The sequence below is a fragment of the Haliotis rubra genome, unplaced genomic scaffold (assembly GCF_003918875.1).
Source record: "Haliotis rubra isolate DU_JTF1 unplaced genomic scaffold, ASM391887v1 Scf9, whole genome shotgun sequence".
NCBI lineage: Eukaryota > Metazoa > Mollusca > Gastropoda > Lepetellida > Haliotidae > Haliotis > Haliotis rubra.
The window spans coordinates 2,316,538-2,388,626 of NW_025767634.1; the positions used below are offsets into that span (position 1 = coordinate 2,316,538).

Genomic DNA, 72,089 nt, shown 5'->3' on the forward strand with positions numbered 1-72,089 from the left:
GAGCGAGGGTGCCTGTAGGCTGTGTCTGCTTCTCTTCCCATGGTCCTCGCACAAAGACATTTATGGAAATATATACACCTGGAACTTAATTAAGCACCCCCCTGATATATTTCATGATAGTAGAGCAACTGTTAACCATCGTTAAACATGAATGATATCTCTGTATTACAACACATCTCTAGTAGTCTAAAAAGGTGTTTCAGTTCCTTTGCACTCGTCACAACGCATCCCTTGTGCACGTGAAGCATACAACCAACACTTTTCCCAAAATTCAGTTTCTCTGATATGCAAGTTATGGGTATAAAAGCAGAAAAAATTGTAACTGTCTCCATTAATAAATACTGAAATGGCGAGGAGATGACTTTCTGAAGCACTCAGGTGGCAAATTGTAGGCATACATGCAACAGGCATGTCCTTCAAAGCTATTGGACGACAACTGGGCTTCAGTCACTCGGTCATCAGCCGACTTGTCCGAAACATCAGATGACAGGAGATGTGAGAGATCGTTCAAGGCCTGGACAACCCAGGAAGACAACGGCCCGTGATGATCGCAGCCTGGCACGTCTGGTAAGGCGAGAACCCTTTGCCACAAGTTCGGGTTTGAATATCCACCCTACTGTTCCTCATGGTGCAGGATCGGTTATGATCTGGGTTTGTCTTTCACACTACTGTAAACTTCAAATGGTGACTGTCCGAGGACATCTTAATGGTCAGCAGTACATCCGGGATATTCTCCATCCAGTTGTCGTGCCTCACTTTGACAACCATCCGTTGGCTACTCACCCGATATTCATGGACGACAACGCCAGGCCGCATCGTTCACGTGCTGTGACCGCACATCTCCAGAATGAGGCTATCATGGCATTACCTTGGCCAGCAATGAGCCTCGATTTGAATCCTTTGGAGCACATCTGGGACTTTCTTGGACGCCGTGTGAGGTTGAGAGAACCCCCTCTCCAGAATCTTGCACAGCTGGAAGCTGCTTTGCATGAAGAATGGCGGCAATTGCCACTTGATCGTATCAGAAGGTTTACCAGTAGCATGAGGAGAAGGATTCAAGCTGTCATCCAAGCAGCGTGGGGATACACCCGATACTGATGCCAGACCCATCAGATGTTAGCATGTGACATTCCTTGTGCATCATTTCTTGTAATAGTCAGCCATTGACAATGCTACGACCATACTTGTTCAGTGACTATTTTCATCAAAAATCAATAGTGACCAAATCACATTGGTTACGCTATTAAAACAACACGAATTGGAATCATTGTCTTGTTTTTCATTTGCCAATAGATCGTATGTTTCACAATAGCTAAGGTTCCACTATCTTTGCAATAGTGAGAAAGTTACAGCAAGTTTTGTTTCTCATCATCCAGAAAATAGAGGGGGTGCTTAATTAAGTTCCAGGTGTATATATACGACACACAAAATGCATGTTGTTTATAATCTCAACACATACTTGTGTCCATACTGAAACCTTAGATTGTATTTTGGTACATGATAGAGAATGAATGTCAGCTAGCAAATTACGAGGATATAAGAAAAGCCTTTGAAAAGGCAATGTTAGAGGCACTTGGATAAAATGAGAAATTTAGTGAGAAGGATGTAAGATGCCTTGGTGGTGACGGTGGTGTGTGTGTGTGTGTGTGGGGCCGGGGTGGGGGTGGGGGTGGGGGTGGGGTTTGATGCTAATTTCAAGAGCCTCACGATGACCATATCTCCATCTATTACAGACTTGCTTCAATTACAGATCGGTACTCGCATCGCAAATACAGTTCTCTCATCTCCTGAATATGTCATTTCCTATCAAAGGTCTTTGTCATGGCTGACCATGTCTGGGGCGGTGGGGTTGCCTAGTGGTTAAAGCGTTGGCTCGTCGCGCCATAGACCCGGGTTCGAATCCCCACATGGGTACAATGTGTGAAGCCCATTTCTGGTGTCCCCCGCCGTGATGTTGCTGGAATATTGCTAAAAGCGGCGTAAAACCAAACTCAGTCAGTCTGACCATGTCTAAAATGTAGCAGTGACAGACGGAAGAAACATGGTCAGTGACATATATAGTGCCATTGGCGGGCTCGCCTCTACAAGCGCACGTGGGTTCGTACAGTAATTACTAAGAGTGAGTGAGTGAGTTTAATTTTCCAGCTTATTGACGGCAATATTCCAGCTAAATGGCGGTGATCTTTAAATAATCTAATCTGTACCACACAATCCAGTGATCAACAGCATGAGCATCGACCTGCGCAATTGGGAGTGATTACTAAGACGGTATAACAGACAGATATGTATGTATAACATGTACGCTCTGCACTCAGCGCTCAGCACTCACGGTACCGTTACTGAACACGCCTCTCGAACCAATTCCAGGAAACCAGTGGTCCCTTTGTTAAATTCCAGGAAAAGCTAATGTCTGCCACTAAAATGGAATGAATTTTCCGATTGTGCAATTCGAACTTATGCACTGAACTAGTACTAGTGTGCTCTATTATGTGTAAATTTGTTTTGAATTGAATGTGTATCATTTTAGTAACGTTTTTGATCAGTAAAAACACAGATTTATAGAAAACTCGATTTCCGCATCAACTATGAAGTAAAACGGAACAATTATTCGGATTGCCCACGTTGTCACGTGGACCCTAATATACTACAGCTATGTTCATTGGTCATATGGAATTGCCAAAATACAAAGAGACTAATTATAAGTAGCATTGGCTGAAAGTTCATTTAGAATAATCCAAGCGTATATTGTAGAGAGAAATTTCACCAGAGAGACAAATTCAGCCTGATTAAAAAACACCAATCATGTGCTGGGACAATTTATATTTTACGGTGCTTCAAACGGCTAATTTTCCAGATTCCCTTTTTATCTGTATTAATAATAACTGGTGCCAAACACACTGATCTTTAAACAAAAGAGATTTTCAAAGAAATATTGATTAACTTGCTTGCGTAATATGTCGCCTTAAGGCAAATGTAATGGTGGGAAGAAAATCCTAACAAACACATCACACCAGCATATCGATGACCCAGGTATACACATTCATCTGATGGATATTGTAAAGTGCATATTTTATGGTACTTCAAAGAGTTGATTATCCCGATACTATTTCCACAGTGGTATTATGTGTTAACATCTTTATCCTAAATCATGTAAAAATGTCCATCTCTGACCTTAACAAATTACCATGTATGCCCGGTGCACGGACGTACACCGCTCAAGCGGGGTAAAAATGTTGGTGATGGAGAATAAATCACTTATACCCCGCCCCATAGAAAAAGCATACGTCCATGGCAGTTAGTGAACCGTGAACCAGTGGTTCGGATCGACTATTCAGTACCATGTTAGTAAAATATATACTGAGAGAAACAAATTAAGGATCACTTGAAAATTCAAGCATTTCTTTTAATATTTTCCAGTATTTATCATCAGCTTTGAATAGCGCTGCGGTGATGAAAACTGGAAACTAATAATAGAACGGCTGAATTCTCCTGTGATCCTTTATTTGTTTCTCTCAGTATATGATTGAATTTCAGTTTAATGTTGCATTTACATAATGAGATGTTTAAACATTCAGTAAGATGAATTCGTTGTAGCATTATGATTCGGGTATACAGGGTTTTACGCGTCCCTCCGGCTTGGAGGATAAAACCTAACACGGGACGCATAAAACCCTGTATACCCCTCATCACAATGCTACAACTTATAATATCACTCCTGGCAATATCATCAAGAATTATAACCACTGCAGCCATGAATTAGTCTGTCTAAATGTTTAAACATTCGGTAAGATAAATTCGTTGTAGCATTATGATTCGAGGTTAGATTTTATCCACCTCGCCCCCGGCGTGGTGGGTAAAACCTAACACGTCGGATAAAACCCAGTACACACCTCATCATAATGCAACAGCTTATAGTCTCAAACAGTCAGATCTTTTATTGTAGCGGACTTTTAAAGAAATAACGACCGTAATCCTTTATTGCAAGGTTCCATATTGATTCATATCTATGTATCTTATAGATATGTCTGTACATGTAGTTTTCTTAATTACATACAAATAGCTGAAGCAATGATTGGTACTAACATGTCTAGGTTGACTGTAAATTAGATTGGCTCATATACAAGTGTTGTTATGTGGCATCGCTGTTTAGAATACGGTAGTTGTGCTGGCTCTGCCTGTGACCTGACCATCCCTGCATAACGTTTCTGCCAGCGCATTGCCCCACAGAAGTAAATTGTGTCTGCGCTTTAGTCTATTGCTTATACACAGTGCAGTTTAAAGGGGCGTTTAACGTCTCAAACAGTATAACAATCTACGTCAGAAGGAACATTATATACGTCACACAGTCCTGAACCTTCTCTCTGTAAATAAAGATAGAATAATCGATCTATTAATTGTATCCCGTTGTAAAGAGGTTTCTCATTACCTTCTGTCACCTCTTGGTTGACGTATCATTAATTCAATGTAAGGAGTAACACCATCTTCATTTGCTGGACATTCATATTCCTCATAATGGCTATCTCCTAGAGCCAGCTGGTCTCCATGTAATTTTAACGCAACCTCGCACCTGTCTCCTTCTAAAAGGAGAATGCTGTATCAATTAAACGACTCCATGTTCATATTACCCGTCAAATAAGATGTCTAATTACTAGTATCTGCACCCTTAAGGTGTCAACTTCGTTTCACCTATGATGATACGGGCATTTCTTGGTTGTATTGAATATCTTATATTGCGACGACTCGAGACTACATGGTGTGTGTACGTTCTCGAGACTACTAGATGTGTGTCCGCACTCGAGATTATTTGATGTGTGCCGGCACTGCATAGATACAGCAACAAACATGAGTTCGTTGGGTAACTTCACAATGCCAGGAGACAACACCATTTTTGGCGTATTATACCTAACTTTAGCAGTACTGGTGATGATATCAAATGGAATCATCGTGCTCGTTATTATCAAATGCCGGAATCTCCACCTACCAACACTTTGGATGATTGCATTCATGGCCGCCTGGGACTTCCTCGTTGGTGTCTTCATTCTCCTGTTCGCTGTACCATCGGCTTTTCTGAACCGTTTCGCATATCCCGAAAACTTTATTCGTGTCTCTGCGTTCACGATAGGCTTGATAAATCAGCAAACTATATTCAACATAGATCTGGTAATGTTTGATCGTTACTTGTCAATTCGGTTTCCTCTGGCTTACCCAAGAATCGCAGTTGCCCGAAACTACGCTATTCTCATCCTTCTGACATTGATGGTCAATCTGACTTTTCTTTTGATCTGGACTCTCACGGGCACGGCTGTTTACTTCCATGCTGATGTCTGGTTCTGCATGGTACTACCATCTCCTGGTGTTGTGACCTTAATGGGAAGCGTATTATGTATCAGCTTGTCGGCGATAGTAATAGGTGGTGTATTGGTCATTAGAGATGTCAAGAGGTCCCGAAAAATATGCGCAACAAGTGGTGTAAATTCAAAGTCAAACCTTCGACGATGTCCTCTTGGGTTTCGTCTGATGGTGATTACAGTGGCTGTTCTGTTTGTCTTGTCGTATTTTCCATTTGCAATCACAATTATGTTTTCCATAAGATACGGACAAGGAGATATTGCAATTCTCCGACTTGCGATCTTTTCCATATTGAGTAACAGCATCTGGAATTTGTTTATATACACAGGAACTTACCGACCCTTTAGGGATGAATTAACACGTTTGTTCTGTAAATCCTACTACCGACGACAGAAACAGATGGCTATGTTGATGATACTTCAAACGAGTTCTCCCAGTTATGACCAATCATTATAGATTCGTAGTCAACAGCAAACAGGAAATAAATTTTCACTTGTTTTTCAAAACATTTTTTCGAGTAATAGTGCCTAATACTTCCATTTTCAATAATATTTGATATTTGTAGTAAACTTTCTTTGCTTATCAACGTATTCGGCATTGTTTCACCAATTCCTTGATGCCCTACAACGCAAGGAATGCCTGGGTTACACTGGCCATGAAGAAAGCCATGAAGTGCAAAACTGATGATATTATATGTACTTTGCAAAGACGATTTAAAAGACGTGTCCCTGGATTTATGACGTAAAGGACACCGGCTCCAGTTCATCGTAACACTGAGTGGTTGAGAATGGTTCTGTTAAATCACCTCTGGTCATCGTAAGTTCGTGGAAAGCCTGAAACGATCTAGGCTGAATCATTCATTTATATGGAAAGCACGAACGGTGAATTTTTGTTTTTGTGACAACTTCAATTGACGCAAAAGGGTGAATGTTTCACTGGAGCAGGTAATACTGAGCAGCTAAGCGGCGCAACCCAGCATAGGGAAGTTCAGCGCATTATACCAATGGACCAGCTGTCACATCCTCCACCGTGTACAATGCATAAAATACACAAATCTGAGAGAAATACGGGTGAGTTGTTATATCTGTAATTAGATGGCGTTTCATGCATACATATACCATATTATCTTATCCTTGAACATAGCACTGATAAAGAGATTATCCTGGGAAACAGAGACTCTGGTGATACATTACTGTGATAGATAGACAGACAGATGGCCCTAATGGACAGATGACCCTGACAGATAGATGACCCCGATACATAGATGACCTGATAGACAGATGATCCTGACAGACAGAAGACCTGATAGACTGATGACCCTGATAGACAGATGTCCTGATAGACAAGATACATATGATGACAGAGATGACCCTGATAGAGAGGTGACCCTGATAGACAGAAGTCCTGATAAACAGATTACCCTGATAGACAGATGACCCTGACAGACATATAGAAAGAGGACCTGACACAGATGACCCTGATAGAGAGGTGACCCTGATGAGACAGATAGACCAGATGACCCTGACAGAGAGATGACCTGATAGACAGATGACAGATTCTGATAGACAGATGATGATAGAGAGGTGACACAGAGAGATGAGACCTGATAGAGAGATGACAGATTGCCTGACCCTGACAGACAGATGAGATGCACAGATTGCCCTGATAGACAGATGAGATGCTGATAGACAGATGATTCTGATAGACAGACAGATGGTCCTGATAGAGACAGATGATTCTTTTGATAGACCGATGACCCTGATGCACAGATGACCCTGATAGACAGATGATTGACAGGTGACCCTGATAAAGATGACCCTGATAGATGACCTGATAGACAGATGACCCTGATAGACAGATGACCCTGATAGACAGATGACCCTGATAACAGATGACCTGATGATAGACCCTAGACAAACAGACAGATGCTTCTGATGACCCTGATAGACAGATGACCCTGATAGACAGATGGCCCTGATAGACAGACCCTGATGACCTGATAGACAGATGACCCTAGACGAGTGGCGATATAGACAGATGGATCCCTGATAGACAGATGATGACCCTGATAGACAGAGATGACCCTGACAGATGACCCTGATAGACAGATGACCCTAATAGACAGATGGTCCCTGATAGACAGATGACCCTGATAGACAGATGACCCTGATAGACAGATGACCCTGATAGACAGATGACCCTGATACACAGATGACCCTGATAGACAGATGACCCTGATAGACAGATGACCCTGATAGACGAGATGACCCTGATAGACAGATCAGATCCCTGATTGACAGATGACCCTGATAGACAGATGACCCTGGCGATACATTACTGTGATAGATAGACAGAGAGATGGCCCTAATAGACAGTTGACCCTGACAGATAGATGACACTGATACACATATGACCTGATGGTCAGATGATCCTGAAAGACAGAAAACTTGATATACAGATCACCCTGATAGACAAATGATCCTGATAGACAGATGGTCCTGTTAGAAAGATGACCCTGATAGACAGATGACCTGATAGACAGATGACCCTGATAGACAGATGACCTGATATACAGATGACCCTGATAGACAGATGACCTGATATACAGATGACCCTGATAGACAAATGATGCAGATAGACAGATGATTCTGATACACAGATGACCCTGATAGACAGATGACCCTTATAGAAAGATGACCCTGATAGACAGAAGACCTGATAGACAGATGACCCTGAGACACAGATGACCCTGATAGACAGATGATCCTGATAGACAGATGGCCCTGATAGAAAGATGACCATGATAGACATATGACCCTGAGACACAGATGACCCTGATTGATAGATGCTTCTGATACACAGATGACCATGATAGACAGATGACTCTGATAGAAAGATGACCCTGATAGACAGATGATCCTGATGGACAGAAGACCTGATAGACAGATGACCCTGATAGAAAGATGACCCTGATAGACAGAAGACCTGATAAACAGATGACCCTGATTGACAGATGGCCTGATAGACAGATGATTCTGATAGACAGATGACCCTGACAGACAGATGACCCTGATAGACAGACGACCCTGATAGAGAGGTGACTCTGACAGACAGATGACCCTGATAGAGAGGTGACCGCGATACACAGATGGCCCTGATAGAAAGATGACCCTGATATACAAATGATGCAGATAGACACATGCTTCTGATACACAGATGACCCTGATAGAAAGATGACCCTGATAGAAAGATTACCCTGATAGACAGATGATCCTGATGGACAGAAGACCTGATAGATAGATTACCCTGATGGACAGATGGCCTGATAGACAGATGATTCTGATAGACAGATGACCCTGACAGACAGATGACCCTGATAGACAGACTACCCTGATAGAGAGGTGACTCTGACAGACAGATGACCCTGATAGAGAGGTGATCCCGATACACAGATGGCCCTGATAGAGAGGTGACCCTGATAGACAGATGACCCTGATAGACAGATTGCCCTGATAGACAGATGACCCTGATATACAGATGATTCTGATAGACAGTTGGCCCTGATAGACAAGTGAACCTTATGGGTGGGTGTCCCTGGTAGGCAGTTGACCCTGATAGACAGATGGCTTGAGAGACAGATGATCCTGATAGGTAGCTGACTTTGACAGATGACCATGACAGATACATTACACTGTACCATGAAGGATAGATGACACTGATGAGTAGACGGTCCTGGTAGACATGGCAGATATGTGGTGGCACGTGGTCCTGTGAATAGAGTTCAGGTCACAAATGAGGTGAAGTTAAGCTACGTTGGACGTCCTTGGATGGGTGACTGTGTTTGGCAGCTTGACTCCTGAGAGTTTCTTGGACTTCGGTCCTGCCCCACAAAGAAGCACGTGTGATACATGTGGTCTCACCTTTGGCAAGTGAGTTTGTTCAAAATTGCCTCTGGCCACCCAGCAGGAAGTGGGTACCCGGTGGGACAAAGTCATGTGGGTATAAACTTCTTTCCTAACCAGCAGCTTGGGTTATCCGGGGTAATAATGTTCAGATTGTTTGGGCGCTTCGAACATGCATTGTGCATGGGGCAATGCGCATGATAAATTAACGACTATTATTATCATTATATGATGCCCCGATAGATAGATGACACTGCGATGAAACAACACTGATACACAGACCGAGGCAATTAGAAGGTCCCACGGTCCCGGTGGGTAGGTCATCTCAATAGATAGGTGGATCGGTGACCATGACGAATACATTAACCTGATGGATAGATCCCCCATGAAGGATAACTTTACCTGGTAGATTAACGACAGTTGATATAAGCAATAGGAGCAACTGCCTTTGTGTAGAACGTGATTGTGTCAAATCTGACTCATCAAGACTTCATAAAGCTATCAACATTCGTGATAAGAAACGTTGCAAGTGTATTGTGTTATTTATAAAGAAAATATGTAAAATTGTTTGACACATGCTTGATATAACACTGATACCAGAAAAGACACAATACAAACGTCATAACAGCTTATAATCAGGTTTATGGATCATTTTACAAAGGTTAGCCCTTATCGTGTAACATATGGGGTTATAACAGAACTAACCCTCTCACCGCATCTCCTCTCCAATAACTCCGCGGGCTTTGTCATGTTTACAACTTGTGCAAGTGATCCGTCTGGTGTGAAGATGACTACAAATAACCACTCCGTAGGCTACTAGGAAGATAGGAAACACTGGCCCAAGTGTGAAAACACGTGACATACTGCACTCGTCTCATTGCCAGGCAGGTTAAGACACCTCAAATTGACAGGCAGTTGATGCGTCGCTACTTTGCAGACTTTCAAATGGGCTCAGGTGTCATATATCGTCAGCTCAGGTATCATGTATCGTCAGCTCAGGTGTCATGTATCGTCAGCTCAGGTGTCATGTATCGTCAGCTTTAGAAGAAGTACACACATGTACACGTATACACACGGACAAGGGACACAGACACATAGCAACACACAGAGGTCGTATTACAGAGAGTACACACACGTATACATTGCACATTTTCAGAGACTGCGAAGAAAAATGTGACACTTCCAGAACATTACACAATACTAAATATATAGCAATAAAAAGTTATATGTTATTTAAATATTTGAGCAGATATTTCACCACGCTTCTGCCTGCCATTCCTCACACAACGACTGCATCTTAATAACATTCACAAAGATATTTTCAAATGTAGATTTTTAAGATTGGGAAAGGGTAACTCAAGGGTACCATTGTTTCGTGTTATTAGATTTATGTGTTTGTAAGACAAGTGTTATCATAAAGTAAGGATGTTAGGTGAATGTACATTACAAAAAGGTCTATTTTGTCACCCAAACGTTCCTGCATACTTGGATGGACATAATGAGGGTTTTGAATGAGCTACAGTTGGAGCTACAATTAGGCGTGTTCGTATAACAGATGGATATTGTCTTGGTTCATACCTTATATATCACCTGGAGACTACGACAGGTAATTACCCCCCAGATACAGCAGTAAATGTGCATCAAGTGAGGTTATCGTATCAGGTAAAAATACCATTTTAGGAGTCAAATATATCATCTCAACAGAACTAATGATGACGTCGAATGGCGTCATCAACACCATCTGACAACACTTTGAACTTATTCATGCCGAGGTGACATTAAATTTTAACTCACTCACTCACTCTGAACCGTTTCACATATAGCGATACAAACTTGTGTCTGCGTCCATGATAAATTAGCATAATCTACAGCTGATTTTTTCGGAATGATATTGTTTAAATTCAATTCAACAAAATTGGAAGCATATAATAAAAAAGAATATTTCGTGTGTCTCTGAAATATACCGTATCCTCGTTTCCTTTTTCACGTCACTCGATGACAGATACATCATATTTCACTAGAAACATGAAATATCCTCTCTGTTGTTTCTTTCATTCCTACTTACGGTGGGTTACTCCGTGGTAACTGCCCCTTTGAGATTTTTGAATGATATCAGATCAATTAGATATTGCTCAGAAGCTTACTTTAATTTCTTAGGGTCGCAATATGGCTTAGCGACGTTAGATTTCAACTCACTCACTCTTGGCCATATTCTAGTGTTGCCCGTCCTTGCGGAAGTTGTAATTCACATGCATAAAAGAATAGACCAGCAAGAATGGGGGACATGCTGTTGTTCCCCGCCGTGATATACTTAAATATTGCTAAATAGGGGGTAACACTAAACACACTCACTCACCCCAGCTTTTATTCGCAAATCCTACTGCTGGTGATACTTTATTATCCTTCCTGGCACTGAATACAATCTCCTTGTAAAATCCGAAATTGGGCACCATGTCAAACAGCCACCCGAAGCAGCATGAAATATTTCACATGCACATATATTTTCCTCAGTCCTAGCAGTGTTGCTCTTATTTCCGAATGAACGCGTCTTTGAACAATGTTCCATGGTTTGTCAACTTTATGTGAGAGAAACATTTCAAGGGACACGTACTGTTGACAATATTCACTTTAGTGAAAAGGGTTATAGCGCCAAGTTGCTGAGGAAAGTATACTTCCTCCGAGGTGTAGTGGACATAGCAAAGAGGGAGCTTCGGTCCCCGGCAGAGTCGAACCAAAAATACGTTAAAGGATAGCATGCCACAGTACCCAGTGATTGGCTTTAAAGGGCTGATACAAGGACCAGACGGCGATATGGTATTTCAGTACGGGCGCTTAAATAAATAAAAGACACAACCATAAACATTGCAATCAACCTGAACACGACATTACTCCCCATTAACCTCAACCTTGGTGATAATAATTAGGCCCAAGCTGTGATTTCACTCCAGGATCCTGGCGCGGTTAAGAGCCGTAACTCAGCGAATAGCTCTAGATCACTCGTGCCCCTCTGCATGAGGTAAGGAAACATTAAGACCAGCTTGTAGTGAAATGGTCATTTTGCATTAGTTCGTGTCTGGGGTTCTGTGAACACAAGACGTCCTGAGAGGTCCACTTCGCTGAGCATCCACTTCTATAGAAGGTGATGATTTGTTTGAATTATATATACTTCCTGAAAGGCTGCAATCTCACAATTATCTATTAGAGTCATCCCCCTTTGCCAAGATGCGACAGAGAGGAGATCGATTTTCACTCTCACATTGTTTGCATGGGCCCGAGTTTCTACATGTTTTGATTACAAAGCAAATTAGACAAGATACGGTAAATTCTAAGCAACAGTCGAATCTCAGTGAAGAAAAGCATGATAGGTTGATTGAGCCATATGTTACTGACTTCTGTTTTTATTGTCTATTAATTCTTTTCTTACAAACATAAATAATAATTTCATATTAGTAATACTTTTAATTTTGGATTCCGTAAAAGATATTGTTATTTGTCATTTTTGATTCTCCAGTATCTAAATACAAGTAAATTAGTAAATGGTGTGAGAGCGATGTTATGGAGGATTGGTGTGTTGATTACCAAGCTCAAATAATCAGTGTGGTGAGACGAATATAGGTGCCAGCATTCCGGACACGCGCCCGTTGGCAGCGAGGATACTCTCATTATGTGTACTCCGAGCGTGGACTACGCGTCTTAATGTGTTCTCCCTCCCCAAGCAGTCGCACAGCGTTCACTGTGTGTGCAGGCATTCTCACCACAGGTAACGCACACCAGACGCGACCAGTACACTTGTCAACTACCACCGATACATCCGCTGTACTCATTCTCCTTGGGGAGGGCGTAGGACCTGGAGTGAATCTGCGGAGTTGAAGGGGCACGGGCTCAGCTCGTTGTTGCAGTAATGGATTTCCGGGACGCTAGCAAGGTGAATGTCAACAGACGATGTCTTTACTTTTTAATATTCCTTCTTCTTATTATGCCAGTTGTAGTGGGTGTGTTGGTATGGTATTTTATCCCGAAGTGTGACCAAAATGATCCTTCATCGGAGAAGATTTCAGGGGATGGGTCCACCACACCATCCGTTCCAACCACCCCTGGTTTCTCGGAAACAGAACCTTGGAAGAACCTCCGTCTACCCCGATATATTGTACCTCTGCACTACGATCTTACTCTGTACCCGGATTTCTATGACGATAACGGGTGGTTTTATGGAAATGTTACAATAGAAATAAGAATCAACAAGGACACGGACTATGTGCTTATTCATTTTAATTACCTCAACATCACGAAAACTGAGCTCCGTGAAAATAGCACAGGCAACCAGATCGGCATTAAGAGGACATTTGCGTATGCTGAAAACCAGTTCTGGGTCATTGAAACAGCTGTGACATTGAGGGAAGGTGCAAGTGTTAAACTTTCCCTTCAGTTTGACGGCTCGCTCACCAGAGCAATTGTTGGCTTCTACAAAAGCAGTTATGTCAACTCTGAGACGGGCCAGACAAGGTACGTTTGTGTATTTAGACTGACGTGTGTGTGAAAGTTCCGGAATAGTAACGTGTTGTTAATGTTGAAGAATAGTTATATACAGGCGTCTCACATTAGCCCAGTTGTTTTTAGCGATGTTGTTGTGTACAAAGTGACGCTCGGTATGGCGGAATAGACACGTTTGGGAGTGGGAGAGAGGAGGGGACAAAATTAAATACACCAATCCCCCCTCCCACCCCATCTCTCTCATCTGACATAAATATTTTTGTTTTGCCATTATCTCAAATCTGAAATATCTCTCATTCTATATATTGGAAATTATGTTCTACTCAATAATAGCTTGCGCTCTCTCTCTCTCTCACACACACACACACTGTCCTACTCTCACAGTATATGCATTCAAATGTCTACCTACGCATTCGTCTTTCTCTCTGTCACTCTCTCTCTCTCTCTCTCTGCCTCACTCTCACACACACACTGTCCTACTCTCACAGTATATGCATTCAAATGTCTACCTACGTATTCGTCTCTCTCTCGCTGTCTGTCTGTCTGTCTGTCTGTCTCTCTCTCTCTCTCTCTCTCTCACACACACACACTGTCCTATGCTCACAGTATATGCATTCAAATGACTACCTACGTATTCGTCTCTCTCTCTCTCTCTCTCTCCCTCTCTCTCTCTCTCTCTCTCTCTCTCTCTCTCACACACACACACACACACACACTGTCCTACTCTCACAGCATATGCATTCAAATGTTCGTCTCTCTCTCTCCCATGGTGCGTGCTTCTATACAGAGCTTGCCATGTCTAGCAATGTATTCCTCTCTTTCAATTTGCATTGAAACGACATCGTCCACCTCATTCTCTCTCCCATATAGTTGATGCTTTTAAATTTATGAAACCGTCCACCTGTGTGTTTCATCTCTCCTCTCGTCCTCTATCACCCTGTCCCTCTCCAACTATTTCTCTCCTCCAATCCATACATTTAAACCAAACTGACAAAGTATGTGATGTTTCCTCACCCATACTCCTACCCACAACAGATTCTGTCAATCTACGGACCCAACGTCATAGATACACGACAAAGCAGTTTACCATGTGTATTTTTAATTACCAATCAGGTCTCAAAGACAGTGTTCTTCTGTAGCTATTTGCGATCTCATTCCCCCAGGATAACAAGTCTCTCCCGCCTCTGTGTAGTGTGCCTGGGGAAAATCGTCGGTTGGTACATGAAAGATGACCCACTGACTTCAACGGTCGCGTTGTGCTTTGTCTATTAATTACTTCATGACAGCAGAGAGAACAGCATACGTCATGTTTATGAATTAATTCATTGTCCGACAAACAACCTGACACTTTCAACGTTTACTCACACCATGTTCATGGGTAGGAAGCGGTTTTTAAGTTGTATGAACTAATTGACGTTTCGCTATGATTTTGATCAAATATTTATAAGATATTAATAATTACATTTGATTAACGCATTTCATGAACTTAGAGTATATCATATATAGTGTTCATAGTTTCTTTTCATATATATCAACAACAAAACGTTAAGGACCACCCCAAGTTTCAATATTAAAGTATTTAATATTTCATATCATGATCAATATAACACTAAAATATTGAAAATTGGGTTGGTCCTTAGCTTGTTTTGTTGAGTATTTAAACGATTCTCATAAGGAAAGTATGATATTTTATGGATGACAACTTCTTTGTTATATTATTATGCGACGTTTTGGTATACCGTTGACAAGCAAGAGTGCTTGAAAACGGTTTAAGAATGACGCGATGTTTTGCTATTAGCACTTACACCGTTGTCAAGCAAGAGTAATCAAGATAGTGAAACGTCGCATCACGGTTCTCAAGCAAGAGTGCTTAACAACGGTATAAGAATCTATACCGAAATGTCGCATCATAATATAATAAAGCAGTTGTCATCCATAAAGTTCAATATTTTTCTAATTATAAATCAACTTCTAAAATTCCAAAAATACAGAATATTCGTACATAAAAGTGACCTCAACCAATCCATAATCTAAGAAAACCTTTCTAGAAGCAGTATCGATACTCTGACTCAGACTATATGTTAATATTATTATGCATGTGGTGAATCCCTTTGAGGTGATGAAGACACCCGGTGTTTGCATATCGTGTCCCACCGATAGCAACGTCACTTAGTAAAGGCGATTGAGTAACATTGTACCATCTTTCGCAGACTCCATCCCTTAACAATGGAACCCGTCAAAACACCTTCAGCGTCTGTTAATTTTGTCAGATAAAGTGATTTGTCCATTTACATCTTTGTACAACTTTGTAAAGGCCGTGCATAACCAATGCGATCCCTCGACCGATATCGACAATGAAGCTTGAATGTGTAGGTGTTTGTATGCTTCGTAGCGCGTCAGGCACGTTAGGAGTGACATACATCACCATAGTTATGCAACTTTGTTCTCCATCTGGTGGAAACTAACTTCATTGTTTACACCATGGGACGGAAACGAACAGTTTATCCACGTGGCACCTCGCTGATCTTGAATGGTTGCCTGGACACACCCCGTAACCTTTTGGGAAAAAACAATCGGAATCTCAAAACTTAACCTCCATATAAAATGTCTGATGTCTTCTATGTCACGCAGACTAACGGGATCGGGTGGTCAGGCTCGCTGTCATCGGTTCCCATTTGCGCAGATCGATGCTCATGCTGTTAGTTGATCACTAGATTGACTGGTCCAGACTCGATTATTTACAGAATGCTGCCATATAGCTGGAATATTGCTGAGTTCGGCGTAAAACTAAACTCACTCACTCTATCACTATGTCACGCAGAATGACTACATGGTCCAATTTTTAACCCCGAGAGCAGAAGGTCGCTTGTTTGATGGGCGGTCTTATCATAACGAAAGAGGTTAAACGATGGTACTTGTTGTTTCCCTGCCTAACAGTCGGCTTTAAGAGAGTGAAACAAGGACTGGTTCGGAATCCGTTGGGCTGACGGGTTTTCATTGTCGAAATATACCTACCTACCCATCCTACCACCCAACAACGCCAAACAGAACACCACAGCAGATAGTCGTTACTGCACATTCCTACAGGATCTATTTCCACAGGCAGACTGTACGAGCATTTTGAGTGACAACAAGCGTTGTATATTACCTTACCTATATATACATTTGCTGTTTTGACAAGGCGTGAAATATTCTCGTTACATCTCGTAAAGATGTACACGGTTGGGATGAATCGTGGTTGTTTCCTTGTCAGCTGGTGTACTAGTTCCAGTCACATACTTCAAGACACTGGAGACATATGGGTGTGTTATATTGTTTCCTTGTCAACTGGTGTACTAGTTCCAGTCACATACTTCAAGACACTGGAGACATATGGGTGTGTTATATTGTTTCCTTGTCAACTGGTGTACTAGTTCTAGTCACACTGGAGACATATGGGTTCAATTGACACTGGAGACATATGGGTGTGTTATATTGTTTCCTTGTCAACTGGTGTACTAGTTCTAGTCACATACTTCAAGACACTGGAGACATATGGGTGTGTTATATTGTTTCCTTGTCAACTGGTGTACTAGTTCCAGTCACATACTTCAAGACACTGGAGACATATGGGTGTGTTATATTGTTTCCTTGTCAACTGGTGTACTAGTTCTAGTCACATACTTCAAGACACTGGAGACATATGGGTGTATTATATTACTGTTGTCACACAACTGTAATATGTGTTAAAACGGCCTTCACACGGCAAACTAAAGTTTGACAACACATGTTGTCGAACTCGAGCTTGAGAGTGTGAACATTCCAACAACTCGCCACCAACACCAATTTCAGCGTTGTCAAACTGTTGTCGAGAAATAGGATCGGTCTCTATTCTCACCAGTTTATCCATCAAACTTTCGGTGTCGTCAACTAGAGTCAACTAGATCTCTGGAATCGGGTTGTTCGGATCAAGATATGTATGTTATATTTATGTATATCTCAGTAGTTCTAGAAGGTTGAGGACTGACAAGTAATTCCAGAACACAGTTATTTATTCCAATATATATGTACAAAATCCAACATTCAAAACTGACATGGCAAATAATTCTAGACTTGAGTTTTAATGTAGTATCTCGGGTCTGAGAAACAACGATTTGAGACAATATGTCAAATATGCATCTACAACTACACACAATCGGAATTCCGTATTTCTGTGTAGACGTTTACATGAAGCAAGTAAGTATTGACTTCAGCATAGTTTTGCAAAAATGGAGGTATGAACAAAAAGTGTGCCCAACCCTAAGAAATATATCTGTTATTATAAGTGAGTGAGTGAGTGGGTGGGTGAATTTAGTGTAACGCCGCTTTTAGCAATATTCCAGCAATATCACGGCGGGGGACACCAGAAATGGGCTTCACATATTGTACCCATGTGAGGAATCCTCGGCGTGACGAGCGAACGCTTTAACCACTAGGTTACCCCACCGCCCCTGTTATTATAAGTAAATACGTTAACAATAATAACTTCACAAAAAGCAGTAGACGACAATACGAAATCATTGATGTTATGTTATTCAGCGCAGGGATGAAATGTTATCTCTGCCGACTCTGCAATCAGACATTCAGGAAACAGTAGTCTAACAATGGTTTATGAAAACATAAACTGAAAATATATTACTTCGTTAGCTAATAAATGTCATCAAATATTTATTATGAAATATGGGATATGTTTTTGCAATGTTGGGGATTCGTTGCAACTCGTGACAAGCTTGTTGGAAAAATGTAGTTGTTTATACATGTATGTGTATTGGAATCAACCAAGATGAACCGTCGTCTTATACGTTCGGTAAAGTACTGAACAACAAGAAGACATGTTCATCAATATCCCCCGCCACAGTGTTCTGTTCCTATTTGGTTCCTGTTATTTTTAACTCCACCATGACATATATGTCCTGAAAACACATACCATATTTGGTTTCCCTATCTATAACAGTTTCTGAGAAAATCTTTTCTCACTCGGGATAAAGTGCAATAAGTCAAGAAACGCATGACAAAGGCCATAACTCTGTAACAGATTGTAACCAAATTTGGTTTCCCTATATTATAGGTTATATCTATAACGGTTTTTGAGAAAATCTGTCCCCATCATCTTGGACGGACGGACGGAGAGAGCTCCGTATATCCCCCTCCCTCTCTATGGTTGGGGACAATAACGGCCACTGTATACTGATCAAGGTAACAAATACCTCATAATTAGAGAAACATCGGCATGCCCATATAAATCTGGCAATACAAGATCAGGAGAGCAAGGCTTTAAATGCAATGCTGTTCCTTATTTCACAAGTGATTTAGTGCAAACACTATGGTTTATATACAAGCTTATCAATGTATCGATATTTTAGTCAGTGTTAAAATATGAGTGTCCTATCACTTTGAAACGAGGTTCACGGTCATGTCCACAAAGCGACCATGACCAGAATGACTAAAACACAGACTGAGTGATTATCACAGCCCCAATGCAGGTACAATAGACAACTAAGTCCCTCGGTGTGTTTCTGTAAACATCTTTGCCTGACAATGTTATATAACATCGTGTGCTGTGTCATCATGTATACTTTGAGATACGTGTACAACCACTCTAAGCTTGAGCTGTTGTCCCTTCCATACAGATGTTGGTCGTGTGTTTTGTCGATAGCGATGCAACAACGTACGTTGCTTTGACGTGAAAGGTCAAAGACCATCCTTTGCAACTTGTTGTTGACAATGCAAACGGATGAGTGCTAACAATATACGAAAGCTGTACATTGTATGCAAAAATCCTTAAAGGGGCAAGCCTGCTCTGGACTAACGGTGGCCAGATAACTTTGCTTTCACGAATATCACTTTGTTTACACTCTCTTCAATTTGCTAATAAAATAACGTGACAGTTAATGATCCCATCAGTTACTCCGAAACAACGTCCCAATACACAGGTGGCATTAATGACCATGTCTAGAACTAGGATCGGAATGGTCTTCAGACGGTGGAACATATATATAGTGCTCGTAAAATGTTCCGCAGTTGTACGCGCCATTAATATTATTCCAACATTGTCAAAAGAGGGAATACCTTTCATGCATGATTGTAAATGTTGTTATTTGATAACGATGTCTCCCGCCAGACTGTACCAACAGCCTGCAATTTGTGTTACACATTCATTAACCCTTCAGGGATATCGACTTACAAAATTTCAAGATAATTAAGTGAACAGTTCGTCATTTCTACACATGGAAACATGTACTTTTATTTGTATCACCCTTAAGGCAAAATGCTTCATTCTATGAGGGTGGTCGGCATCTGTCAGTCCCATCTCATCCCCTCCCTGCTACTTCCTACACCCCAGCCCCCCACAGAGTGCTCGACCCTCTTATCTGTTCATAGAGATCCTCAGGGGCAGGCTTTGATAATTTGAAATGATAGGGAACTGCAGCTATGCTTCAATGGAACCTCTTTTCAGATTAAAGACTGGCTATCGTCATTCCTGCAAGATTATTTTATTTCCCCACGGTCCAATATGGTCACTTGATGGTCACTATGAATGGTCCAAATCTAATCTAGAAATTGATCTCCACGGTGTAATTATACCGTTTATTCAACAGACCTAATCGTTTGATAAATCACAGTACTGGCCATGGGCAATTCGTTTGGTTCCTTTCATGAAACATTTCTGGCAGATGTAATCTTGAGTTTAAATATGAATGAAAAGAAACTTCTATATGTGTTAAATTATCTTTTCTATTGTATCTAAAAAAGGCTGTAATCGTACATGAGCGGAATAATACATTCCGAGTCCTGATTGATGAGTTGAAGCACGAGAGAGCGAACTTAATTACACCCTAAACATAAAAATTAACGTCAGTCGGAAAACAGATGAAACAAAGTTAAAGAAACAGCAAATACAAGATCGTGCCTTCAATTAACGTTTTATGACAATTATAACGATGCTCAGTATATCTTCTGACAGCTTTACCGAGTCCACGATATGATACTCGATATTCAAGTCAAGATTATTGTGACAGTTGATGATCATACAGTGAAATAAGTGAGTGAGTGAATATGATTTTACGCCGCTTTTAGCAATATTCCAGCAACATTACGGCGGGGGACATCAGAAATGGGCTTCACACATTGTACCAATGTGAGGAATCGAACCCGGGCCTTCGACGTGACGAGCGAACGCTTTAACGACTAGGCTACCCCACCGCCCCTACAGTGAAATAAGACAAATTTGTCTACAGTACTTAAAGTTGTTTTATTTGAGCCACTGGCAGAAGCGGGAAAGGTTATACATTAAATATAGATGGTCATTACAGTTAGAGTATTTTAGTATTCTTGAATCATCCGAGTTCCTTATCTTGTTGATGACATAAATATTGTCATTATCTGCTGACTAAAAATACGGATTCTGTTTATCAAGGTAATAAATATACTGTAAATGATTACGACATATTTGTTTGGCAAAACAATCAGCATTACCTTAATGCTCCTACTAAGGCAAAATATATTGAATAAAACTCTTAAATACATTTCAGCTGAAATACATTGATACGCATTTTGAAAAAGACTCCGTCTGGGATACGTGTACATGTTTCGGCTAGTAGATGGCGCCATGTATGTTGTCTGTTATCCTCTATTACCCGAACTACTCCGTGAAGATCCGGGTTAGAATTGGTCTTCAGTAACCCATGCTTGTTGTAAGAGGCCACTAACGAGATAGGGTGGTCAGGCTCACTGACTTGGTTGACACATGTCATCGTATCCTAATTACGTAGATCGATGCTCATGTTATTGATCACCGGATTGTCTGGTCCAGACTCGATTATTTACAGACCGCCGCCACATAGCTGGAATATTGCTGAGTGCGGCGTAAAACTAAACTCACTCACTATTATTAGAACTTCAATGCATACACATGCAACTAATAGGACAAAATTAAAAGGATTCGAATTTGATTGGTCATTCAGAACAATTTCAGAAAACAGTTTGTTTCTCTTTTTCAATGTCAATCGGTAGGCATATTGTGCATCATCTTGCGTCAATGAGACTGTTCAGTTTTTTATTACAACATTAGCAATATTGCTGTTAGAACAATAGCGTGAGTGTGCGTGCGTGCGTACATGCATGTGTGTGTTTATATGTTTTGGACAGAATACAGCATAAAAGTCGATACGTCAGTCAGATACAACCTTTGGGGCAAAAACAAGTCGCACGCTCTTAGTGTGCATCATCTTGCAACAATGAGACTGTTCAGTTTTTTATTGCAAAATTAGCAATATTGCTGTTATAGCGTCAGCCTGCGTGTTATACGACAGAATACAGCATAAACATCGATATATCAGTCAGATACAACGTTTTGGGCAAAAACAAATCGCGCTCATGGTCAGCCATGTTAACGAGAATGTTGTAATATTTCTTTCAAACAGCACAGCAACATGTAGATATTTTACACATAACCATGTGTCGGCGATTTGGGCGTTCTTCAAGGTGTTTTGGTGTTTAACCTTCTGGAACACATGGTTCTCCTTATGGCACAGATGGTACCACAGACGTGTATCTGGTTCCTGTCATACCGAAATAAAGAACCATGCGCTAACGCTAAAGCCAGAAAAAAATCCTTGTAATTATAGAATCTATTTCTTATATTTAGCCATGTGCATTTAGGACTGTTATTGTTTGTGAGCATCAGCGGTGTTGCATGTATTCTATAAAGTCGATATGATCTAGCACGATGCTGTTACAATGTCTGAAGAGGATTGAAATGGCATACGGTTCCGCTTTGGGCATCTTGTGACATATGCATTGTGCCATGGGCATACTATCGATGAATATGCTGATATATCAAGTCACATATCTACTTGTGGCTTTATCAGATCCTCTTATATTAAACAGTCACATTTCAGGATCTCTTTGATCCTCATACTTTCCAATATCGCCCACAGCACCAGAGCTCTTTTTGGTAAAGGGTCTGTTTCCATGTAATCTGATACTAATTGCATTTTGGAAAATCATGGTGTACCTATCTAACCTACGCACACCAAACACACGAGCGCCATCGTTGTGTCTGATATCAACATCAGCTGTTAACATCATTGTGCTAACAATACGAACCTTGTTGGAAGGTCGCTTGTTGCCAATATGAAGTTGGATAGTCTCGCTAAATGCCCTTATATTACTAATTGTCGGAAGGTGTTTACGGAAAGATAACGATTATATGTTTCTCCCTTGCTTTATCCCAGCTTTGCTATCATCACTTTTGAAACGAATGATTAAGGGTTGTGGTTCACCTGTAAAGGGGAGGTAATATGAACTTAAGTACTGCATCGAGACCACATCGCGGCCCCACCACATCGTTCCACTTCTAACTTTCATACAGTATAGAAAGAAAATAGGTTATATTTCTACGCAGCTGATATTTCTTGCTTTAGGGCGTTCACGTTTCTCAAATATCATTATGTCCAGAGATGTCATATGATGTCCTGATTATCTGAGGTATATACTCAAGTATGTCTATATAGCAGTGTATTAAAGTGTAGAGATTAAAATCAGTGTTGACATTTGTCAAGAAGGAACGTCAAGTGCACAGTGGTGTTTATGCTTGTCTTGTCTATAGCCTGTTGAGTGATGTGAATTTTATTAAAACAAACATAGCCAAACCAGCTACGTGAAGAATATGTACAGAGCCATGTTTGGTTAGGCGTTTAGGGCCTGTAGCTGTCAGTTCTTTCTCTTCAAGGTCTCAACATAGCGACATTAAGCATGAGACAACGCGTGCAACAGGTGTAATCCTCTATAACAAGACTTAACTTGTTGGTTATGCTAAAGAAGATTGGAAACACTTATAACATATACCCCAGCTGAATATTTAGATCGTAAATAGCTCTATCAGATGACATTGTTAGTATATTTGTACATACGTGTGTCAATATTTAAAGCTAAAACATGAAGCCTCCTCTCTCAATGCAAGACAAGAGTCTCTGCCCTCTTTTCTCTCTCTCTCTCTCTTTATTATTCTCTCCTCTCTCTGGACTCTCTCTCTCTCTCTCTCTTTCTCTTCTCTCTCTATTCTCTCTCTCTCTCTCTCTCTCTCTCTCTCTCTCTCTTCTTCACGTTAACAAAGTGTCGCATACAGATATATGGGTGTAATAGAAGGACGTTAGAGTAAAGAACAAGAATTCATTATTTGCAAATGATCTGCGACATTGTAAGGGTGAATGATATGAAAGCCCTTCGGGTCACAGATGTGTGTGACATAACTGACCACAACACCGTATGTCGAGCGAAAATACCAGGCGTCCCGTTAATCGCCACACACGAAGAATGTGTTCGTAAAGGTGGCTTTTAAAATTTAGAGGATTGATCGGAACCGTGTTCAAGAAAAATAAAATCTATAATACACTACTTTAAACCTCTATTTAAGATAGCACCGATGGGGAACCAAAATCTAAGGGTCACATAACTATAGCTCCATGTATTGTACATGTACTTAAACAGACATGGCATGCCTAGATGTTATTTACCAGACGTTGATAAGTGACTCATTCATTTTTGTTTTCAATTACGAGGAGAATACATTTGCTTTTTTGCAACACTACATGGTAGCGAACTGCATTTGAGCTACTTCAGCCAAACCATGCACGTACTGGAATCTTGTTAGTGCCCAATTCCATACGTCGCACTGAGATTAACGGCGTAAAACACGCCAATGTAGCGTCAGCCTCTGGTGTCAACGAAGGATATTTAGGCAATGAGCCTTACATTATTATCCATCGCCACGTTCATTACAACGAGGGAAAATCTATATTAGAAAAAGGCACAATCTATTCCTTCTTCCGAATATAATCGGTCAAGCCAACATGGCTTGTTTGCACTAATGAGCCGTGAGATGAGCCAGATCGTCCGTTTCACAATTTTACCCTTCAGCCATTTACTTAAAACAATTAGGTCAGTGCTTACCCAAGGTACACAGACGACAAGAATACTCCGAAAGACACCAACACAATTGTGTGTTTAGTCTCAGCGCGATGGATCCACTTTACTTGGCATTAATTTCACAATATCCTCTTGATAACAAGCACTACGCTCCATATCTCTTCATTGAGGAACCCGAGGCTTGAGAAAGCCTTGTGATTATTTTGATCCGCGGATTAAATCTAAGCTCGATATAATGTTACCTTATACTTTATCCATTCGCGTTGGAACAGATAGGAGCTTCTAGAAACATATGATGTAAATGGTGCGTTAGGGTAGTTTCTGTTGAAACAGCCTGTTTACAATGTCCACAATTACCCTTCACGTCATCAAATATGGACTTAACCCGTGTGTGGCCTATATGCATCCGTGAACTTCTTTGTTACAGCATGGGAGTGTAGGTTAGGGCCGGGGCCACCATGTATTGTGACGTAATGTAAATGAGACCAGTGTGCCCGGAAATGCCGTGAGGCGTGACCCACTGATTGTAAATACAGTATTTGTTGGGAAACCACAGATTCGAATGTGTGTTCGTTTTTCGTTGAGTTTTGTTGTGTAACGTTACTGCTAATTCACGACATCGAGGCCATTTATGTGATTTATACTTTGTACCCATTTGGAGACAAGAACCCAGGTCTGCTTTTACGACCGCTATCTGTTAGGCCACCGCAAGTCGGTGAGTGAGTAAGTTTCACACCATTTGAACAGCACTCCAATGATATCACCGCGTGTTAGCTTTATGTGAGTGAGTAGTTTTACCGCGCTTTTAGCAACATTACAGCAATACCTCGGCATGGGACAACAGAAAATGTCTTCACAGGTTACACCAAGGTAGGAATCGAAACCGGGGAGCGAACACATTAACCACTAGGCTACCCCGCCAGCCCTGCCAGTTCTAATGAGATGTACGATGTAACTAGAGAATTTAATCGTTTATAAAGCATATTCTATCCTCTTGAAAAAGAAATTCTAATAATAGCGACAAAACCCTCGCCAGATTCATATGGAACCTCTGCTAGTGGATTGTACAATTCCGAACATATCATGATCATGTGTTTAGGAAACTCTATAAATAGTGATGATACCAGATGGTACCGATGAGTGCAAATGTTGGCCACTTGTTCACCTGCACACGGGGAAGTCATTATTAGTAAACAGTATTTGAAAACGTCAAGAACCTACTCGTATTCCGGAAACTACAACCGTTACGAGTTAATGAGTTCTTATCACATCACGTGATATCTCAGCGGAAAGTTGACTTGAAGATGGTCATTTTTTTCTGTATGGAGGTTGGGAGAATACTAGCATTCTCTATTGCCATAGCGAAATGTTTCATTTTCGCTCATTCGCTTAACAGTCTTAAGTTAGCAGCGAGGAAGGCGAGTTGAATATGTTGTGTGACCACCATCAAACATCTGTCAGCAAGGAAAGTCTGGGCGACACCAATTGGTACTTAAGGCTAACCTGACATTTCTAAATAGAATGGATGTGTAGGTAATACACAATCGTATCTTGTGTGTAGGAAACCAGTAAACAAGTAAAACCTAGTCCTCCCAATCTAAGAAATAACAGCTTGAAAATATCTTGGAACCACCCTTTAAAAAGTTAAATCGAGAGTAAACATATTACCAATAAACAGACGCTTAACCACCTTTTTCAGTAATTTATAGAAAAAATCATTTCTAGGCAAATACATGTACATGATAGTTGTTTTCTTAAATTTATATCAGCTATTCTGTCTTCAAATATAAAGTGTAAACTTCAGGTCTATGTTTATGTACCAAAGGCGTCCTACAAATGTCGAAAGCTTCTGTTTTGTCAATACAAAAGAAGGGCATGTTTTACACATACAAAGGTTTAAGCATGCAGGATCATGGACTGACCGTGCACAATGGATATCCCTTAAGGACAGGTGTATCGGAATGTAAGAAACGAGCTGATATAGGTGTATCCATACCATCCACTTTGCTGAATCTACATGGAGAAATTGAACTTGTTCCATTTGTTTCATGATCTAGTAGCACACCCAAGAAACGCCATACTTCATTTTGCGTCTAGTGAGAGTAAGGAAACATGTCCCATTCAACGCAGTACCTCATTTTGCGACTTGTGAGAGTAAGGAAACATGTCCCATCCAACGCAGTACCTCATTTTGCGTCTTGTGAGAGAAAGGAAACATGTCCCATCCAACGCAGTACTTCATTTTGCGTCTTGTCAGAGTAAGGAAACATGTCCCATCCAACGCAGTACCTTATTTTGCGTCTTGTGAGAGTAAGGAAACATGTCCCATCCAACGCAGTACCTCATTTTGCGACTTGTGAGAGTAAGCAAACATGTTCCATGCAACGCAGTACCTCATTTTGCGTCTTGTCAGAGTAAAGAAACATGTTCCATGCAACAGCGTACCTCATTTTGCGTCTTGTGAGAGTAAGGAAACATGTCCCATCCAACGCAGTACCATTTTGCGACTTGTGAGAGTAAGGAAACATGTTCCATGCAACGGCGTACCTCATTTTGCGTCTTGTGAGAGTAAGGAAACATGTTCCATGCAACGCCGTACCTCATTGTGGGTCTTGCGAGAGTAAGGAAACGTGTCATGGAGATTTGTGTACTGTAAGCGAAAGGAAATGGCGTGGACTGTCCATTTTAACATAATACTCATGCCCATGCTGGGAGTTCGATATGCATACATGCTGGTGTTGTGATCCGGTATGTTGTGTGTCACTCTTCTGGTGACAGTGATATCACACATTTAAATGTTTATATTCTATTTTGTTGTTTCCTTTTCTTTTGTTTTTTGTTGTTGTTGTTTTTGGGGGTTTTTTTGGGGGGTACAAATTTGAATTTGTAAGACCAATCAGTGCGTCTTAAAAACTTATAGTTCAATAGATCGGCTGTTTTGGACCTTTCAAACTTCATGGCTTCACATATTCCATATATGAGAGTGGGTGTGCTGAAATTAATAATACCCTGTAACATAACGACGTGTCTGCTTAGTATAGAAGGAAATCTCAACGTGATATAGCTGGAAGGCTTCAGACGTTTACAACTTTGGACACACCCACGAGCAAGGACATGGTTATGTTATACTTAATAAACAATAAACGGATGGAACCGGGATTCAAGACCGCAATGAAAAGGTTTTGTTTTCACAAACAGAAAGCAAACATTACACAATACGCATGTCACATTGAACATTCGGTTAACAAAAATATATGATGTTAATTTATGATATCCTTACATCGCTTTACATTGTGCCAAATGAAATGAATGCTGCACAAACTATTTCGGACGTACTTGATATATCATATAATTCGTTTTTTGTTGCAAGAATGTTTTCATTTTGTTACCAGGAATCTGGCAACATCAAAGTTTGAGCCTGTCGATGCGAGGAGAGCTTTCCCGTGTTTTGACGAACCTAATATCAAGGCTGCCTATACCATTACCCTCATCCATGAGCCGGACTACACCCCCTTGTCCAATATGCCTCCCAAGGAGTCCCAGGTAATCTCACATCTCACCCACATCACCTCGCACCCTGCAGGGTAGGTTATTAAATCAACAGAACTAAGTAGAAAGCTGTCAAGACAGGATTTATGCAGTTGGTTTATGAAGTATAGATTCTCCTCTCCCCCGTCATAAGCTGATGGAAATACCTCTGTTCGTGAATCAAATTCAAATACTCATAGGGCACTTAAGCTATATTGTATGTTTTGTAACGCCTCACTCCAGCTATATGGAGGTGGTCTGTAAATTATCGACTCTGGAGCTGACAGTCCCTTGATTGATCTCATAAGCTCTCACATGCGTCAACCAAGTCAATTAGCCTGGCTACCCGATCCCGTTAGTCGCCTCTTCCGAGACGCCTGGGATGCTGAAGATCAATTCTAGCCCGGATCTTCACTGGTTACATAAGTTAGATACGTCCATGATTATGACCATCTTCATAAATGATCGTTGTTGAAAGGCCTCGTACAATAGACAATGAGCTGCCATCGTCTTGGATATGTGCATTTTTGTGACCTCTGGAAACATGCGATGGTTTGATGCATAAGAGCACAATCTCTTGAAAATTATGTTTTACATCGCCTCGAGTTTTCCTATATCCGGTCACCAGCAAAACGTCCAATTGCAATAATATTTATGCTTCTGTGTATGGATCAGTAAACTACATCAGTATCTGGGCACCATGTCAAAAAGTGATCTTTGTGCCACAACGGTGTACACATTTAAATACTTTAATGATCTGTAACATGCAGCTAATGACAGTTTACGTTAAAGAACCACTAAACTTTGTTTTTTGTGACTCTTTTAACCATTACATATGAAAGATGTGTGGTTAGTCTTATGCGGAACACCAAATTTATTCTTTAAAAACTTGTGGTTAATTAATACCGAGCGATTAAAAGTGGCCAAAAAGTCGCCTGCTTCCCTCTCGCCCGCCAACGAAACCAGACAGGTTACGTAACTCTGTCGCCAGAGCACTGCAGTGACGTCATATGAGGAACGATTTTCAGTTAGTTGTATAGAAAATGTGTAGCACGCTCATCATTTTGATGATTTCTCGACATCAACGACGACATGCCGAATCGTTGCTTTGTCGTCAATTGCTCCTAGGGGTCGGGCGATGGTGTCCCCATGCACAGATTTCCACAGGACCACGCAGTTCGTGCTAAATGGGTTATGTTTGTGAGTGCGAAGCGAGCGTTGTGGAAGCCTGAAATGATATTTTACTTGTGTTCAGATCGCTTCACGGAAGTTAAAGAATCAAAACTACTTACTAGTTATAGTAAAATATGTATATGATTGATGACCATAAAGATTTTCCATAACACAACTTGTAACATAACGATTTCTTCCTCGGAAGTGAGGTTGTGGTCGAAGTAACAATAATATTATAAGTAGTATTATATTGACACCCACCTCGCTGCCAGGAGAGAAATTGTTATGTTATACGTTATAAAGTCATGCAAAATCCTATTGGCCATCAATAAAATACATATTTTACTACCAGTAGAAAGTGGTTTTGATTTTGTAACTCGGTGAAAACAAACCTAAATAGCATTTATCCACAGACTGGCGGATGTTCCCGACAGGGCGCCGCCATTTTTGAAAATCGTAAAGTCTGTTAGAATTAATGAGATTATAGTTTGTTTTCATCAAGTTAGAAAATCAAAACTACTTTCTACTCGTAGTTAAATATGTATTGGAATCATAACCAAAAGGATTTTGCATGACACAACTTATAACATAACGATTTCTTCCACGGAAGCGAGGTGGGGGTCGAAGTCACAATACTGCGCGATAAATTTCTTGCTACATTCACATGGTTAATGTCCACTCACCAGTATGTAGATACTAGTCAATGTGCGTCTTTATATTTGGTCTTATAATCCTAATTAGTTTATTATCATACTTTTATGCATTTTGAAACTAAATAAAAAGCTGACGATCTGCTGATACTTATAGTGAATTTATAACAGAACTGTAATATCTAGACTTTTTATAGTTTGCCAATGTGAATCATAATTCGCACACACACCCCTAGTGTATGTTGTCTGTCTCATTACACTTCACGGCGAAAACAATGATTCTGTTGAATGCTACGACAAATGAATAAAAAAACAAAATGCAAATATTAAAATTAAAACAGATTAAAGTTATAGGAACAATATCAGGCCATTACCTTGTTTGAGGAATGTATCCATCAATATCCACAAAACTGTTCCAAATGATGTGTCTTTTAACAGTTTAATATACGAAAAAGTGATAAATCTTTTCAGGTATTGGTGTATAGTCTCATTGGTCACCCAAGATAGCACACCTGGCAACTAATTGCATAATGGCCGCCTTTCATTAAACACGGTAATTTAGTTAGCCAATAACGGGCAATCAATCAATGTATTGCCGGTTAATCCTTTGAAAGAAGGACGTTGTTTTTACGCAGACACCGACACGGCAGAGTGTATTCAGTATAGATTAGTAAATCTACATACATAAACACTACCTTTTGACAATTCCGCTGTGTAAGATAAAAGTAATTAATCAATCAGCGTGTTATCGGTTAATCCTTTGATCGATGTTTATAATGTTGAATATTTACTCCAGACACAAGAAATGCCAAATGGGAACCTTTGTCGGGTAATCTAAGTGTGTTACCACTAATTATACCTGTTATAAATTCATTAACTGACCATCAAGTGAATGATGACAAATAACATGTGTAGGTTTATACCACCTAACACGGGTTACAACAAGGGAGTATTAATCGCTGTATTGCATGTGAAAACTTATGGGCCGACACTGTTTTGAGAATACAAACAGATTTTTACATGACATGATTAAATATCGAGGTAAAAACACAGAAATGGGATCAATTTGGATCAGTCATTATACAAATAGGGCCTAACGACACCAATCAATTGTGACAGAAGCGTCTATGAAAACAAGTTGTAACTCGGAAACTAGGCAAAGCAGGAGACAAAATTAAATGCCAGTAGATTGTGAGAACATATAGCTTTCATTTTCCACAACAATTGTCACGATTTCAGGTTTATACAAGCCTGTAAACAAGATAATTTACCCCCTAAAATGTAGATGAATTCTGCATCGGCCCTCAAAGCTATTCCTCATATGACGTCACAGAGTCGCGCCGCTCTGATTGGTTGAAATTTCGTTCGCGGGTGAGAATTGTGCACTGTTGTCAAAAAAGGTCGATTTAAGTCAATTAAAGGTCGAAATGAGTAGTTTTAATGACGGGGTTTCATTTATAACGATGCCAGTTAGTGATTGATGTATTTTTACCCCCCTAGGGTTTATGTGACCTTTAATCTATAATGTTATCATCAGTTATAGAATCATTCCATTTCTTATGCCAAAGAAACATAAAATTCAACTGTTCAGACTTATGTACAATATGTCATCAAATTATATATGATGTTATATGACATATTGTTCGTCAACTCACAAATGACCATGGTCGTCCGTCAGGTTACCTCAAGTGACATCCATTGGTTGGCACATGCTAACTCTCACTGACAATCGAGCTCAAACGATCATATATCAGCCTTCGTAGTTTGTGCACAAGTCATGGTGCATTCGACAAAATGTGTGTACGATATATTACTAGCTGAAAGTTGTAGTAATCACTGTAACTTCTGGGATAGAACAAGGCTGTTGGATTATGCAAGTCCTTGATCGCTGTTCACGTGTGTAACTAATAGCCGCCTTATGCCCATTACATCTACATACTTGAGAATGATCAATAGGCATCGATGTGACATGAGAATGAAGACGAGAACTAGCAACTCGAAAGATCTAAACGTCCAAGACATTGTGAATTCTTCCGTTTACTTGACAGATCCGGTCCCGTGTCAAGACGTTTTAGCTCATTCAAATGGAAAGAAAATATTTGTAAATTCTGAAAAAAGACGATACACAATTTGCTCAAAGTGTTTCATAAAGGCTGTGTCAAATCGATAGCCTAGATAACTACGTTGACGTGTCGTTTTATCAGTTATTATACAAGCAAAGGTAACGTCAACCTGGACACGACATATTGTCCATGTGGACATTATTCTTACAGACACATCATCATCAAATGGTTGTGTTATCGTTGTAGCCGACCAAGGTGCCATGGTCCCCTACCCTCGTATCAACTCGATTCCAGAGATCTGTCATGATGAGCACCTACCTTGTCTGCTTCATTGTCTGCGACTTCGACTACGTGGAAGACACAACAAGTTCAGGAACAAAGGTTGGTGAAGACAAGTCAAGAACGGCTCAGTTGTTTCTCTTCTTGCATCACAGCTCTGTTCGGCTCGGGTTTATACATACATACATACATGCATGCATGCATGCATACATACATACATACATACACACACACACACATACATACATACATACACACACACACACACACACACACATACACATACATACATACATACATAGATTGTACACTCAGAGGCTCAATTGTTTGTCTGCTTGCATCACAGCTCTGTTCGGCTCGGGTTTATACAAACACACACATACAAACACACACACACACACACACACACACACACACACACATACGTACATTGTAGAATACAAGGATATTCATTTGTGTCATAATCAAGTGCTAACGTTTGCGTGTGACTCCTCTGGGCTTTAAAACAAAATCACGTATATTTGGTCCAAACCAGCTATCGTCCATGATTAATCAATCATTTTCATCGTACTCCTGCAAAACTCTATGTCACAAACATTTAAAACTTGGAATATGTATCTTTTCACGCCGTTTTTAAAAGTATTGCAGCGGTATGACAACAGTCGGCTCCCGATATGAACTTTACATAGTACCCTATGTTTCTATGTCATTGACTTTAAATGTACTTTTACTCAACTGCATTGTCGCCTAAATTGAACCTATAACGAAAACTGCAGTAATCCCACAGCCCTGCCGATCACAAATTGTTTATTTGGATTCTTTAGCATTGTGCAACACATGCAGTGTTTTTCTGATGGAATGTTGTGTTTCCTGCAGATTCGTGTATATGCCACCCCCGACAAGATCAACCAGACTCGCTACTCTCTGCAGATCGGTAAACACTCGATGGAGGAGTACGAGAGGCTATTTAGATTGCCTTACCCCTTGCCTAAGCAAGGTAAGACGTCACACCACCACACACATAAACACAGTTTTGACAAAAAAACAAGTAGTAAATGGAAAACGATGTCCGCCCAGGATGTTGCTATGACCTTCGGCTGTTCCATGAAAAATTTTGTTGATGGAATTTTTATCTTTCGTTAAAATATCTAATTTTATTTATTTCTGTGTTATTTTCCAACATCATCTGATATGTTTTCTCGTTTATCATTTTATCAGTCTCGTTCGTTTGCATATGGTTTTTTGTGTTGGTGACGCTAATTCAATTATGGTTTTATGAAAAACTGATTTCATAAATATGACTGCTCATGATATAATCCGAATCGTGTGATCGACTATGCATTTGCAGAGATGCATTATGAATATGGAAGGGGATTTGTCGCTTTTATTTGAATTCGTCTGAAACGAACTACGGATGTTGGTACTCAGATAACATATATGATGTGCCAACTGATTTTATAGGTCTTTGGTACTGTGTGACGGGTGTCACCGATTGGGCAGGAACGTACATTGTAATGTTTCGGTAAACTGTAATAACACTGACATGAAACATACTAATGATACTACGGTAAAAACTGCTGTTTTGACTTGACATAACTGCACCATGACCTTCGCATTCTCGATACAACTGACTCTGCTTTTGGCGGAGAATACTTGAATTTATTGCTTTTGTCGCTTTTAATTAAATTTTCTGATGTGTTGTTCAACATACTGTACGAAACGTTTTTCCTTTAAATTGGATTATTAGATTTGTTAGGAACAGATTCCAGTAGGTCTATCATTCTGGAACCCTGTACTCCGGTAACCCAACTTTTCGTTGGATATACTTGAAACATCTATCTTTAGCCATGGTTCTAACGGCTTTAGAGGCATCGTGTGTTTGTGAACGGGCTTTTCACGTTCACAAATGTATATTAGACGATCTTTACGTAATAACATTATGACCAGGAGATCATTTCGTATTCTCTCAAGAATGCTGTCGGAGAACAATGTTTAAATATCATTAAGTCAGACAAGGTTATGCTATAAGAAAGTTAATGGAGGCTTTTTGTTCCTCGTTTTAGCAACACCGTACCTGTTCATTGACGCTGTTGCCGTCGGCCATATATTAAATGAAAAACCTAAAATGCACATTTAAAGATAATCTGAACCCTAATGACACAAATCAAATCCATCAGTTCCATATACCTTCATATACGTGAACGGCAACTATGTAGAAACTCACAAATGGTTAATCTCTGCCACATTGATTATGGTTCAGAAAGTTTTTAAGTGACGTTTCAGTGGGTCCGTTTGAAGATGGCTGCCTTCCAGATTGGTCCTTTTAATGACATCGTTAGATGATGAGCGCAAGCTATAAGGTTATTATAGAATAGGCTTTTTCTGACGAAGGAACACAGCTACAGTTTTAGAACCACTATTCGGAATCGAGCTAGTGGCTACTTGATGTAAAGGCCAGTCTACAAATTGACCCAATTAGTGTGGGAATCATTTGTTGTATCGAATACAAGGTCCGGGCTCCCTTTAATGAGAAAAACTGAACTTCCGTAGAAACCTCCTCGATGGTAGTGATTTGAAGCGTGAAAGATAAATGATGTTGTTGAAGACAACGAGTGCAGTCGAGTACACTCGGTTCGAGGTTATACATTATAAACCAGATGGAAGAATGACAATTTCAGTTGTGTTTTATAACAAGACCGTTTTATGATAGATTCAGGTTAGGCGTGTTCTGTTAAGTTTGGCGTGTTCTGATACTCTTTATTGGAAAAGTCGATTCATCAAACGAAGATCTGTACATAAAGTCACGGAGCATTTACTTGGTTTTAGTTTGATCATTTAATTGCGTGACTTGTTTCATATTTTGAAATTACAGGGATTATATAACTTCTTTAGTTTTTAATATTTTCATAAATATCACGTTATGGTAGAGATTGCAAATCGAATTGCTGTTTCAGAAAACAATTACAATCAACAACCGGAAAGATGTGTTTTTCTCTGTCATTTGTTTATTAATAATTATGATAACTAATGATATGGTTTTAAAGGGGCGGTTGATTCAATTGTCAGTTCGAGTGATTGCCATGCATACCAGAAATATTAATTAAATCACAAATAATTCTGTTTGATTTGCATTTCAAATGATGAATAATAAGAAATAAGAATAATGAAAAAGCGTGAGATTCTATGGATGACATTATGTTATGATGCAACTTTTGAATATTGATTCTAATACCGTTGAAGAATTTATACCGAAATGTAAAATCTCACTCCTTTCTTTTAAATCACAAGTATCAATGTTTAGCATCTAGAGTATTGATAGTGTTTCAGATGAGAAGCATATTTGAAATAATATCAGCGGAACGCAACTCAGCAAATTCACACCAGTAAGAATAGCGTCTTTTTTCAGCTGGGATTCCTCGCCCGAAGGCCGTTTAATCTGGACGATAACAGAAAGAAGTTACAACCCCTAAATATACGCTATAGTTTATCAAAAGTCCAATCTGCATTATATCTTCCCTTGCAGACATGATAGCGATCCCTGACTTTGTGTCTGGAGCTATGGAACACTGGGGTTTGATCACGTACAGAGAGACCAACCTACTGTATGACCCCAGCAAGGCCTCATCGGCCAACAAACAGAGAGTTGCTGTGGTCGTGGCCCACGAAATTGCCCATCAGGTACCGTAGACAAACGCTTGATGTTAGTATCAATCAAATGACAAATCCTCGCAATCAGGACGTAGTCGTTGGGCACGTTTATGTACAAGTAACAGACCAATAATTTAATTTATGGCCAGGGGGTGATGAGGATTTTCATGGAGAAGCATGTACAATGTAAATCATACCCCACCCCCCCAAAAAAAGAAAGAAATAGGAAATAAAAAAATCTATATATAAAGTAAGTGACCCCCACCAATTACCCCACCCCCAATAGTTTTAAGCATATTTTTCATATTTGTGTGTACAAAATTGCTGCCCCCTTCCCCTCGTAGATGTGTACAAATTTTATGCCCCCCTACCTCCCAGAACAAAATGGGTGACACCCCACCACAGCCATCCCCCCTTAAAATCATCATCACAGCCCCTAGCCATACATTATGAACGGTCTCTTACTATGCTCTTGTGATTAAGTAACCAGGATATTGGATAATTGGTGAACTGGTCTGGATTAAGGGGTTTTACTTGTGAAAACAGGCGAGAACACTATACACTGGAGTCGAAGTTCAGTAGTCGTTACTCAATGTAGACTTACAGTTTCATGACATTGTGTGCAGCTTCTGTCCGATGTGTGTTGCTGTGTGTGGACATGACAATGATGGATGCAGGTCTTGGTATATTTTTCCACTTCCGTCCCATGCATTGATCTTCATCCAGCTCGTCATTTACCCGACTGACAACGTGATACCCATACATCTTCCACCGTTTTGACATTCTTACTTTTACCCACATAGAATATATTCATTCCAAGTAGGTTCATGCTTGGTTTGCGGATCATTGTACAGAGTAGATGATCACTGCCCCTTCAGCCCCACAGGTGAAATATTCCTGATCTGTTGATCAAGATTCGTTAATAAATTTTGCAATTACCTCTGATCGTAAGTTCTAATTCCTGGAAGTGTCAATACAATTTCTGGCTTGATGAACATGTACTTTGTAGAGATAAATATGATCATTAAGTCTGCGATTTCCTAAATACAAACACAAGAGTGCTTGGATTCATCATTGTTAAACAGTCACCTTCTCTTTAACAATGCCTGCCTGGCGTTCGGCATTAATTGGTACAACAAGAACTGGTCGGCTCGGAGTCAGTATAATGTGTCTGAGTGGGGTATTCATGCTTCACTGCGGCATGGTATCTCAGTGGGCTAGCACTATAAAACCAGCTTAAGTCTGGGCTAGTACAAGCAGCCGCACATACACATACACACGCATGCACGTCGTCATATGAGCGAAATATTCTCAAGCACGACGTTAAACCCAATTTCACCTCACCTCACCTCACCTCACCTCACCAAAGAGTCACCTTCAGCATTAGGACGTGAACATATACCTTATGGTTATTGCTGGCATTCACTTAAACACGCACATCATTGTGCCGTGTTAATTATAACATGTGTCCTATTAATTATAAACGAGATATTTGTGGTAATATTTATAAAACATTTTATTGATTTTCCTAATTCCGGCTGCATAAAAATTCAAAAGCTAAAGGTTTTGAGTCGAGTCGAGTCCTCAGTAAGCCGCAATGAGTTGCCACGAAGTATCATGTAACAATGCAATAGGCATTAGTTAATGTAACGTTCATCAGCCCAACACATCCAATTTCAACCAACCTAATTTCACGCTTAGTGTCGTAGTTCTGAAACATCCTCTAATTGCTTGTCCTCAGGGAAAACGTTGAATGAAGCCCAGATTCTCTGACCGAAAACATCACACCGTAACATTATGCCTCAGTATGTTAGACATGAAACACAAGGATTCTGAATACAAAAAGCGACGTGAGAACACTGTTATTTGGTTTGATTTCCCCAGAGTAAGTAGACCCCGGAAAATGCGTTCGTTCACTGCAAGGTCAGTGAACTCCATACTTTGAAAGGAGAAAAGCTGTTCCAAGTGTACTTCATGTGTACCAAAGCAAATGTGCCAGAGTTGCTGGACAAATGACATTTACAAGATCTTAGCGATTTTTGAAAATGATCATAATTTACTTTGCTAATAATTACCGTTTGCATTGGTATCATAATTTACGCGCGTAGTGCAGTCAGATTGGTTGGAAGTATTTGTGTAACGTTTTCATAAGAATTTTAAGGCTTTAAGGTTAAAGTACATTCTGCAAGATATTTTATAATTCGACAAAACGTTTGTCTTAAGCGAAATAATGGCATATCTCTATAGGCGAACTTTGATCGTCATTTCACTTCAAGTCACATTCAATGAATTGGCGAAAGTGCCAATATGTCGACATGTTGACATATTGTCAAGAAAGAACATTTTCAGACAAATTATAATGTATACATGTCGTGGAGAGAAACAGAATATGTGTGAGTGAGTACGTGCGTTAATGTGAGAGTGAGTTTAGGTTTACCCCGTTTTACTATTCAAGCATTGTCAGGGCGGAGGACATCGGAAATTGGCTTCATACATTGTACCCATGTGGGGTGTCGAACCCGGGTCTTCGGGATGAGGAGCGAAGGCCTAATCACTAGGCTACCTACCGCCCCATGAGTGAGTGAGTGAGTGAGTGTGTGAGTGAGTGAGTGAGAGTCAAACGGAAAAAGGTAGATCCGGACTCTGACACAATCAACCAACATGTCGTTCATGTTCTATACACAATCCAGTCCCGTTAGTCTTGACCAGGGAAAAAGTCTGGAAAACCATCTCTCCGGGTATTTACTGTTTGCAATGTTTACGAATATTCAAAGAGATGATAATGTGGTACGTTGTCAATCTGGATTCCCCTTTTCCTGGCATTTACGGTTTGAATTTTTTGTTTGTATATTCTAAGAGATGTTTTGTTACGTTGTTTAACCGGAAACCATTCTTCAAGGGCATTTACTGTTTGAAATAGCGATGTATCTTCAAAGAGATGATTAATTGCAACGATGTTAGCCAGACATTCTGACTGCTACCTGCATCACCTGAGCTATCTGGTCAGTTGTACGTGACTCACAGTGTATGTAACGTTCTTCCCATTCAGTGGTTCGGTAACATCGTCACAATGGACTGGTGGGATGACCTCTGGCTCAACGAGGGCTTCGCGAGCTTCATGGAGTATCTGGGAGTGGACACGTACGAGCGGGACTGGGATATGGTCAGTATGCGAGCATCTCTCAGATGAGTGATAAGGGATTAACGCTTCTTGTAACGGTATTTAAGGAGTTCAGTGTTTCAGGTTTAATGGATTGATAACATAATGCCGGTCATGGACGTTTGCCTGTTTGGTGAACCCGAGGAGTTGACAAACAAAGGATGTTATGTTTAATCGGGTAATCCATCCCATCAATTAAGCCAGGTGAAGCCCCTTAGAATGCTGAAGATCTGAAATGTGCAGCGTCAGTGTTGGGAAATATCCGGTCATTTTCTCAACGAAATAGATCAAATGATTCAAATAAAATAATACAATGCATTTAACTCCATACACTTTAAAACATATTAGATTTAAGAATATATTTTCAAATTAAATTTAGAATTACATTCACATTTATTTTATCATTCAAACTGGCTCCATGCTGGATACGATGAAGGCACCATTTACGACAATGCCGCAAAAACACCAACTGATACTCTTGGTCCATATTTTGATTAGGTACCAATCTCAGACACGGTCAGCATGCACTACATATGACACCATGTCCTTTTCTCCAGATGGCCCAGTTCGGCATTGAGGATCTACAGCCTGTGATGGTGACGGATGCTGGGCTGGAGTCACATCCAATTGTCGTCCCCGTGTATAAGCCCACCGAAATCAACGCCGTCTTTGACAGCATCTCATACAGCAAGGTGAGGGACGGGAGTTATTCTGCTGAAGTATGACAGCAGCTCAATTTAGTTTTATGTGCAAGAACACAATAGGTTACGAATCGTTCAGTCGACAAACGCATACAAAATTACCTAAGGGGCGTAACTCGTCTGTGCCGTCGACCGCTTGTTATTGTGATATTTCATTTACAGATAAGTCTACCGACATACATCTTACGTTGTCCATAACCAAATTAGTTCGTCGGTTGTTTCAAAAGAATCTGCTAACTACAATACCACACGCTCGTTGAGTTAATTAATCTCACAATCAATAAAACTAATCATCGTCTTTTATCAAAGAATATCTTAACCGCAGCTGTGCACTGTGTTATCAAAGTAATTGATTTCAAGAATCTGATGCATTACAGAAAGATCAGACCTAATTAGTGTTTTTTACGCGATGACAGAAATGCTTTCTTCACCAACGCGCATTGCAGTCCTTCCCAAGTTGTCTGCAGTGTTAAAGTGACTTGTATGTTTTGTAGATGTGTAGGGATGCCATCCATCCTCGATAATCTCCAGGGTATGCGTTCCGACACATGTCCACTAGTTGAGATTTATAGGAACGTATGATTATCGAGGATGGATGCAAATATGCTGCCTTCCTAATAGTGCTGGTATTGGCATACAACCTGCGATACGATATATCTCAATACTAAACGTTTAGTCATGACGTTATATTGCCTTGTGTTGTGCACTGAAGCTGCGATACGATACGAATCCCGATATAAAGGTGGCGATACGATACGGTTCACGATACTAAAATCTTTAATTTTAACACCAACTGTAAAACACCTTAAGATCAAAACAAAACCATTTTAAAGAATTTCGTCAAATTCCGCCAGCGTTTTTCAATGTTCATTCGGAAACGAGACAATTAATTTTTAAGTTTATACACAGACCTTGTGCGTGTTAACAACATGGGAGCTGTATGTCTGACACAGTTTTTGACGCAAGAATTTCTGAGAAAACGTTTACTTATGAAGGGAAAATAAGTAAGCAAATATTTTAATCATCAAACAAAAGTAACTCTTTTTTCTTGACAGATATCGCGATTCGTCAATATTCAAAGTTAAACATCGATGTATCGTGGCCCATTTGAAGTATTGTATCGGGATATACGACAATGTAAAACTTTGTATCGATTCACTGTATCGGCGGCCCATGGATCGATGCATCGATGCGTATCGATGAATCGTCACACCACTACTTCCTAACTAGGTGTTTTATACCCAGGGGATGTATTTTATCATTTGTGACGAGAAGAAACTTTTATGCAGTATTATTACAATTAAACAAGCATACAGCGAATGATGAGAAGGACAAAGTATTGAAATACACAATGCCATTTTAGAAGGTGGTCAAATGTAACATATGTCATATTTGGGATTACACTTTCTTAGTAAAGTACAGATTCTAGTACTTTCTGGGTTGAGTCCCATCCGGGATTCGAACCCACACCCTCAGAGTAAGGCACATAATCGCCAGCACACAAAGTCAGACGCCTAGACCGCTCAGCCACCACGGCTTCCACAAAGTATTGAGTGAGATATTGATCGGATGATTGAGTGAAAATATTTCGTCAATGGGTGAGTGAGATATTGACTGATTGAGTGAGTGAGTGTGTGAGAGGGATAAATTCAACAGTTATGACACAACATAATGTTACTCATAATCGCAATGGCCCCATCGACCCGTGAAGATCCGGGGTAGAATAGGTCTTCAGTAACCCATGCTTGCCACAAAAGCTATGCTTGTCGTAAGAGGCGACTAACGGGATCGGGTGGTCAGGCTCGCTGACATGGTTGACACATGTCATCGGTTCCCAATTGCGCAGATCGATGTTCATGCTGTTGATCACTGGATTGTCTGGTCCAGACTCGATTATTTACAGACCGCCGCCATATAGCTGGAATATTGCTGAGTGCGGCGTAAAACTCACTCACTCACTCAATGGCCCCATCACGTGAAGGTCCTTGCTGCTAAGAGGCATCAGCCTGTACACTGTGTTGTCCTAGGACCATAGGGCCGCCGAACGTCACGTTTATGTGGTACATCATAGTTTAGTGATAAAGACTCTATTCTTTACAATGTCTTTTTATTATAACAAAACAACTATATTGGTATATACATTATAATGTTGATCGATGTTGCCCTTTTACTATTGAATAGTTCGAAAGTACTGGAATTTCATTGACAGTTTTGAAAGTTCAGGAATGTGAATTAATTCAGTCCAGCTAGAACAAGTTCGATACTGAAGAATATTATAGATTGGGTTTAATGTGTTGTTTACATCCTCATGTGAAAAACAAAATCTTCCGTATTTTATGGCCTACGTGCGTTAATCGTTTGCTTATTGTACTACTGAATGGATTCAATCAAGAAAGGGTTTTAACTGTCAAATCGATCCACAATAGATGCGACCATCTCCGTGATGTAGTGGTTAGAGCGTCCGCCCGCAGAGCGGAAGGTCGCGGGTTTGATCCCCGACTGCGTCATACCAAAAGACGTTAAAATATGGTACTTGTTGGTCCCTGCCTGGCGCTCGGCATTAATGGGTACAACAAGGACTGGTCGGCTCGAAGTCAGTATAATGTGTCTGAGTGGGGTATTCATGCTTCACTGCGGCATGGTCTCTCAGTGGGCTAGCACTATAAAACCAGCTTAAGTCTGGGCTAGTACAAGCAGCCGCACATACACATACACACGCATGCACGTCGTCATATGAGCGAAATATTCTCAAGCACGACGTAAAACCCAATTTCACCTCACCTCACCTACGAAGATGGGAAGAACGTTTGCTTCAAATTATGCGTATTCATAGGATAGACCTAAATATTGTCACTGAACCTATACTTCATTTCAAATTGGGATGGAATTGAGATAATATATGTACACAGGCCTTTAAGTTGATATCTAAGGTTTACTGAAGATTAACCATGCAATCTCATTAAAATCACACGTTGGGCCAATGGACAATAAAACAGTGGCATTGTCATTGTGTAATATATTCTTTTTTATGTAATCTTCACAGGGCGCTGCCGTCATCGCGATGCTGCAGTCTATTATGGGAAAGGACAAATTCTTTGAAGGAATCGCAGTAAGTACTGGCACCGGGAAACTATTAGATCTTTGATTTGGCAGCGCTCCAATCTAAAAACTGCTTAATTACCATTACCTATAATTACACGTAACGATCAATACCCACACATGTGGTAACTGCTAGCAATGCATCTTTTATTAACATTATCGTTCCTCATTCCATCAGGCCAGAAATAACAAAGTTGCCACATGTCTTTGATTGGAATTGACATGAACGCACTTGTCGTGGATCGTACACTGAGAGACAAAACCTTACTAGAACTCAAAAACAGGGTAATTGATGCCTTTCGAATGGTGCATCTGCATACTTACATGTTAGAAAGTAAGCTATGGTGTTTTTTGTTTCGTTTCAGCAATATCTGAAGAAATATGAGTGGGGCAACGCAAAGACTGACGATTTGTGGCAAGCACTAGGGGAGGTAACTGATGTCATACTGTATACATTCCCGACCGCTCGTCATAAGTTACGGACAGGGTTGTGTAGTGTTGTCAGCGTTTTCAATATCATCAAACACTTAATTACTCAAACGATCCCAACGATCTGAAACCCGACTCCCCCGAGAAGACTGCTCCTTTTACAGTTTTATACATGGTATAATCTTGGCATTTTTATGAACCTATCCCCTATATTTTACTTCGCTTCAATCACTGTGTCGCAGAAGGGACACAACTGGTGATACAGTGAATTGTTGAAATACCATAAAACGGGTTCAAAAGGTACATATCATTCATTCAACATTAAATGTGTCCGAAAATAGATGCAATCACTTAATCTAAATCGAATTAAGGCACTGAAAGAAGGGAATTGATCACTGATTCCGGTGAAAGATCACTTTACTGTTTAAATGCTGATAACTGTCTGAACATGTACAATGTAGTTTCAAGATATGGTAAGATACATTTGTTTTATTAGTTTTGTCTCTGTTTGTGTCTGTTTTGACACAATGCCAGCAGATTGGTCTATGCAAGCCGCGAGGCACACAGAAAAAGCTTATTATTACTTAAACTTCTTATCTATTGCAATGAACTTATACATTGGTTGAAAACATCAATAGTACTTAATTTCCGGCACCAGAAACAAAAAAAACATGTATTACTCAATCTGGTGAATGGGTTTGGAAGACGCTACTTTGAACAGTAAGGATGTGAAACATTTGGTGGAATTCACGAGTGCGATTTCAAATTGCTCTGTCAACGTTATCAGGTCTAAACGGGATTCGAACCAATGATCATAAGGCAGGCATTTTATCGGGGTATGGACAGGATTATTTAGTTCAAGTCGAACCGGAATATGATCATTAGGATGAGGTCGAACTGGAAATATTGGGGTGTAGTTACTCTTAAGGAATACAAATATTGAAGGAAAACCAAGTTGTATGGACAGTCAACTTCTTTATTGCAATGAGTGCAACGTTTCGGTGTAGGTACTAACACCGTTATCAAGCAAGTGTAGGTACTAACACCTTTATCACTTGCTTGATAACGGTGTTAGCTCCTACACCGAAACGTCGCACTCATTGCAATAAAGAAGTTGACTATCCATAGAACTTGGTTTTCCTTCATCTATACGTCAACTTCTAAAATGTCTCTCAAAGAAAGAATACAAATATTGTTAAAAATACGATATTTCGCTGTAAACAATTACATGTATTGCTAGTCTGAGGCGACGTCAAATGAGCCATCCGTGTTGATCATGATCAGTCTGAGGAAATAGTGAGAAGAGTCCATTGTCATAACAGTTAGTAGACTACATTCTAAAAGGCACTGGGTTTTCACAGCTGTCATATAATGTCGCGTTAAGCAAGAAACACATGAACGTCAAACGTAAATCAACTTGAAAGTGATATTTGACTATGGTTGCAATGTACTAGGTTCCAGGGGCCCCGGATGTCAAGCACATTATGGATACGTGGACTCGTCAGATGGGACTCCCTTACGTCAACGTGACATTCCAGCCGTCGTCAAGCGGGGGCACGACTGTGAGAGCCGTGCAGAAACGTTACCTCTCAGACCCCAAAGCTCTGTATGACGTCGACGAGTCGGAGTTCAAGTAAATATCGCCAATATGTGTATAGTGTTACTCCGTGGAAAGACTGATTATTTTATTACATCATTCAAAGAACTGTTTGCAACTGTTTGTGAGATCGTTCAGCTCAGCACAGCAAAGCAACACACGCCCCGCCTATTCTGTAATCAGCCAATCACAAAATAATTGTCCGTTTAGTGGGCCACAGGTTTAACGTGAAGCTAAAAAATCATGGTTGTACATCCGTGTGCGAAATGCACATTATGTCGGAAAGCGCATGTTAAATCTTCAAATCATCATCATCATCTGCGTATACAATCGGATGCCAGGGAATCAGTAACAATTTATCAATTACTACATACCGTTCTTTGGGGAGAAATACTTACCGTTCAGATTACGTGTTCCCACAGTATGTGATAAAATGTGATCGGTTACGTGTCTCTCTGCGTCTAATGTCATACAGCGGTAGCTGTGCCTTGTAACACTAGTAGTACTTATTTGTGCAATAACATACATTACAAAAATCTGTGGCCCGTTCCTCAAAGCTATCGTCGCGCTACGACTGTCGTAGCTTAGATGTTAAAGTACGGGAGCCACAATCATCTTAGGATAACGATCGCTTCGAGGAACGGGGCACAGGAATACAGGAGTAGAATATAAATGATTAGACCATTCCAAAATATATTATTGTTTTGGTCTCTAAGCTATAATCACATGAATAACTTTAAAGATTATCCGTGACTAAAGAAACCGTATAGCTGTATGTGGTGTCTGGTATTTAAAATTGCTTAACTAATAATTTGGTTGGTTTGTTGTTTAACGCTGCACTCAGCAATATCCCAGCTGTATGGCGGCTGTCTGTAAATATTCGAGTCTGGACCAGTCAATCCTGTGATCACTATCATGAACATCGATTAGGATACGATGACATGTGTCAACCAAGTCAGCGAGCCTGACCACCCGATCCCGTTAGTCGCCTTTTACGACAAGTATGGGTTGCTGAAGATCAGTTCTAACCCAGATCTTCACTGGTCAAAATTGTTTCGTCTTACAAAGTAGTTTAAAAAGTACATAATATTAAATATGTTTTTTCTTTCTTCTCCAGGTATAAATGGTACATCTCCCTGAGTTACATCACTTCCAATGGATCAACAGGGACCAAGATAATGGACATGACGGAAGGTAGGATAGTAGTGTCTAGTATCCTTTATGTTGGGTGTTCTGTCATTTACTTCATGGTGATGTAGATTTGTCGAAGGCGTAAACACACTGTTGTCCGACTTATGACCAATTCACACTAATGTCGGCAATAACTACAGCTTCTTTAATATTCTTTTCTTTTCTGATCAGAATCACCTGGCTGATATAGTGAGTTGATAATAGTTGCGAAGATGTTGGTGTAAAGGGATGGTAGAATATATGCTAAAGTATTCAAATGAGTGAGTGAGTAAGTTTAGCATCACGCCGCTTTTAACAATATTCCAGCAATATTACGGCCGGGGACACCAGACCAGAAATGGGTTTCACACATTGTACCCATGTGGGGAATCGAGCCTGGGCCTTCGGCGTGACGAGCGAACGCTTAACCACTAGGCTACCCCAACTCCCCTACTCAAATGAATTTAAAGAGCGCCAGATTCTTTCGGATTACTCTAGTTAATCTGTCCTTGCATGACATATTAATCATAGTAAAATGAAAGAATCGTGTATTCTTGAACTGCATGTCAGCTATATATAAGGAAGCAGAAAATAGGGGATCGTCGTAAAGGTAGACAACCGAGAACAGATCGAGTCTGGGCAAACCACAGATCACAAATAGAATAACCGTGGGATTCAAACTTGGCCCCAACGAATCTGTCTTTCCCTATGTCTTTCTTCTTCATTATAATTAACACTGCAGCCTTGATTTGACTATGTTAAAACCAGTGTAATGAATATCATCGCGAACAGTTGACTATCGGCATCACATATGATTTGATTTCATTCAATAAATATTGGTTCTAATGTGCATAGCTAGTCGATGTATAACAATTGTAGATGTTTGATCGGCAATTATAACAATTGTATTGTTCTCATATTGTCATTGCAGTTGAAACGATTGATCTTAACGTCGATATGACAGATGAATCTCAATGGATCAAATTTAACGTCAACCAGACTGGCTTCTACAGAGTTACCTACCCTGATGACATTTGGAGAAGGTTTGCCACCGTCCTGGCTACAAGCAATCCCTCTGTAAGACTATTTGTTTTCAGTCCACAAAGTAACACCTTTGCGAGCATTTTTTAAATACTGTTACACAATCCGGGACAGTCAGGACATTGCTAGTGTTGCGCTGCGAATCGCAGCCTTTTCGAGTTAAATTTGAGTGTAGCAGCATCGGAGCTATGGCTTTCATACAATGAATACAAACATGTTTTGCTCAAGGTATAACACTAATCTTGCATCTAAACAGTGAAGGACAGGAACACTTCAATGTTTTTCAGATACCACTGAAAAATACACATGTATAACTTCAAATATATAACTTCTTCATGATATGTTTGCGTCCTCCAGAACTTCCCAATCTCCGTCGCCGACAGATCTGCCTTTATTAACGACGCGCTGAATCTTGCACGTGCAGGCCTCCTAAACTACGATGTAGCTCTACAGATGACGTCATACCTCGACAAGGAAACCAATCACATCCCTTGGGAGAGCGCCTACACCGGCATGGCCTACATCACAAAGATGTTCAGAAGTGGGGGTAGCTTTGGCTTGTGGAGGGTAGGTGGCCTACTGGCCAATGGCTTCATGTATATCATGCTTGCTGTCAGAGCCTGCTGAAAAGGAGATGGGTTAATTAGATGTCCTTTGTGGTATTGCGTGTCAAAACACTCTTATGCGGTGTTTTATTACAAAAGTTGTCACTGGTTTGTCTGGTCCAGACTCAGTTAATTACAGGCCCATGCGAAGTAGCTGGAATACTGCTAAATACAGCATTAATTTTTATCTTTAATTCTCTCCGAAAGTGTACACAATGTCATGGTGTTTTTATGTTTAAGGATGTCATCCTACATCGTCTCCTAATAGCTGAGACATTGTGGAATTTTATATCTTTACTAGCTTATTAACTTTATTATGTATTTTGAATAAATAAAACTGTGAATAATATGCATTTCAACCACTGTATTTCACTATATTGTTCGCACATGCACGTCACCCGTCCGCAAGTGAATGTGTCGGGTTGGGATTTCTTTCGAAACAAATTCCATAGGACAAAGATACCATGGTCGATCCGGTGTGTGTGCTCAATTTCATTCTTGAGATATACGTATTCGCTTGTTTATTGCATCTTTCTAGCTGTAATACAATACTACAATGCTTTTTACCCCGACAGCAATATGTGTTGGCCAAAGTAAAACCAGCCCTGGACCGACTAGGATGGGAAGACACCGGCAGCCATCTTGATAAGTAAGACCCATGATACATCAGTTCTTGTACACAATTTCCATATGAGGTTCAATTTTCCACAATTCCCAACCTCCCACCTACCATGAAACTGAAGATGTGTCCGTGCCGATGTACTCCATGAAGTGAATCGTTCATCCTGTTATCAATCATTGCTTTGTCATGACTGAATGATAGCATCAAACACTATTCACTCACACGGTCACGTATTTGCCAGTACGTCAATGACACACCTCAGCTCTACATGAACCTGAAACTCCGAAAACATATTACGTTATTGTCATGATATAAAACAGTTTAGAAAATGTTTACCCAATCAACACAAGTTTGTATATTCGTTTTCAGGTTAATGAGAAGAAACCTCATTGAGCTTGCATGTGGACACGGCGATGTAGAATGTCTTGGTAATGCCACTGCCAAATTCAGGAACTGGCTAGATAATGGCGTGGAGTAAGTATAAAATATTGTATGGATTATAAATATAAGTACAGTAAGTATGCTACTATGTGTTTTAGCTACACTTAACAGTGATGACATTTTTGTGTACGGTACTTGAGTTCAAAAGTGCTATGTTGTTGTGCTGTTATGCTGTACTGATTTGTATAGGCTTAAAGGCCTTATGCTCAAAATAGTATAGCTTGACTCGGTTGGTTTTCAGTCCTCACACGGAACCGACTGATCATGTATTTTCGTTTTTACGGGATGGGAGTGGGATAGGGGTGTATTTTCCCTTTTTTTCGAAAATAATATTGCTATAAGGAAATTAGTGTGGAATGTGTGTATTAAATGGTCTGTCCCTTATAACCTGTTCCGTATGTACTCCAATGTGTCCTTGTTACTGGGCTTTGTGCATATCACTAGATACGTGTTTTCAGAACTCTGTTATATTCAATTAATAATATTATCGTATATTTGTATCTAAACATTTATCATTTTACTTTACCTCATGGACTCTCTTGGAAATAGCCACAATCATGCCTGTTCATTATTTACCCATACAGGATATCTCCCAACCTACGGCCACGTGTATACAAATACGGAATGCGCAGCTCCGGAAGTGTCGCAGATTGGGACAAAATGTGGCAGAAGTACCAGACTGAGTCGGTGCCTCAGGAGCGAGTGAACTTCCTGTACGCTTTGGCTCAGACCAGAACAGTGTGGCTGCTCCATAGGTACGCCATGACACACTGATATGTGTTGGGACATATATAAAAAATATTATTGTTTCTCATTACCGCCCAACTCAAATATTCGACCCAACCCTAAGGCTTTTTTTTATTTTTTACACTAGATAAAATGTAACATAGACTCTCAAAATGTGCATGATTTTTCACACTTCTAAGTTTTGGTTTTCTATCGGATAAAAGGTGTAAAGTTCCACAGAAATCAAGGGGGTTTGGACATAAAATAAACTAATTTGTCAAAATATAATCCGCCCGCCCGACCCATATTTGTTTAAAACGTTATGAGAAACAAGAATATTTTTATTTGGCCTTAGATTACAAGTTTTGGAAAAAAATATTATTAAACTTTTGTTCCCTGGATTTAACGAGCTTAAATGAAGCAAATAAATCTGAATGTAATTTTCATTAATCCGAAAGTTGCATTTCACCATTACGTATATGGCCGTTATCGCATGAGACAGAGAGTAGAGTTGCGCCCCTTAGCCGTGACAATATCTGTGGATTCTTATTGCGACAATTCGTTTGGCAACTGCATGTTTTTTCAAACTAGATAACGTCTAAAATATCCGTAACTAACTGCCCACTGCCCACTGCCCACTGCCCCGCCACGATATAATGTAAGTCATGTACTAACGTATTCATTGACTCGTTAGTACCCTTTGCATGTTCTGTACGTATGTATCGCTCGATATAGAATTTCACGTTGGTGTTACATGTATTGTCCATTGCGATTTACTGAGGACGTTGTTGACCTCAGGTATCTGGACTATGCAAAGAACGAGAGTATTATCCGCCAGCAGGATTTCTTCTCCGTCATGAGCTACGTCAACCTTAACCCTGTCGGTAACAACATCATATGGAACTGGGCCAGAGAAAACTACGATGAGCTGCTTGGCAGGTAACACGAGATACGTCAACTATGTTGACGATGATGATAACTATGATGGTGACGATGATGATAAAGTATTTCTGATTGTTGAGACAGTAGTGGTGGTGGTAGTAGTAGTAGTAGTAGTAGTAGTAGTAGTAGTAGTAGTAGTAGTATTTTGTTTGTTGTTCAACGTCGCACTCAGCGGTTTGCCAGCTATGTCACAGTGGTCTGTGAATAATCAAGTCTGTACCAGACAGCCAAGTGATTGACAGTATTAGTAGTAGTGTCATAATTTGTCATAAATTGTTATCATAATCATCATTAACGTCATCATTATTTTTCATTTTGTTTCTTTCTATTTTATTAAATAACAAACAATAACAGTCAGAACTGACGCTCTATTGTGGAGAAGCTCCGAAAGCGTATGATGTCTTTATCTCCTCCCTCAACGGGTCTGTCGTCAACAGTATCCTCAACTCCCTGTGAATCATGTAACCCAAGGTGCCTGCTACTGTAACACTACTAATTCCAATGCAGGGGATATTCTGGGTGAGAGGAGCGATTTCGTTGCCGTATTAAAGTGCTATTCTCTCAAAAAGAAGGTTACATGTTTACATACGACGGTGTCACATGGGTAGGGTGGATTCTGACGCAACTCCTCAGCGCAAGTATATACTTTTTAAATTGGTTGAGGGACGGTGGGGTAGTCTAATGATTAAAGCGTTGGCTCGTCACGCCGAAGACCCGGGTTCGATTCCCCACATGGGTACAGTGTGTGAAGTCCATTTCTGGTGTCCCCCGTGATATTGCTGGAATATTTCTAAAAGCAGCGTAAAATCTTACTCACTCACTAACGTAAATCGGTTGATTGTTAAACCATCGTTATCGTGAATCGGTGACGTATAATTACCGTTCCGCTGGATTCAGGGTTGGAACTTGTCTCCAGAAACCCGTGCTGGTACAAATGAGTCGGTAGGTAAATCTCGGTTTCGTTATTTCGCACCCGACGGCGTTGATCTCTTCACCAGATCAATCACAGGACTGTCTGGAGTCGACTGCCTACAGGCTGAGGTCATACATCTATAATGTGTCTGAGTATCATTATGAGCAACATTTCTCCTATTGCAGATTCACCCTGTACTCCCGGTCCTTCGGCAGAATGGTCCCAAACATCATCAAGAACTTTAACACTGAGTTTAAGCTGACTGAAGTAAGTGAACCGATCTTCCATAAGGATGCCCATAGAATTTATTTTACCTCACACATAAATGTTGTTTTCTGATTGTCTGAGCGCTCTTCTATGATTTTCAATGTACCCCGCTTACAAGCGACTAACATTTTCTGTGCTACTCGCTGGAAATGCCGAGCTGTGGGAATTCATTTGTTACTTCTTGTTAATAATTCTTTATCTCGAATAACTGAGTCACGTATGATGTACGGAAATTACCGATATTTTGCGAATGCAAGTCGATGGAAGGGAGATAACTCGTCTGTCGTTGCTGGTATATGCTAATTGCCTAACTCTGGTACTCCTTATCATGATCCGATACCCATGCTTCAAACAGTTCAAAATTAACATTGTGGTGTTCGGTAAGATAAATACGTTGTTCACTAGTCACATCAAATCAACCCATGACCTTATAATGTCTAGCATCTATTCTGCACGAGGCTACAATTAAGGAACTGCCCTGAGTTGCCTGTCACCCGCATCCGACGACAAAGCACGACCTGAAACCTTTCAGTCAGGCGCTTATTATCGCATTGTTGAAATTGTCGCTGACCTAATGAAGCGCTCATAAAATCCACCCGTCCACCCAATTTCCGTGTTGTTAATTTTAATGTCAATCTCTTCAAATCTTATAATATCAATATGGTGTCCATACATAGTCAAGTGAATATTACCAATAAATTTTAAAAAATAAAATTAAAATGCTACAAATACCCATTGAAAATGTATTGTCAGTTACAATCGTTGCTCGCTGATCTGCTCAGGTTTTTCTTTAAATACATCCATTTGTACTCAATTCTCAGTCTTACGGTGAAAATATAGAACTATAAGGTGATGGGAAAGGGAAAATATGCCTTAGTTTATACAGCCGAAAAATTATGTCTGTTGTTAGATTTGATTAATGGTAATTTTAACCAAGACTAGTTCATGCATTTGTAAAAAGTAATCTGTGCGTGGTTAATTATTCTATGTTAAACAAATTGCTTCATTTAAGATGGAGGTCAAAAAAGAATTTGCAACCACATGTTGAAATGTTGTAAATGTGTAAAAAGAAAAAAGAAAATTGATTGAATTTTACAATATAAGAAGTTAAAGATACTAGTACCTATCAGTATATTACACCACTCATTTCTTTCAAATTTTCAGTTAAATAATGTTTTGGAAATAAAATCATATAGAAGTATTCTTTGACTGCTGACGAACCATCAGTATAATTCTTTTCGCATGTAATATCGCTCTCTGATATTATTTTAAATTGAAAATAAAACTTACGATGTCTTTTAAACCTCCGTTTACATTGGCAAAATGGCATTGTATTACTATAAGAAGATCTTTTAGATGTTCATATATGTTGAAGATGATATTACTAAAATATACAGCATTTTGAGTATATACGTATCTCTTAGATCACTTTAGTGTATCAGGTACATCTTGTGATAAGGTTCTAAAAACTATGGTATGTGTTCATTGTCCATCAGTCCAGTACTTAGTATCCATATCATGAATGGTAGATTGGGAGAGGGCGGTGGGGTAGCCTTGCGGTTAAGGCGTTTGCTCGTCACGCCGAAGACCCGGGTTCGATTCCCTACATGGACACAATGTGTGAAGCCCATTTCTGGTGTCCCCCGCCGCGATATTGCTGGAATATTGGTAAAAGCGGCATGAAACTAAACTCACTCACTCACACTAGATGAGGGAGATTTTACATTTGTTTGTGCAAGTGTAATAGGTTATGCTTTTTATGCTTTGCTTATGGATGTGGAAAGGGTTTCGTCGCTTCTGTTTGTTCCGCAGTATTATTTGACCACGGTACCGACATTACAATTGTTACCAGATTTGAATCTTTGCACCTATAGTTAGTTAACGTTCAGTGGATATACGGGTAACCAGTAACCAGATATTAAATGTAACAGCAAATCTTACAAACGTATGTGGGATTACAATAAGACGGAACAATTTCAAGAGGCTCAACCATCCTAAAATGTACAGATTAACGCAGTATAATGAATTTAATATTTTGAGGTGGCACTTACTGATGTTATTAGGGTGTTACTTATCTTGTTGAAGCGTTGTGTAATGCAGATATGTATATGAAGAGACGGATGAATGGTGCTATTATAGAAAAGTGGTTTGTGAATTTCCCAAAATAGAAATGTATTTGTCTGAATATATTTCGCATATCTAAAGAATGCTGATCCATTTTCTTTAGTAAACTACAAACTACAAGAAATACCTATCATAGTTTGTGTAAAATTAGAAACAATAGAATAAAATAACAGACAACGTGATAAACCTAAAAGCCCCATTACAGATGCTTAATGCTTGTCGAAGAAGAAGAACTTGTACGGAACAAAGCGGTGTTTGTAACACTATAGGTACTGACACATTGTACTGAACTGTTTGCATTCGATAAGAACAATGAAGGGACCGACGTATGAGCAGCGTAATATTCTGCAAGGTATTTTAGATACTACTGTGTCAAGACATGTGTGTTTGAAAGCATCATAATTTTAAACAATAACAAGTCACCTGGACTTGATGACGTCATACCATAATTGTTCACATTCAGTTAATATTGTTGCTCCATATCTTGACATATTGTTTAATGCTAGTTTTGAAAATTTAACATTTCCTACAAACTGGGCACTTGGCATAATTCACCCTCTTCATAGGCAAGGTTTAGTTTACGATATAAACAACTATCGAGGCGTCATCCATTACACAGTATTTGTAACAAACTTTTACATCATCAATATGGGACATGTGTTGTGGGCTGAAGCTCATTGTAAAATAGCAAAATCCCAAGGCTGCTTCAGAGAAAGTAATGCTTCTACAGACAATAGTTTCGCTTTGCAATCGCTATGTTCAAAAATATCAAAGAAAATTGTATACTTTTAAAGTTGTGTAAACCTCAGTAAGGCATCCGACTTTATATGGCGAGATAAACTGTGGTGTATACTTGAGAATCGTGCCCGCAGCTATAAAATGTCTAAATTATTGTTAAAAGGTGAAAGCTTGTTGCGATGTAATCGTAATATCAGCAATACATTTGAATACGATTTGGAAGTGAGACAAGGATGCATACTAATCCCCTTCCTCTTGTCTTTCTTTATTGATAAATTTGCCAATAGGAGATAAATGGTGAGGTGGTATACAATTACACACCGATATTGGACAAGTCTTTCCCCCCGCTGTTTGCTGATGATATCGTAATGATTTGTAATGACGAAGTTAGATCATATTGAAAGAGTACATACTTGCATGTAAAAGATGTATGTCGTTAAGCCAAACATACCAAACATAATTCTGTATGGCGAATGTCGTACATTCCCTGTATTTTTATATGTACAGGTTAAACCTTTTAAATGATAGGATAAATATACTACACATACGTTCTATAGATATCCAAACAAATGTTATGAAATGATGCTACTGTATGATAGTTTCAGAAGCGTAGACAGGGTCTCACCTATTACGAAAACTGATAATAAATTTGTTTTTGGTTATGTCTGGCAAAGTAAGAAGTAGAACACCCTGAACATTAGAATAACACAGTCACCAAATAACCAAAGGATTTGTATATACTGGAACTACGCACCCTTATTTTCACCAAAATGTAAGAATTATGTAAAATGTTTAAAATATAAAATCATGCAGAGTATCTTTGAAATTTTCACATGTTATAACAGTGTATGAAATAAGGCACAACCGACCGCCCGAGATGGGCTAGATTTCTGAAATTTACAGCTAGCCAGCCCGACGGTCTGGTGCAAATTTTAGATGTTCCATGCATCTGAGTGAATTCTTGGTGTCTGGTCTGGTTAAATCCATTTTGGGCTGTTAACAATTTGAAGTTACCAGCCCTGATATCTGGCTGGGTTTTGGGCTTATTTCATACACTGGTTATAACATAGTTTTATGTAAATAAGATGTTCATCGCATACTCTTAACACTGAACAGGGTAGATAGACACACATATTAAAAGAACAATATATATTAAATATGTAAATGTTATAAACCAGGAATTTAAAGATGATTTAAAATTGTATGCGAAGTGAATATTTATGTACCAGCCACCAAGCATCGCCACGTTTATTGCACTAATGTCTTCCAAAAATATCAAACCTGTGACATGCAATGAATTAAAGAATTGTATGTTAACGATTGATCAAAAACGTGTATATGACACTTCCCATGCAAACTGTAATAGGCCTATGTCTTTTCAATGTGTTGATTGATTGGTTGGTTGGTTGGTTGGTTGGTTGGTTGGTTAGTGGGTTTGTTGGTTTGTTGGTTAGTTGGTTGATTGATTGATTGTAAAATCCCTGTGCAATAGTCATTTAATCCAAAAAATAAAATATGCACATAACCGCTTGTGTTTCTATACATACAACAAGACCATCCCATTGTTATAAATAGGTGCCGGAAAATATGAGAAGTAATACCGCTGAATTTTTCCACAGACAAGTTTTGTTCGGGTGGCAGGTTGTTTTCAGCGACAGAACAACTGAAAAATCCTCTTAGTGTCAGATTGAAGTTTATAGTTGAACACATCGTATTTTACAAGCAAACTACATTTTGTTTGGAAACTAACAGTGGCGATTAAGGAGTAAGTCGTAGTAATGTGTGCAGACAAGATAATTTTTCACGGCATGATTTCTATACTTATATTGTTCATGACCGTATTTGTCGTGCAGGTGAAGCACTTAATATGCTTGTAATCGGAGGAGCTTAGCCAACAGGTTATACAACCAGAAACTACAGCTATATCTACTTACCCTACAAACATATTTCATTTGATTTGTTCAGCTCGAGGACGAGGATAACCACCAAGCCTTTTCGCATTTTAAGAAAATGTGCCACAAAATGTATAAAAAATTGTTACCTCAAAGAGAAGTATGAAGACGTAGTTTTCTTTGTCGCAAATGTCATTTTTTGCTTGAATAGTACAGTATAAAAATTACCTTTCACAATTTGCCTAAACTATCCAACATTTGATCAAAACCAAATTATAAATGAAAGCATTTCTCTGAACCGTTTTTCACTCCTACCAATTTTCTTCTGACATATATGTGAAACCATTTCTATTTCTCTAAACGTGACACTATCACTTCAAATATTACTCGCAATTTGATCAAACCTGTCCCTGCTAAGTCTACCACCTAAGTTCTATCCGTACTTATCCCGAAAATACACTGCGATTTGATCCCGATAGCTAAACTCGTGGTTGTATTTGATCGGGGCGCAATAAAACTTGCGTTATGGAACACCACCACACAGTAATACCTTATGTGTGGAGTCCATTTACAACCTTGTTTTCTACAGTCCCACTCCAAGTTGATCTGTTCAAATCCAATGCAAGAAAATATCTGTTTGAAGCCGAGGTATCAAACCGACATTTTTCACTAATATTCATTTTGAGATGGACATGCATCGGATAATCATCACTAAACTATACTTTGCAGGTTGAGGCGTTTTTCAAGCAGTACCCTGAAGCTGGTGCCGGCGACAGACCCCGCAAACAGGCTCTGGAGACCATCAAGAGTAACATCAACTGGATGAAGACATATCAAGACACCATCATCAGCTGGTTACAAAAGAACATGTAAAAATGATTAATTTTAACCAGGGATTCGGGTATTGATTTGTCTGAAATTATTCGTCATGCACCAAGAAGGTTAATGAGACTTGTCAACCTGTTTATTGAAGATTTAGGTGAGGATGATTGATTAAACATACTGCATTGTTGAAAATAAAAAATAGAAAGATTTTACCGCTTTGCGAGTATCTTCATGAGTCAAGCAGAAATAACAGGCATATAGTCTTCACTGCTCTATGATAGTGCCTCTGTTTCACCATCCATTGAGAACTATGTTGACATGATAGCCTATAATCTCTTAATGTGTAATGACATTTGTGCCATTACTTTCTGTAACACAAATAGATATGTTCAGCAAATTAAAACAGGTTTGCAAAAGATTTGAGAAAAGACAAAATGTATTGAGAAATCAGCAAGCACTTCAAATTCCCCGATTGTAACTGGTAAGTCGCAATGTCTGGGACCTTGGTGATTTTATCAGTGAGGTTCCATACGTAAATGATGGCGTTGAATGATCGGTTGTCTATAAAATACTTTATTTGCTTTTCAATGCCTGAGAACTGTTTCTGTGTTTGTTATTTTCGAGTTCGAGTTTATACTTAAATGGAACGCCATGATTGAATTTGGCATGTTTCGATGTGTGTTTTGGTTTGTGTTATATTTTACGTTTTAGACATTAGAAATTATCATTTTGCTTCATAATTTAAACAATTCCAGTTTTGCCATTGACAAATATTCCGCTACTGTACAGTTTTGATGTAATTTTACCATTAATGTCCCAAGTATGTTTATATTAGATAAGGTCTTATACGTATCATACCCATTAAAACACGATAAAGCAAATCTAATATATTTTGATGTACCTCTAACTAAATGTCTATGTATGTGAGTCAGCTTAATTAAATATGCATTTCTTAGACTGTACTTTGTCTTGTAAAATATATCAATTTTCTTTGCATGTTGTGACGAGCCCTCGTGTTTGTGGAGTCTTGGTTGGCTCACTTTGTAGTCAGTTGCATACCTAAAGGAACATTTATAGAATTTATATCATTTTAAGTTGTTTTTTAAGTCCATTATCTTCATGAAAAAATATTACATGCGTTGTTATGCCAGATACCTCTGTATATTCTAGGAATATTGCACGTAAATATTCAGTGTTGTTTTATATTGTACATCATCATTCTTCATGCATTGTAAATATTCAGACTGAGTTTTTTTGGAAGTGTATCATTTTATACATTTCAGTATCCCCTGTAACAGTTTACGAATAAATGGCCTAAATAACTATGTTGGTTACTTTTTATTACAGTGTATACTGTCGACGTTTAATAACGTTACTGTTGTTCCTAACTGTTCATGGTCTGTTGTGTGATGGTCTACCTTTAGCTACTGGCGATCCATTGTATGATGGTCTACTTTAGTTACTGGCGATCCATTGTATGATGGTCTACCTTTAGGTACTGGCGATCCATAGCCCGTTTTAATATCGTCTTGTTGATTAATAATGTTTCCCGTTAACTGCTTTCAACTAGTTTTACATCCTTATATTCTCGTAACTATACTGTCCAGAGATGACGGGTTTCTTATTCATACTATATTTAATATTTATATAACATTTCTCGTGACGATATTCCTGAAATATTGCCCCTGTGACGTAAAATGATTACTCACTCACTCAAGTGGCTTAACGTGTATGTATTTGTAAATATATTAGTATCCCTATCAAAACGGAGCAGTAAACAAGGCTGGTTATGGTTCTATCTGTAATAATCCAGTCGAGGCGAGGCAAACTCGTGGTTGCTGTCATGAGCATTATCCGACGTCGCTGAGGCGAAGTGACAAACTATCCACCAATTAAGTCGCCTCTTACGACATGCAATAGACTGATTAGGAATCGTTCTAGCCTGGCACAGCACGTCTCCCCGAACAGTGACCAGACCTCGTTAATCCGGACTCACCACGGTAAGACCCGTGAAGGTCCGGGTTAGAATGAACCTTCAGTAACCCATGCTTGTCGTAAGAGGCGACTAACAGGATCGGGTGGTCAGTCTCGCTGGCTATGTTGACACATGTCATCGGTTCCCAGTTGCGCAGATCGATGCTCATGCTGTTGATCACTGGATTGTCTGGTCCAGACTCGATTATTTACAGACCGCCGCCATATAGCTCGAATATTACTGAGTGAGGCGTAAAACTAAACTCACTCACTCACCAAGGTAAGATTATCGTTTATAACACATTGATGTGTAGAATAGCATTGCTCTGATCAGTTACTCAGGACAGTTTTACGAGCTTTGTTACTCTCGGTTCCATAACATATTGTATTCTATCTGGTGACTGAGTGACGGGGGTTTGAAACAGTATATCAGTTACATCATAGTGTGTCTGTTTGATGCAGGATGAAAGGTCAAGGTGATAACTACATGTGGATTATAGTTCACATACATGTCTACAAACTAGTGTGAATATCCAAAACACGTTATTGTAATCACAATATATAATCAACACACGCTCATACGGTCATCTTCCATGTTTTCAGTCAGTTTAAAGTGAGGGGATGTGATGCTGTTTCTGGGAAAACCTTACTCTGGAAGCGTGAACATCTCGCCTTTGTTAGATACCCTCTAAATGATCTTCCAAAAACGATGTAACTTCATCATGCAGAATCTAAGGCAAAATAACTGAGAATGATTTAACTCGGTAAGGTTTATCTTGAATGTTTCGACGCCGTCACTGTCTTAACAATACCTTTTCACCACTTCATAGTGATGTGTTATTCGATCCTCATTTGAAGTTCACTCAAAATCAAAGGCCGATAACTCGTTCCGAACTTGGGACAATGAGATATTGCAACTGGTACTTAAATCGAAAATTTGAATTTAAAAAAATGTAATTGCTCATCGTGTGTGAGCCGCGAGACCACACACTAAGAGGTGTAACCTATAGCCAACTGCACCCAAACAAGCTTTATGCCCCGGCGCCTTATCAATCTTGGCGTCGGCTCTAGCTCACCCAACTACTCAGAGAGAGCCAGGGTTCAATACGTCTTGGAGAGACGTCCTCCACTTTGCTGGCTAACAGTAAGTTGAGAAGGTACTCGAGGCAGATGAAATGCGGGCTTACACAGGCTGAGATCTTATCAAAATCTTCCGATCAAATCCCACCCGGTGACTTTTGATGATGACTCTAGAAACGTTGACGTTACAGAATATGACGGGTGTGAACTTGTGTTTTCAAAGTATGTTTTATTTGCGCCATCTTTACCAAAACATCTGGCACTCGTCCATTATTTCAACCAGTTCCATATTATCGAAGATTACGATCAATCATTTCATGCTATCACATAAGTAAAATAATTTACACATTGCGTTAGCTTAACGAGGACCTAAGCTGTGCATCTGGCTGGCACTGTAATTAGTACCCCTTTTTGGCAGTGAGGAACTGTCTTTCTACAAGTAGCTATTTATGCCACATAGAACTAGACAATGATACGCAAATCAGACTTTGAAAAGGCGAATAAAGTAATGTTTGAAAAACGCTTCTACTACCACAAAATACACATACGTCACACGTTCCGGATAATCTCCATTCATTACCTTCCTTGTCGATATGTCGTGTATGTGGTGGATTGTAGGGTAGCCAGGTGTTCAAAGCGTGATCAAAGATCCTGGTTCGATTTCTTCGATTAGGGCTAGATGGAGCATAAGTTCCCATTCGGGTATGTGCATACTGTTCAGCTAACATATTGCTAACACAAGCAGGAGATTTTCAGATTTTATTGACCTTCTCTGTGGCTGTCGAAATGCTATATTTGACCTTACAGTTATGTGTTGGCATGACAATCATGGGCCAAATCGTCAAAGACTACCCTGGTGATTAAATTCGAGAGCGGAGTAACAAGTCAAAGGTTCACTGAAACCTGCATCATCTGCAAAGTGAAACCTCATCCATAACATCTCCATACCGTGTATGCTGCAGGGTCGTGCATGTCTGCTGTGACCGGCAAGAATCTCCCCTGAATAACGCAATAATGTTGATATGTTTCCAAACAAATCACTCAGATCTTTAGCAGAGCTCAAGTACATGGGATTCCGTTCACATTTCATTTAAGAAACATCGAAGGTTTTGGAAACATTGCAAGAAATTGAATCCAAACAAACGAAGTATTGATTGAAATATTACCCCATAAGCCTATTCTCTAGTAGCTATTGAGCCTATGCTATAGTGTTATTGCAGTGACACCAATAATGAATCTCCCAGGGTATTCAGTAATATAAATTATATTTTTACAACGGAAAACTCCTCCACCATGGCCAGTGATCAGTATTCTCCTTTACCATATAGACGTGAAACAAAAAAATATATACTCATGCCAATAGTGGTTGTCACCCCCTTCAATTTTTTTATTGGAAGTGGGTTGGGGTGAGGAGGGGGGTGACAACCATTATTGGCATGAGTATATATGTTTTTGTTTTTGTTATGGCGATGTATTTGATACGGTTTTTAGAATTATGTTTGGGACCTTAACTTAAAAATGTTTCAGCGCTTGTTTTCAGTCCAGGAACGTTTTCATGATGTTTATTCTGTTTTTTGAAAATTCATGTGTATACCTTATTAAGTCCTTCACTATTCATGTGTACATGGGCCTTTCACGATCGGAAAAATATATATATGTTGGATTTATACCTCAATAATCAAATTACCTCTTTCAACCGTAAACATTCCACGAAATTAATACAAACAGGGAATACCGTTATGCGAATAATGAGAGGTCTAATGTGTAAATGTTAATTTAACGTTTAGTCTTACAGCTCATGTATGCTTGTTTGTGAAGGAGGGCTCTGAATGTCTAAAAGTAAATCTAAATCTTTCTAAACGGCTTTAAATTCATAACGATGCTTAGGATCATGACTGAAGTACAGAAATGAGTTTGGAGTTTGTGTAGGAAGCCATTACTTACAGTGGTTCTTCCACGACTATTGAAAATTCAAATAGCATTTAATCCGGGATACAATTCCGAACTGTGACTCACTGAATACATAGAAGTGGCATCGCTTTCAAGGCCCACCGTGGTTCCCACCCAGTATCACAACGCACCCGACTGAACCTATTGGCAGGGTCCCCACTGCACTATTCTAGTGTCAAGATGGGACAATACCGCCCCAGAGAAACAAACACTGTCACGGTGCCGAAATACTACACTATAGGGTCAACTCTCTTATCGATATACATACAGATCTCGAGGAGTGAGCGGTTTAAATTTCAATTACATCCCCAATTAGGTGCTTTTGCATTCAGGACGCACGAATATGACAGCCGGAGGAAGAATAAGGACAGAACCGAAATCTTTTTCAAACGATAAGACGCCCGACTTCCATTGGTATATGTGAAGTGATCCCATTGCGGGTGCCTTTATGTGTTTGGAGGACAGACTTACCGTCCATTGAATGGTTTGAGTATATCGCCCGGCACGGCATGTACGCATCGTACATGAAAACATAGAGAATAAGTTTTAAACACGATTTGCCTTCGCTTGCCATTAATCAGGTCCCTAATCCACTGCTGGACTTTGTTGCTCGAATAAAAGATAGCGTTGAGTTTCTGCCGCGCGGTTGTTTGTTAAGGCTGAGTGTTAAAAGAGGGACACAGAGCACCAGGGTCTTCTCCAACTCACATAAAAGCTCAGCTAGAAAGAGCTATCAGTTGGAAAAACGAAAACATTTGGTGACGCTTCGGGAGGCTCCCAAAATGTAATCGACTATCACAGGGTATGGAATGGCATCAAGGGTCACCAAGGGCGCACTTTGTAGCGATGGTAACTTTGTTACTGCAAGTTCACGCTGTCAGACTGGTTCATTCAAACATTGTTTCCTCATACCGTGCTGAGGGAAGTACGAAGTAAATAGACATGTTTGTCTGGCATGACTAAAATGATTTTGTATGAGGCTGAATGAAGTGACGTATATCTTTTATGTGAATAGAAGTCACTTATTGAAGAGAGATTTTGTATTTTGTTAGGCATTTCAGGAAGATAGTTATTCCCATAAATAGTAAAGGCCTCTCAATATTGAATTTTTTTCATACTAATTTCGTAATATGCCTAATGTAGGTGTTGTACCGACGTGTTTTTATACTAGTGTGTGAGTTTAGTTTTACATCGCGTTTAGCAGTATTCCAGCAATATCACGGCGATGGACACCAGAAATGGGCCTCACTCATTGTACCCATGTCGGGAATCGAACCCGAGTCTTCGGCGTGACGAGCCAACGCTTTAACTACTAGGCTACCCCACCGTCCCTGTCCTATATACTAGACTCAGTTAGCAGAGAATACCGCCACATAGCTGGAGTATTGCTGAGGGCGGCGTTAAAGAACAATCAATAACAACAACAGCAGAGAATACTTCAAATTATAGCAATTTGATTTGTTACGTATTTGTATTTCGATGAACAAGAAGTCATTTTACTCAAGTATTGATTTTCATTTTTAGAATGCTTGAAATGTATACATTAAACTACGCTTATAAAAAAACAAACAAAGGGACCACTAATTTCGTTTTTTATAGCCGTTATTCCTTACACATTTTTCTACTATAATATACCAAGTGTCATTGACCAAACAAACGGTTCGTTATATCCGTCGTTTCGTTATAAACGTGTTCGTTTTAACGTAGTTTATTGTACATGTATTTGGGTTCCTCATTAAATATGATATTCGTGAGCGGGTGACGCTTTTGGCTGAACTTGAAGGGGAAACAACTAACATAATCTGAGTGCAAGTTGGAATCGAACCCTCGACGAGAGGATCCTGGCTACCAGGAATGTAATTACGTGATTGTGTCCACACAGGTGGATCATAATACAGTGAGTGAGTTTAGTTTTACGCCGCTTTTAGCAATATTCAGCAATATCACGGCGGGGACACCAGAAATGGGCTTCACACATTGTACCCATGTGGGGAATCGAACCCGGTTTTTCGGCGTGACGAGCGAACGCTTTAACCACTAGGCTACCCCACCGCCCCTATAATACAGTACAGATTAAAGGTTGATAAATGAATGCAAACCTTCAGTTAGATTGTTTACTCCCAGGAAACTGCAATTTCAAACTGATCTGTTGACAGGAGTTATGATAACGTGATATGTAATATGTCAAGACCTTGTTTCTTGCTGATGTAGGGTTGCGCCATACCAGGCATATATTTATACGAAATCTAAATGAACAAATTGAGTCCAACAAAATATCCCTAAACATGCATCCGTAAAGGGGGACTTATGAGTTAATGCATTCGTGAAGTAGGTTAGATCACCAAAGCCGTCATATTTAGATGGACGTGTGCTGTTAAATGCATCCTTTGTATGTGCATAACATTAATTTTCTAAAAAATTCTAAGGTCGCTGAATGAGATGGATTTGTAGATCTAACTTTAGGCTGCTGTATGAAAATTGAGTGCATACAACTTTATGTTTAAATTCGTTAATGTCATCCACTGGAGTGATTTCAAACATACAATTGAATTCTTATAAAATATTATCTCCGGTTTCAAATGTCATTTTATAGTTTTGTAGCATTACCGTAGAGTTTCAAGCATGCACATTAAGGCCTCAGGAAAGCTTTTTACGAAATCTATGGTGGTCATAATCACGTGAAAACATTTTGAAATGTATTAGTAACCTTTATTGGAGGTACATAATGAATAATATCAAAACTGACACAATGTTGCACCATACCGTGTACATAAAAGTGCTATGCAGAATTTAAAAGTGAAATATTAGAAATATATAAGATTTTTTAGTTTTTGTGTTCCTTAAAATGTCATTATGAAAAACACAGCCTTGTGAAAGAAAGAATACACTTCAAAGGACCTTTTTCGAGTAAATCCATAACAGTTTCTTAGCATTATTAAGCATCAGGGGCATGTTATTTCGGGTCAAGCGAAGGTGTGGGGCTGGGTGCTGGGTGCTGGGTGCTGGGTGCTGGGTTGGGAGTCGGGTGCAATTCCTTTAATGAACAGTTTGTCGGCAGTGGTAAAATATTGAATAGTAAGCTTCGTGGAAAATACCCAAACGTCAACAATTATGTGGCAATTGTGAAAATGAATGGACTGCTTGAGAGTGGTCAATAAATATGTAATTTGTTGGACATAGCTGGAGGTAAAATTCCTCACCCTCATTCAAATGAAGTGGGTGTACAATTAGCATGTACTGTATATCCTGTGTTATTGGTGTACTACCTTGTGTCTGTTGTTTCTTATTTCATTTTAGAAAGATAAAGACACAAATGTATGGTCCTATGAATATTTAATCTTTTGTATGTCTGTCTGGAAATGGTAGCAGGTCATTATCCTATATTTTAAATGTATCAATTGAAAACAACCCCTTTCAGATTGTAATTTAACATTAGAAACATCATCGTGCATCTGTTACTAATTGTAACATTAGACTGAGCCGTAACGTGGTACATGACACTCGCCTACCAACAGCTTACCAAAGTTTGAAAGTTTCTTGTATCTTCTGAAGCACATGCAGAAGATATCAGGATACTTGGAAATCTCTGCAACAGCGTCTTTGAACGTCGCTCTGGAACTACGAAAAAATGAAAAGAAAACATTTAAGTGGCGCGGTTGGCCGCCATTGTTTAGTTTACATTATTCTGAGTAGTCTTCGCCAGACTTAAGCGTGCTAAGCGCTTCACCAATACCCTTCTAAGCATGGAAGAAATTAATTCAAAACGAAATTTGCTTCCAAATCATCTTACTGGCCTTTGTAATCGTTTTCATCCCCTGCTGGCCCACTCTCGATCCCTTTATCTAATCGACTATTGTGGAACCATAAATGTTTTCCCATTTCAAAAGAGCCATCTCCAATACACCACATCGGCTATGTTTGTTTCTGATAGAAAATGAGTGTGCTTTGTTTAGGAATATCGGAAATTAGCGGCGTGATTTTCCCTAGCAGATCAAATATTTTGCAACCAACGATTTTTAACGTAAGCTGTTGACGTACGAATGTATTTGTGTCTTAAACGTGTCTTAACGTGTTATTAGAGCCTGTGATCATGGGGAATCTTAAATGAGAAAACTGAACCAACTTCATTGAAGTTAGTAAAGTGTGCAGAATCAATGGCGAGCAAAGTTGGTAACGGAAAGCGCAATCAAACGCCGCAGTCTGCCGCTGTAAGCCCCGTTTGTGCGTTATTAAGCGGCCCTAATATCATTAGCTTAAAGATAAACGTTTGTACAGGGCTCGTGTGGGATAAGACCCGAGTTTGCACATGGCTCGTTAAAGGATTTACCATTACACGAGCAGATTTGTGACGAAAGCGGTTTCAGACTGATCACGGATAATTCTTAGTTTCACTTCATGTTTGGATCCTAACGCGGGAACGGTGACGTCTAACGTTACACGAGAAGTATAAACTTTATATAGAATGGATTAAAGGTTCGATGTTTGCATTATATATCAGGCAATGGAAAGTTTGTAAGCAGAGAAGTATATTTAATTTCACCATTAAGTATTACCTTTGATTTGCCTTGTCCCTCTGTGAGTGGGATGTGTACAACTCGAGCAGGTACTGATGCAATATTATTGCATGATGTATTGATTCCACTAAACTGACAGCACAGTAACAAGTTACATAAAAACTTAACAATAAAACTCAACATTTATATCCTAACTTGGTCATGTCTGTAATTTTAAATGTGAGGCATTTTAACACAGCAATATAAGTAATTTCATAAATACAATTATATTAGTCATGCCTGTGAAATACTCCAGAGTAAAACCCATTTATGTTACAGGTTGCAGCAGAAATGGTTATGAAGTTAAAACGGATATCGGGTATATTGGCATTCAAGTAATTTAGACCCAACTATTGGCTTCCTTAAAGTATGTTATGATTTCTTTAAGTCCGACATTTGACAATAAAACCATTGCACTGTGGCATTGTCGTACTTGACCAGTGTCCCGTGTCACAGAATCTAGGCCCGTGTTAACAAAGCTAGCACAGTGCGGCGACTGCTGTAAGCCAATGTTGAAGTAGTGGAGTTAGATCACCATAGCGCTACGATCGCTTTGTGGAAGGGGTCCCTGGGTCCCCTTCACAGTGCAAACTTCGCGTTGAAAGCCATGGTTGTAAATCATTCAGATCTTAAGCTCCTGCTACCATCGACATCTACGTACACAAAGTGATAGTAGGCACAGGTCATTGTCAACTACAGTCAAGATGTACAGTTAATCCGACCAGTCGTTTGTAGCTACGATCTTTGTAGTCCCTGAATAATACTTGACAAATTGCGCAAACCACCTTTATATTAGAGCTTTCACTTCCATTTCGTTAAACGGTGCGATTCAAATCGCATTCCGATCATACTTCTTCTGTGTCAACCTTGTTTGCGTCATTTTCATATTCTGAAATATAATATAATTCTCAAAGAGAATGTACTATGTTCTTAGAAACGGTTAATCTATTGTTGCAATATCAAATTATCTGTTACAAAATCACGACAGCATTATGAGTGAAAGAAAAGAGTACAGGCGTTTTACATTTTGTCTTTTACCTAAGGCTGGCGGACTAGTGGTTGCTTGTGTCATAACTGGTTCCACCCTTAGTATATCTCTGTAAACTATAAAGATTTCAAGATATTCCAACCTCGCCCCTAACAGATTTCATTCTAAGCGATCAGATTGTGGAAGTGGAGTAAGACCTGAAAGTTGAGCACCTCGGATCAATTGCAACTATGGTTGGTATGTAAGACCCAAACCATTGATCACAGTTCCTCGTCCCAGGTGGTATAGCTTCTTTATGATATTAGTCAAGAAATACTCAGATTGGGAACTTAAATGCTTTTACACACAAGAGGTATCATTTTATATAAACGAACTGATATTTTTCCTTTAAATATGTCATCAGTTTAGCTTCGAATCGATGTATATTCACTGGGCCATGCAACATCAACATATCGATCACAAAACTGCACGAGAGTCTACAACAGTGGACCAAAGTATTGATGCAACAATCTTTTGATATTTCACTTTTGGTTCAACTGTTGTCATCGGTTAGAAGGATGTTTTGTTGAAAACACTGGATACTCCTGCATGTGCGAGTCCAGTATGTAAAACGTACGGTTTGAGTTTTGCTTCTTATAAAATATGGACTTTCAAGAAAGAGCGACATAAGTTATGTCCGATGTAATTCCCTATTTTAACTTGTACCAAGCATGCCTGTGCTCTTTCAGGTGACCAAATGACTAGCCTGTGCATTTGTTTATTATGAGTGCCACCGGTATTGCAGGATACTCTCACGGTTGTGGAAACATCGGGTATCATCACTATTAAATAGAGATTCACACACACGTGCTTTGATAAAGTCTGCTTTCAGGAGAGGCTATTGTCGCTTATATATTTCGTACATTTGTTTGTAAAATTGTTCAATACTCTCATAAATCTCTGAACCAAATGGTAAGACTATGCATGTTCGTATATACCAGTTATATGTCAGACGATGACAAGTATCATAACCCATGTTTAACTTGTAATTATATTGAATAAATTTATATGCATAACTCGATGGCATAATTTAGGACATTTTATAAACAGGGTTAGATTATATTTACGTTTATGACATTCCCAACTAACTGTTACAATTAATGTAAATCGTGGATGGAAATATCAGTGATTATTAACAAGGAAACTGAACATTATTCACACAAAACTAAGGTACAATACAAGTCCGCTTAATTACGATTTATTCAGAATTAATTTAGGATCAAATGCTTCTTGTACTTGTGGTTGTTCTTGGCTTCATAGCATTATCTTTTAGAATGTTCTTTGTACACAACGCAGCGTAAAAATTTGTTTGCAAATGTAAATACTGTCGTTACACATCGCATACCCATTAATCTAGATTTATTGTTATTTGCTCATGTTACACTATCACTATATGAAAATGAATTATTATTTGAACAAGTACATAGATATATTAAGCTCACTGAAAGATTTTTGTAGGTTTATTCTTGTATATACTTTACACATCCTCTTTAAATACTTGTACATTCCTTCCACAAATCCCTGTTGTCAATGTTTTTAATATTGTAAATATGACATATGTAACTTCTGGGAAAGGGCGTTCCTAAATTGGATAACTTGTGCCCAATCTATTTCATTTTCGAATAAAATATGTTTAAAGTAAAGTAAAAATTGCGCATTATACAAGTTTAACCCAACAGCTTGTAACATATTACATAAACATGTCAGGTTGGATCATATGTGTATCATAGTTATCAATTATTAAAAGATATTTATACAGCATTATCAACAATGTTAGACTCATTATTCACCAATGCTACATGGATTTCCCATCAATAATGCGCCATTTTCGATGAATGTATTAATTCATTAATGCATTTGTTCTCCAAAAACTAGAAACTGCACTAACGGTTTACGTACAGCCTAATCACCAGCCAAGCTATAATCAATCACATGATGAAACAAAAATCCAGGGGTGCAAATTAATCCGGAAAATATTGACGGTACGTTGTTAATAGTCGTCAAGGAACGACATTATGTACATACAATGTGTAATACAGGTGTCTACTCCAAATTGATGCAGGCAGTGTCATGGCTTACACACAAGTTGAGCAAATGCCCCCGAAAGGAACATCTTTTTCTCCCGCCTGAGAAATGTAAGTAGAAACATTATGGAAGATTTCCGAATTTGAGAGTTCTGGACATTTTGAGAGTGCATGAAAGCGACAGCAGGTTCACGTTTTTTGTTTTCTACTAAAGGATATAAAATATATTCTGACCCTTTTCACGAACCGTTAAAGAAACACGTGTACAGTCGGTTTGCTTTTTATTTTGATTTGAATTTCGGTTTGAATATTCATGAAAGGTGTTGGAAACAAAGAGTCCGCATATCTATCTTACAGTTGATGGATGGTGTATAGAATACCATCACTTCTATATTAGTTAAACTATATGCTATATTCGTTGAAAGACGTGTGCATAGCATCAATATATCTGTATGGGCTTTCAATCTTGACATCTGTTCAAGTCATTTTCCTGTTGCCAAACATAATGTTTTTCTAACTATTCATCAACTTACAGTCACCATAGCATCAGTAGATGCGCAATAGGAGTATGCATACATTTATACAAGATACCACCAGGATTAAAATACCGCAACTTGATAATATTCAATCATCTGAGGAAAGAAATTGATTGATCACAATCTAAAAATTACATTGGTTGATCATGCTATGAACATTATAATATGCTATCATGCTTTAAACACTATACTGATTGATCATGCAGCGAACATTACTTTGTTTGAGCATTCTATAGACATTAGATTGGTTGATCATGCTATAAACATTACGCTAGTTGATCATGCAATAAACGTTACATTATATTGGTTAATCATGCAACGAACATAACATTGGTTAATCATTCTAAAGTATAAACATTACATTCGTTGATCATGCTATAAACATTACATTGGTTGATCATGCTATAAACATTACATTGGATTGTTGATCATACTATAAACATTACAAATTGATTGATCATGCTATAAACATTACATTGGTTGATCATGCAACGAACGAATCATTCTATAAACAGTACATTGTTTGAGATCATGCATTCTATAGACATTAGATTGGTTGATCATGCTATAAACATTACGCTAGTTGATCATGCAATAAACGTTACATTGGTTAATCATGCAACGAACGTTACATTGGTTAATCCTTCTAAAGTATAAACAATACATTCGTTGATCATGCTATAAACATTACATTCGTTGATCATACTATAAACTTCAAATTGGTTGATCATGCTATAAACATTACATTGGTTGATCATGCAACGAACATTACTTTGTTTGAGCATTCTATAGACATTAGATTGGTTGACCATACTATAAACATTACTTTGGTTGATCATGCTATAAACGTTACATTGGTTGATCATGCAACGAACATTACTTTGGTTGACCATACTATAAACATGACATTGGTTGATCATTCTATAAACATAACATTGGTTGGTCATGCAACGAACATTACTTTGGTTTATCATTCTATAAACATTACATTGGTTGAACCATGCTGTAAACCTGACGATAGTTAATCATGTAACGAACGTTACGCTGCTTAAGCATTCAATAAACATTACATTCGTTGATCATCCTATGAAAATGTCTTTGGTTGATCATACTATAAACATTACATTCGTTGATCATGCTATAAACATTACATTCGTTGATCATACTATAAACTTCAAATTGGTTGATCATGCTATAAACATTACATTGGTTGATCATTCTATAAACATTACATTGGTTGATCATGCTATAACATTACATTCGCTGATCATGCTATAAACATTAAATTCGTTGATCATGCTATAAACATTACATTCGTTGATCTTCTTTTCGAGCAAATACACTAGTCTGTACACTACTCTCATAAATCGCGAACCAAAGATATGACATACCTATTATGTCAGATGACATTGTCAGAGGTAAAATTAAGTGTTGTTTCATATACATAGTGAATTGAATCAAAAGTAAAAGATCTTGTGCCTTAAAGGTTTCTGGCAAATGTTCAAAGCATAAGAAAAATGCTCAGTTTCTGAGACAAACTGTACACGTCGGTGCGAACAATCATGAAGCTAATACCTCCGTTTTGACTTCACATATAGCGTAAGATCAAATACATTTCTTCAG

General features: G+C 39.3%; 1 protein-coding gene across 1 annotated transcript; it reads left to right on the forward strand.

Annotated features, from left to right (window-relative positions):
- Nucleotides 1-12,903: 12,903 nt before the first annotated feature.
- Nucleotides 12,904-58,649, forward strand: LOC124263837 (glutamyl aminopeptidase-like). The gene is made up of 19 exons (XM_046698559.1): nucleotides 12,904-13,754; nucleotides 28,082-28,232; nucleotides 32,350-32,484; nucleotides 33,259-33,379; nucleotides 35,906-36,060; nucleotides 39,080-39,193; nucleotides 39,748-39,882; nucleotides 42,935-43,000; nucleotides 43,356-43,421; nucleotides 44,874-45,052; nucleotides 46,134-46,210; nucleotides 47,118-47,263; nucleotides 47,585-47,794; nucleotides 48,408-48,481; nucleotides 48,824-48,928; nucleotides 49,480-49,650; nucleotides 50,420-50,560; nucleotides 51,662-51,743; nucleotides 57,227-58,649. The coding sequence occupies exons 1-19, from the start codon at nucleotides 13,153-13,155 to the stop codon at nucleotides 57,368-57,370; spliced, it is 2,874 nt and encodes a 957-aa protein (XP_046554515.1). The 5' UTR covers nucleotides 12,904-13,152; the 3' UTR covers nucleotides 57,371-58,649.
- The last annotated feature ends 13,440 nt before the right edge of the window (nucleotides 58,650-72,089 follow it).

What these genes read in the sequence shown, in the direction of transcription:
- LOC124263837 (XM_046698559.1), top strand. Translation starts at nt 13,153, where the DNA reads ATGGATTTCCGGGACGCTAGCAAGGTGAATGTCAACAGACGATGTCTT. An exon ending in TCTGAGACGGGCCAGACAAG is followed by an intron (nt 13,755 to 28,081) that starts GTACGTTTGTGT and finishes TTTTGTTACCAG; the next exon opens with GAATCTGGCAACATCAAAGT. An exon ending in ACCGGCAGCCATCTTGATAA is followed by an intron (nt 48,482 to 48,823) that starts GTAAGACCCATG and finishes ATTCGTTTTCAG; the next exon opens with GTTAATGAGAAGAAACCTCA.